Here is a 72,089-nt window from a genome sequence, read left to right on the forward strand (position 1 = left end):
GCTCTAGCTTAAATAATTGCCCACATTTATGTGATAGGACATTTCCACCCAGTCCAAAGAACGGTCCCGATCCAAAATATTGTCTCATATCTTCTGTCCTTTCATTTCTGGCATTTGTCCAACAATATCTATCTATCGAATAACCCTCCTCACCTGTGTGGGCCATTCGTAGCTAGGTCTCGTGCTGCCCCATCTCTCTTCCAGCTTTCTTCTCAATCCTGCACCCCTGCAATGAGTCTGCAGAAGGGTCCCAACCAGAAACGTCCTCCTGAAATGATGCCTAACCTGCTGAACGACTCCAGCACTTGAAGATAGACACAGAGTAACTCAGTGGGACAGGCAGCATCTCTGGAGAGAAGGAATGGGTGACCTTTTGGGTCGAGACCCTTCTTCAGACTGATCTTCAGACTTCAGAAGGATCTCAAGCTGAAACATCACCCAAGTTACTCCAGCAGTTTGTGCCAATCTTCGGCTTAAGCCAACATCTGCAGTTCCTTCCTACCCACTCCAGCACTTTGGTCTTCTGCAGTTCCTTGTGTCTCCACTCATTTGACTGACAGGTTCGCCATTTGATATATTATCGCAATAACGTCCTTCACCACGGGAGGGTGCACAAAGACTAAAAACCTGCTGTGTGATAGATCACCAAACCAAAGATCTTTCTCCTCTATAATCTTTGCACCAAACCATCAACGATTTGGGAATTACAATTATGTTCAGAGTTGCAGATCGTTCAGTGACATGACCCGGAGCGCAGCCTTGCATCACCCGGCGCGGCGTTAATGGCCGCGGGACAATTGTTATCGCCCGCCGGGGGCTCTGACTTTGACTCTGACATCGGGGGGAGAGGGAAGTGCAGGGGAGAGATACGTTTTTTTTGCCTTCCATCACAGCAAGGTGGAGATGCGCTGTGATGGATGTCTGTGTAAATTGTGTTGTGTCTTGGGTCTTTTTTTTTCTTGTATGTATGACTGCAGAAACAACATTTCACTTGAGCCTCTATGAGGTTCAAGTGACAAATAAATTGTATTGTATTGTATGGTACAGAAACTTGCTCACCTGCAAACACGCAAGTATTCGGATTTGCAAATTACATCAAATTGTTACGGAATGTATATCCTGTACTTAATTGCAGTTTGCAAATCAAAAATATACAGTTTTTGAAATTGTTTTCAGGTGGGAGTAGATTGAAACAGTGCATTAAAACCAGCCACATCACTAGTGCTCCCATTCATCTTGAGTTCTCAGCTGTGGCCATTGGGAGGGTATTGGGGGAAGGGCGGGTGCTCCTTGACATGGGATCCTCAGAAGGTGCATGAAATAAGACACAGTGCTGGAGTAACTCAGCGGGTCAGGCAGCATCTGTGGAGAACATGGATAGGTGACGTTTCACAGAGTGCTGGAGTAACTCAGCGGGTCAGGCAGCATCTATGGAGCTAAGGAAATAGGCAACGTTTCAGGCCGAAACCCTTCGTTCCTTAGCTCCATAGATGCTGCCTGACCCGCTGAGTTACTCCAGCACTCTGTGAAACGTCACCTATCCATGATCTCCATAGATGCTGCCTGACCCGCTGAGTTACTCCAGCACTCTGTAGAAACGTCACCTATCCATGTTCTCCACAGATGTTGCCTGACCCGCTGAGTTACTCCAGCACTCTGTGTCTATCTTTAGTATAAACCAGCATCTGCAGTTCTTTGTTGCTGCATCATGGATTAGAACTAGATATCTCTATTAAAATGTATTTTTTTGTCAATGTCACAGAGGGTGGCGGGTGTATGGAACGAGCTGCCAGAGGAGGTAGTTGTGGCAGGTAACACATCAACATTTGGACAGGTACATAGATAGGAAAGGTTTAGAGGGATATGGACCAAATTCGGACACGTGGAACTAGTGTAGATGAGGCATCTTGGTCGGAAAGGTCAACATTTGTCAAATATTGTAATAATCACTCATTTGAGTTTTAATGCACCAACAACAACCCATTCTCACCAGCTCCTTCTTTCCCTGCTCAGGAAATCGTGCTTGTGGTATTCTTCGGGGTAGAGTACATAGTCCGCCTGTGGGCCGCAGGGTGCAGGAGTAAATACGTTGGTGTTAAAGGAAGGATCCGGTTTGCCAGGAAACCCATTTCAATTATCGGTGAGGATACTATTTTAATATTTTAATATTTTTTTTAATTATTTTATACCATTTTTTAACTAAACAAACAAAAAAATAAATTAAATAAAATAAAAACTGAAAAAAAAGGAAGGAAAAAGAATTAATTATAATTTAAAAATATATATATTAATAAAACAAAGCTGCCAGACATAACAGTTTTGGTACAATCCACATAGTGTTACACATTCATGCATTGCAAAAGCAGAAGTAATGGTCACAAGACTACATCACTGCGGATTATATGAAATTATGAAATTATTGGACTTTGAGATGGTTGATAAATGGTCCCCAAACACTTAAAAAGTTGTTTGGTACCTTAGAGTTGTAGAAGCGTATCCTTTCCATCTGTATGCTTATTATCATTTCATTGTGCCATTTTTCGAAGCAGGGGGGTGTAGATGATTTCCAGTCTGTTAGGATCCTATCGGTGAGGATACGATGCAGTTCCTCAAAAGCCTCCTGCCCCAACTTCTGTTGGAATCGTAGCTGGCTCCCCTGAGATAGCGATCAGGCAGAATATCCAGAAGATCTGACTGACAGCAGAATATTTTGTTTGGAAATGTGACACTATAAATGTACTTTAAAATGGTTCAACAGGAAATATAGAACAGTTGAATCACTTTTAAATGAAAGATTTGAATCACAAAATTATGTCAGAGTCACACAGCCCTTTGGCTCAAGTTTCCCTCATCTGTGTTGGTCCCACCTGCCTGTGTTTGACCCATATTTATCTAAACCTTCTCTATCCATGTAGCTGTCCAATGTTGTTGTACCTGCTGCAACTATCTAGCAGCTCGTTCCATTAACCCACCATCCGCTGTGTGAAAACATTGTCCCGCAGGTTCCTATTAAGGTCAAGTCAAGTCAAGTTTATTTGTCACATACACATACGAGATGTGCAGTGAAATGAAAGTCTTTCCCCTTTCACCCCCTGGCTCTTGATTCCCGCTACTCCGGGTAAAAGACTGGTGCATTCTCCCTATATATTCTCCTCGTGATCTTATGCACCTCTGTATGATCACCCCTCCACCTCCTGCCATCCAAGGAATAATGTCCTAGCCTGCTCAACCTCTCCCTATAGCTCAACCCCTCGAGTCCTGGCAACATCCTCGTAAATTGCCTTATTCTTGGACAGTCTCTCAGGGCCATGGATGGCTTGGTTCCCTCCTGGTTCTGGGGTGCCAGGGACATTTCCAGAGGCGGGGTTGGAGTTGCGGGGGAGCAGGTGGGTGGTTGGTGAGGTGGTGCGTAGTGTTTGGTGTTCATGTTGAGTTTCTGTCCACTTCCCAGTCCATGGTCTTGAAGGTAGACATAAAAGCTGGAGAAACTCAGCGAGTGCAGCAGCATCTATGGAGCGAAGGAAAGAGGCAACGTTTCTGGCCGAAACACTGAAGGAAATAGGCAACGTTTCGGGCCGAAACCCTTCCGGGTTTCGGCCCGAAACGTTGCCTATTTCCTTCGCTCCATAGATGCTGCTGCACCCGCTGAGTTTCTTTTTTTTGTTTGGTTTTTTTTTGTTTATTTTATTAGAAGTTAATACAGCACAAAACAGTACAGTGGCACCTAATTTTAGGTGCCAACTATGTAATACCGTAATCCATTCTATGTACAACCTCTAGTTTTATGTTATAAGAAGGAAGTAAGCAGGACAAGAAAAAGAAAACAATAGAAAGGGGAAAAAGTGGAAAAATAGATGGTAGAGAGTAGAAAAACGTGAAGTGTGTATATAAAAAATAAAAAAAGGAAGAGAGAAAGTGGAAAGTAGAAATAGAAGAGAAGGCCCCTTAAAAGAGAATTTTTCAAATCTGTATTCGGAGATGTAGATCTATCCACGTCATGAACTGAAACCCGCTGAGTTTCTCCAGCACTTTTGTCTACCTTCGATTTTCCAGCATCTGCAGTTCCTTCTTAAACCCTTGGTCTTGAGGTTCTGATCAAGTTGAATGTCCCCTTGAGAAGCCACGGGCCAGGTGTTTGTGGAGCAGTTGCATTGTTGTTGGGTTTATTTTTTTGCTCACAAATTCTCACAGTGACACTGACTCGCACAATAACATCATGGATTGATCGTACTAGTTTGAGACTAACTGGTATGTCATATTTTTTCCTTGCAGATCTGATTGTCGTGATTGCATCGATCATAGTGCTCAGTGTTGGGTCAAATGGACAAGTGTTTGCAACGTCTGCTATCAGGTATTGTCCTGGAGTTTTACAATGGGCATTGAACTGAATTGACACAAACTACATCTATCCATTGGACCAGTTAGATTGTGGGTTTCAGAAAAGGCAGAGTGTCAGTAGTAACACTTGCAGTCCACCATAAAGGGCCTGTCCCACTTATGATATTTTTTCGGCGGCTTAGAAACAGACAATAGGTGCAGGAGTAGAGGCCATTCGGCCCTTCGAGCCTGCACCGCCATTCAATATGATTATGGCTGATCATCCAACTCCGTATCCCGTACCTGCCTTCTCTCCATACCCTCTGATCCCTTTAGCCACAAGGCCCACATCTAACTCCCTCTTAAATATAGCCAATGAACTGTGTGGCCTCAACTACATTCTGTGGCAGAAAATTCCAGAGATTCAACACTCTCTGTGTGAAAAATGTTTTCCTCATCTCGGTCCTAAAAGATTTCCCCAGACTTGCCGGCACCCGTCAGAGTCGCAGCAGGTGGCCGTAAAGTGTCCTAAGTATTGACAATCCAGCGGCGATCTGGAAAAGGTACGACTCTTTGGGCGACAACTCACGACCATACAGGCGTCACGTGTCGACATGTAGCGGGGTGAAGCCTATATGTCCATCAGTAGCCGCCCAAAGAGTCGTACCTTTTTCAGGTCGCTGCTGGATTGTCAACATTTTGGAACATTTTCGGTGACCAGCTGCGACTATGACTGGTGCCGGCAAGTTGCCAAAGTGGACGGGCCCTTTGCGGTTATTGATGTGTCTGAAGAAGTGTCAGAAACATCACCTACTCTTGTTCTCCAGAAAATCTGTTATTAATGTAATAGCATCTACCTCATTGGAGACCCTCGGGCATCTACCTCATTGGAGACCCTCGGGCTATCTTTAATTGGACTTTACTCTACTTCATCTTGCACTAATCATAAATACAATAGACAATACGTGCAGGAGGAGGCCATTCGGCCCTTTGCGCCAGCACCGCCATTCAATGTGATCATGGCTGATCATCCCCAATCAGAACCCCATTCCTGCCTTCTCTCCATATCCCTTGATTCCACTAGCCCACTAGCCCTAAGAGCTCTATCTAACTCTTGTTTGAATGCATCCAGTGAATTGGCCTCCACTGCTTTCTTATATGTTTCTACTATAAGATCCTCTCTCATTCCAGTGAATACAAGCCCAGTCACAAAAGCTTTTCACTGCACTGTTCCTACACATGGCAGTAAACTTAACTAACAATATGTTGTTTTTCTTTAGCGTTTTAATGTAGTTATTGTTTGCTTTCAGGGGTATCCGCTTTCTTCAGATCTTACGGATGCTACACGTGGATCGCCAAGGCGGTACCTGGAGGCTTCTGGGATCGGTTGTGTTCATTCATCGCCAGGTATGTGCTCCTGTTCTGGGCTCATGGCCCGACACAAATGGGGGGAACCACCTGAAAATATTCAATCCTCACTCCCACTGGTAAAATCCTGCAGGCTGAATAACGCTGGATGCAGCCAGTCAAGTCTAGAAAATATCATCATGGTTTTTGGATGGATCAGTGAGTTTTATCTACAGATAGTGTTTGGAAACACTTGACATTCTTGCCATGGAGGGAGTACAGAGAAGGTTCACCAGACTGATTCCTGGGATGTCAGGACTTTCATATGAAGAAAGAAACATAGAAATTAGGTGCAGGAGTAGGCCATTCGGCCCTTCGAGCCTGCACCGCCATTCAATATGATCATGGCTGATCATCCAACTCAGTATCCCGTACCTGCCTTCTCTCCATACCCTCTGATCCCTTTAGCCACAAGGGCCACATTTAACTCCCTCTTAAATATAGCCAATGAACTGGCCTCAACTACCTTCTGTGGCAGAGAGTTCCAGAGATTCACCACTCTCTGTGTGAAAAAAGTTCTCCTCATTTCGGTTTTTAAAGGATTTCCCCCTTATCCTTAAGCTGTGACCCCTTGTCCTGGACTTCCCCAACATCGGGAACAATCTTCCTGCATCTAGCCTGTCCAACCCCTTAAGAATTTTGTAAGTTTCTATAAGATCCCCTCTCAATCTCCTAAATTCTAGAGAGTATAAACCAAGTCTATCCAGTCTTTCTTCATAAGACAGTCCTGACATCCCAGGAATCAGTCTGGTGAACCTTCTCTGCACTCCCTCTATGGCAATGATGTCCTTCCTCAGATTTGGAGACCAAAACTGTACGCAATACTCCAGGTGTGGTCTCACCAAGACCCTGTACAACTGCAGTAGAACCTCCCTGCTCCTATACTCAAATCCTTTTGCAATGAAAGCCAACATACCATTTGCTTTCTTTACTGCCTGCTGCACCTGCATGCCTACTTTCAATGACTGGTGTACCATGACACCCAGGTCTCGTTGCATCTCCCCTTTTCCTAGTCGGCCACCATTGAGATAATAGTCTGCTTTCCTGTTTTTGCCACCAAAATGGATAACCTCACATTTATCCACATTATACTGCATCTGCCAAACATTTGCCCACTCACCCAGCCTATCCAAGTCACCTTACAGTCTCCTAGAATCCTCCTCACAGCTAACACTGCCCCCCAGCTTAGTGTCATCCGCAAACCTGGAGATATTGCCTTCAATTCCCTCATCCAGATCATTAATATATATTGTAAATAGCTGGGGTCCCAGCACTGAGCCTTGCAGTACCCCACTAGTCACTGCCTGCCATTGTGAAAAGGACCCGTTTACTCCTACTCTTTGCTTCCTGTTTGCCAGGCAGTTCTCTATCCACATCAATACTGAACCCCCAATGCCGTGTGCTTTAAGTTTGTATACTAATCTCTTATGTGGGACCTTGTCGAAAGCCTTCTGGAAGTCCAGATACACCACATCCACTGGTTCTCCCCTATCCACGCTACTAGTTACATCCTCGAAAAACTCTATAAGATTCGTCAGACATGATTTACCTTTCATAAATCCATGCTGACTTTGTCCAATGATTTCACCACTTTCCAAATGTGCTGCTATCCCATCTTTAATAACTGACTCTAGCAGTTTCCCCACTACCGATGTTAGACTAACTGGTCTGTAATTCCCCGTTTTCTTTCTCCCTCCCTTTATAAAAAGTGGGGTTACGTTTGCTACCCGCCAATCTTCAGGAACTACTCCAGAATCTAAAGAGTTTTGAAAGATTATTACTAATGCATCCACTATTTCTGGAGCTACTTCCTTAAGTACTCTGGGATGCAGCCCATCTGGCCCTGGGGATTTATCGGCCTTTAATGCATTCAATTTACCCAACACCACTTCCTGGCTAACCTGGATTTCACTCAATTCCTCCAACTCCTTTGACCCGCGGTCCCCTGCTATTTCCGGCAGATTATTTATGTCTTCCTTAGTGAAGACGAAACCAAAGTAGTTATTCAATTGGTCCGCCATATCCTTGTTCCCCATGATCAACTCACCTGTTTCTGACTGCAAGGGACCTACATTTGTTTTAACTAATCTCTTTCTTTTCACATATCTATAAAAACTTTTGCAGTCAGTTTTTATGTTCCCTGCCAGTTTTCTTTCATAATCTATTTTTCCTTTCCTAATGAAGCCCTTCGTCCTCCTCTGCTAGTCTCTGAATTTCTCCCAGTCCTCCGGTATGCTGCTTTTTCTGGCTAATTTGTACGCATCATCCTTCGCTTTGATACTATCCCTGATTTCCCTTGTTATCCATGGATGTACTACCTTCCCTGATTTATTCTTTTGCCAAACTGGGATGAACAATTTTTGTAGTTCATCCATGCAGTCTTTAAATGTCTTCCATTGCATATCCACCGTCAACCCTTTTAGAATTAATTGCCAGTCAATCTTGGCCAATTCACGTCTCATACTCTCAAAGTTACCTTTCTTTAAGTTCAGAACCATTGTTTCTGAATTAACAATGTCACTCTCCATCCTAATGAAGAACTCAACCATATTATGGTCACTCTTGCCCAAGGGGGCACGTACAACAAGATTGCTAACTAACCCTTCCTCATTACTCAATACCCAGTCTAAAATAGAAACATTCAGCTTTGGCAGAAGATGAGTATTTTGGGGTTAGGTGTTCAATCCAATCAAATCATATCATGCATGCATGTATTTATCCAAGCCATACACAAATATAACAGGTTTTGCAAGGAGAAAATACCAGAGTGTAGAATATAATGTTATAGTGTTACAATTACAGAGGAAAAAGTCCACGGTCCGCAAAGGGGTAGGTTGGAAGATCGGGGAGACAACCCACTTTATGGGAGAACAGGACCGTTTGATAGGTTGATAACAGTGAGGAAGAAGTTATTTCTGAATCTGGTGGTATGTGTTTCAAGCTTTAGTGCCTTCTGCCCAATGGGAGAGGGTTTAAGAAGAAGTCTGGCGTGTTTTTATCTGAGGCAGCGTGAAGTGTGGATGAAGTTGATAGTGGTGAAAGTTGTTTGTGTGATGGGATCTGCATTTTGCTGCTCACATTGGGTGGAGGGTGCCTGGAACACTCTGTCAGCGATGGTGGTTGAGGCAGATGCCATAGTGGTGTTTAAGAGACTCAGTGGGTCATGAGCGCCTGTTTCCATGTTATACGGTATATTTTCATTCAACTCAATCCAATTCAATCAATAATTTGTAGGCTGCTGCTGATGAGATGAATTCACAATCTTTTCTCATTTGTCTTCCGTTACAACATTATCTTCAAGAGAATTGAAGAATATTTCATAGTCTTATGATGATTAAACTATGGGGAATATGGTATAGACTTCCCAACATAAGTAGCTACAAGAGTGGCTAGTTTGACATTTGATGATTTGGTAAATATGTTAAACGTCCCATATGGTTACGTCAGGCATTCACGTTGACAAGATTAATTATTTCTCTTTGCTTAACCCTAAAAAAGTTCGAAGACTTAATTGTTTGTGTGTTTGAACTTGGAAGATGTTGATTGCTGGCAGCTGTTATTTCAGCACAGCGCCATCAGCTTCAAAGTTCACGTGACTTTGAATGAAGTATGCAAGGGTCACGTTATTGTAACCATAATTGCAAAAGAACCTTTAGAATCAAAATACTGCATATAGTAACTCTCTTGCTTTGGAAATTAAGGTTTTATATTCTTAAAGCAAAACATAGCAGGCTTTGCAATTTGCAATTGTTGTATCAAATCATCAAATTTTAATGATCTGAATTTTGTAAAGACTGTGTCTTAAATGCATTAGAGTCGAACATTATTTATTTTAAGGTTATAAAGGAGTTGAAGTTACACCACAGCCTCAGAAATCTCCACTTATATCACACTTGGAATACTGAGAGCAGTTCTGGGCAAACTTGATCGAGTGCAGTGTGATTATTGGAGGTTAATTGGCCACTAGTGTGTAGGGAGTGGATCAGAAAGTGGGATAACATCCAACTAGTCTGAATGGATGATTAATGGAGGGATGTGGACCACATGCAGGCAGAGGAGATTAGTTTTGATTGTAATCATGTATAGAATTTAACTGTATAGTGTTCAAACAAAAGCATTTCACTCTACCTGGGTACATGTGACAATAATGAATGAAACGAAAAAACCTTGGCATCATGTTTGGCACAGACATCGTATACCGACGGACATGTTTCTATGTGTAAGAAAGAACTGCAGATGCTGCTTTAAATCGAAGGTGGACACAGAATTCTGGAGTAATGGCCCTGTCCCACGTTGTGAGTTCATTCAAGAGCTCTCCCGAGTTTTAAAAAAAAATCAAACTCGTGGTAAGTACGTAGAATGTACGTAGCGGGTACGTCGGAGCTCGGGGACGTCTCTTAGCGGCTCGTAACGCTAACGGCAGGTACTCGGGGAAACGCGGTAAGCTCGGGAAGACTGGTGAAGATTTTTCAACATGTTGAAAAATGTCCACGAGAGCCACGAGTACCGACGAGCGGCCATTACCGTAAATCTCCGAGTTCGAATCAGGGCAAACTCGAGAGAACTCTTTGAATGAACTCGTACAGTGGGACAGGGCTTTAACTCAGCGGGCGAAGCAGTATCTCTGGAGAGTAGAAATGGGCGACATTTCGGGTCGGGACCCTTCTTCAGACTTCAGACATGTTTCTATGCTGTTCTGTTGAAATGCTGCATCTTTTCCTGAGTTCCTCCTCATGTCACCTGGTGAATGATTTAAAATAAGTTGTGGCTAACAAACTAAAATAAATTGCTGTAATTCAAAAGTCAAGAGTTATTTCATATACACCGTCCATGGGACAGTATTCTTATTTGCAGCAGCACAACAGGCCTGTAATCACAGTGCTCATAGATAATATCATACACAAAAAACATTTATGGTTTTAAAACCCCAGTCCTTGTGCAAAAAGCCCAAAGTCCTGTATGCAATGTAAATATTCCATAGTTTGAGTTTTAGTGGTTAGTGTTTAGTGTTCACAAACCTGATAGTTGTTGGGGAAGCAGATTAGATTAGATTAGATTAGATTCCTGTATTGTCAATCAGACCTTTCAGTCTGAACGAAATGCCGTTGCCTGCAGTCATACATATAATAATAAATAACAAAACGCACAATAAACACAAATTAACATCCACCACAAGCAGCTGTTCTTCGCTAAGATCAGTCAATAATCCATGCGTAATCAATGTTTTATATTGCAGGAACTCATCACCACACTCTACATAGGGTTTTTGGGCCTGATATTTTCTTCCTATTTCGTATATCTGGCTGAGAAAGATGCCGTGGATGAGAAAGGGATGACTGGCTTTGGAAGTTATGCCGATGCATTATGGTGGGGAGTGGTGAGTCGTTTCACATTTGATGATATATTGTCACTGAAGTAATAGTAAGATTAGTTCAATTCACTCCTATTTCATGCTCTAGAATCGGTGTTTGTTTTAAAATGAAATGGCACCATTTTTAGAATACACAGAAACAGGCCCTTCAGGCCAATAACTAGAAGATTGAGGGGGGATCTTGTAGAAACTTACAAAATTCTTAAGGGGTTGGACAGGCTAGATGCAGGAAGATTGTTCCCGATGTTGGGGAAGTCCAGGACAAGGGGTCACAGCTTAAGGATAAGGGGGAAATCCTTTAAAACCGAGATGAGAAGAACTTTTTTTCACACAGAGAGTGGTGAATCTCTGGAACTCTTTGCCACAGAGGGTAGTTGAGGCCAGTTCATTGGCTATATTTAAGAGGGAGTTAGATGTGGCCCTTGTGGCTAAAGGGATCAGGGGGTACGGAGAGAAGGCAGGTACGGGATACTGAGTTGGATGATCAGCCATGATCATATTGAATGGCAGTGCAGGCTCGAAGGGCCGAATGGCCTCTACTCCTGCACTTATTTTTCAATGTTTCTATAATGTCCATGCCGAATATGATGCCTTTAAAATAATCTCCCCTGCCTGCATGTGATCCACATCCCTCCATATTCATGTGTCTATCTAAAAACCTCACACGCCACTATTGTATCTGCCTGCACCACCAGCCCTGGCAGCTCGTTCATGGCTGTTTTTAAAAATAAAAGCCATCTGTGTAAAAACAAAACTTGTCCCACATATCTCCTTTAAACTTTGTGCCTGAGCTTCTGTAAGGTAGAGATCTCCATTCATATCAGGTACCTACCTAATAGCCTGTTAAACATCACAATTTGAATCCAGTCACGGGAGAGTCTAGAACGAGAGGACACAGCTTCAGAACAAAATGACGTACATTTAGGTGGTGATGAGGAGGAATTTGCTGAACCATAGTGGTGAATCTGAGGATTTAATTGCCACAGACGGCTGTGGAGGCCAACATTGATATTTTTAAGGCGGAGATTGATAGGTTCTTGATTAGTAATGCCCCTGTCCCACTTGGGAAACCTGAACGGAAACCTCTGGAGACTTTGCGCCCCACCCAAGGTTTCCGTGCGGTTCCCGGAGGTTGCAGGTGGTTGCTGGAGGTTGCAGGTAGTGGAAGCAGGTAGGGAGACTGACAAAAACCTCCGGGAACCTTGGGTGGGGCACAAAGTCCCCAGAGGTTTCCGTTCAGGTTTCCTAAGTGGGACAGGGGCATAAGGACCCCAAAGGTTATGGGGAGAAGGCAGGAGAATGGGGTTGAGTGGGAAATATAGATCATCCATTATTGAATGGGGGTAGACAAAAATGCTGGAGAAACTCAGCGGGTGCAGCAGCATCTATGGAGCGAAGGAAATAGGCAACGTTTCGGGCCGAAACCCTGAAGGAAATAGGCAAAGTTTCGGGCCGAAACCCTGAAGGAAATAGGCAATGTTTCGGGCCGAAACCCTGAAGGAAATAGGCAACGTTTCGGGCCGAAACCCTGAAGGAAATAGGCAACGTTTCGGGCCGAAACCCGTAAGGGTTTCGTCCTGAAACGTTGCCTATTTCCTTTGCTCGATAGATGCTGCTGCACCCGCAGAGTGTCTCCAGCATTTTTGTCTACCTTCGATTTTCCAGCATCTGCAGTTCCTTCTTAAACATTATGAATGGGGAGCAGACTCTGTGCTGAATGTCCTAATTCTGCACCCGTGTCTTGTGGTTTTATTAGTATCATATTTGATCCACTTAGCTAGTTTGCTGCAGACTAAACTAAACTATGATGCAAACCGTCTCACATGATGAAGAATGATGATACCACATTTTGTGGTGTCATGAAACTCGAGCTCTAGGTCTATCGCTGTGTCATGGTCTCAGTTTGTAATTAAAATAGTCGAGGCCCTGTGGGAACCCAGTTCTGTCGGTGATGTCATTGCAGCTGGATAAAGTTACTGGAAGAAAAATTAAACAAAGTCCTTCTCTATCCTGGTTATCTTTAGTCGGGGGAAAAACTGAATGAAAAGTTTTCATCCAAATTTACTTTTTACCTGTTCAACTGTGATGCTTTAGATTGCATTTAATCTCCCTTTAAAGCTTACATCTCCCTTTAGCTTGTTCTGCAGAACACATAGAAACATAGACAATAGGTGCAGGAGTAGGCCATTCGGCCCTTCGAGCCTGCACCGCCATTCAATATGATCATGGCTGATCATCCAACTCGGTATCCCGTACCTGCCTTCTCTCCATAATCCCTTTAGCCACAAGGGCCACATCTAACTCCCTCTTAAATATAGCCAATGAACTGTGGCCTCAACTACCTTCTGTGGCAGAGAATTCCAGAGATTCTCCACTCTCTGTGTGAAAAATGTTTGTCTCAGAAACATGGCCTATATTTTTAGTTTTACATGCGTGAAATGGAGATATTCAGCATTATCTTTAGTTGTGAGCAATGACTTGTGCTTTTGAAAACTCAATTAGGTTATAAAGCATTCAACTGCATTCCGAAGTCAACAAATTCATAAAAAACAATGCCAAGTCTTTAGATATCCATTTGAATATGACTGACTTAAAGCGTAATGTCGCAGAGTCCCCCATTTCCAGTTTATCTCCCCCTTTCCTAACCCCATCCTCGTCCACCAATATCCCTCCCTCCAGCTTTACATTCCACTCCTGCCCTGTTCTCTTAATCTGACACCCGTTTGTCTCTGTTTCATCTCCAGCTTTATAAAGGGGCCTGTCCCACCTGGCGAGTTTTTTCAGCGACTGCCGGCATCATATCAGTGTCGCCAAAAGATTTTGAACATTTCAAAACCCAGCGGCGACAAAAACAAAGTTGCGACGCTTGAAAGAACACAGCGCGTCATGTGTCATCACGCTGCGTCATGCCTCGTCACGGCGTGAATGTTTCAGCGGCCTGATATGTCAGCCAATGATGCCAGCAGTTGCCGAATAAAAATTGCCAAGTGGGACAGGCCCTTTAGTCACTTGCTCTCCTCTCAGCTTTAGTCACAAACCACCCACCCTCATGTTCAGATTCAGATTCAATTTTAATTGTCATTGTCAGTGTACAGTACAGAGACAACGAAATGCATTTAGCATCTCCCTTGAAGAGCGACATAGCAAACGATTTGAATAAAAATAAATAATAAGTGTCCGGGGGGGGGGGGGGGGGGGTGATTGGCAGTCACCGAGGTACGTTGTTTAGTAGATTGACAGCGGCCGGAAAGAAGCTGTTCCTCGACCTGCTGGTTCGGCAACGGAGAGACCTGTAGCGCCTCCCGGATGGTAGGAGGGTAAACAGTCCATGGTTGGGGTGAGAGCAGTCCTTGGCGATGCTGAGCGCCCTCCGCAGACAGCGCTTGCTTTGGACAGACTCAATGGAGGGGAGCGTGGAACCGGTGATGCGTTGGGCAATTTTCACCACCCTCTGCAATGCCTTCCGGTCGGAGACAGAGCAGTTGCCATACCATACTGTGATGCAGTTGGTAAGGATGCTCTCGATGGTGCAGCGGTAGAAGTTCACCAGGATCTGAGGAGACAGATGGACCTTCTTCAGTCTCTTCAGGAAGAAGAGACGCTGATGAGCCTTCTTGATCAGAGTAGAGGTATTGTGGGTCCAAGAGAGGTCATCGGAGATGTTGACTCCCAGGAACCTGAAGCTAGAAACACGTTCCACCTCCGTCCCGTTAATGTGGATGGGGGTGTGCGTGCCGCCTCTGGACTTCCTGAAGTCTACAATGAGCTCCTTGGTCTTCTTGGAGTTAAGGGCCAGGTTGTTGTCAGCGCACCATGCTGCTAAGTGCTGGACCTCCTCCTCCCTGTAGGCCAGCTCATCGTTGTTGATGATGATGCCAATCACCGTTGTATCATCTGCATACTTGATGATGGTGTTAGTACCATGTACAGGTGTGCAGTCATAGGTGAAGAGGGAGTAGAGGAGGGGGCCAGGCTTTGTCCCACCCCCACCTCACTTCTCCAGCTTTCTCCCCCCCCCCCCCCCCCCCCCCGACTCCATCAGTCTGAAGAAGGGTCATGACCCAAAACAGTGTCTGTCCATTCCCTCCGCAGATGCTGCCTGACCCGCTGAGTTGTGTTTTGACCATAACTTAAATGATTTGTTTTTCATTATTAGGTAACAGTTACAACAATTGGATATGGTGACAAAGTTCCACAGACATGGATCGGAAAGACCATAGCTTCTTGTTTCTCTGTGTTTGCCATATCTTTCTTTGCACTTCCAGCCGTAAGTACATTATTTAACTTTTTAGAAACATAGACATAGAAACATAGAAAATAGGTGCAGGAGTAGGCCATTCGGCCCTTCAAGCCTGCACCGCCATTCAATATGATCATGGCTGATCATCCTAAATTTTCTGCCTAAATTTCATAAATGTCTAAGAGATGGGAGCAAAATGAGGCCATTCAGCCCATCAAGTTTACACTGCAATTTAATCATAGCTAATCTATCTTTCCCCCTAACTCCCATTCTCCTGCCTTCTCCCCATAACTCTTGACATCCACAATTTGATTTTGGCCTTTAAATATCTGAGATCAGACAGATTATATTCTACATAGGGTACATAGTAGATTCAGCCACAGATCTTCCAATGGACTTTGAGAAGATTGCTAGTTGGTAATGGGAAACTTTGGAATAAGTCTGTGCCAAGAAAATATCATTTTTAATATGGCTTCTGAATCAAATTTATTTTTGTCAATTCATGAACTCTTTGTTCCAGGATACCGAGCTGAAAAAATGGTTTTGTTATAAAAGGAGGTATGTGATGTCATGTGAATTAAAAATGAGAGATTACCTTCAAAATGACTGCAAAACTGACTTGAACTCTTCAGGCCGAACTGAAGAATATGTCTTTAAGATAGCAAACTAAAATATTTTTTTAATTTTAACTGTTTAGATCAAACAGAACATTTTGTTAGAAATGGGATTCTTGTTGATTTTTACTTTGAAGAATCATTTACAAACCAACAAAGTTGAACCTCTGTGCAAAATATTTGTGGTGTTACTGCAAAGGCAGTTTTAATCAGTTATTTTGTGTTCACTCGAGTTAATTGTACATATAAATGTTTTTAGTCTAATTATTTATGGAAAATATGAAGTCTGTTGCTTCTATTATGGTGGCCGATCGGAACATGTGGTGGCCGATTAGGAAAAGGGGAGATGCAGCGAGACCTGGGTGTCATGGTACACCAGTCATTGAAGGTAGGCATGCAGGTGCAGCAGGCAGTGAAGAAAGCAAATGGTATGCTAGCTTTCATAGCAAAAGGATTTGAGTATAGGAGCAGGGAGGTTCTACTGCAGTTGTACAGGGTCTTGTTGAGACCACACCTGGAGTATTGCGTACAGTTTTGGTCTCCAAATCTGAGGAAGGACATTATTGCCATAGAAGGAGTGCAGAGAAGGTTCATCAGACTGATTCCTGGGATGTCAGGACTGTCTTATGAAGAAAGACTGGATAGACTTGGTTTATACTCTCTAGAATTTAGGAGATTGAGAGGGGATCTTATAGAAACCTACAAAATTCTTAAGGGGTTGGACAGGCTATATGCAGGAAGATTGTTCCCGATGTTGGGGAAGTCCAGGACAAGGGGTCACAGCTTAAGGATAAGAGGGAAATCCTTTAAAACTGAGATGAGAAAAACCTTTTTCACACAGAGAGTGGTGAATCTCTGGAACTCTCTGCCACAGAGGGTAGTTGAGGCCAGTTCATTGGCTATATTTAAGAGGGAGTTAGATGTGGCCCTTGTGGCTAAGGGGATCAGAGGGTATGGAGAGAAGGCAGGTACACGATACTGAGTTGGATGATCAGCCATGATCATATTGAATGGCGGTGCAGGCTCGAATGGCCGAATGGCCTCTACTCCTGCACCTAATTTCTATGTCTATGTTTCTATTGAAACCTATAGTTTGGTGTATTGATTAGAAATATTTTTTAAAGCCTTTGAACGAAGCTGAAGAGAATAGAATGTTTTTTTAAATCTGTCTTCATGTTTTCTCCATCCACAGATTAATGTTATATCATAAGTGGATGATACCGTAGCTCTGTATAATGCTTTATAAAAGCCATGTAATAGTATTATAAAATAACTTTACTGTAAAGTGCTTTAATTAAACGATTAATTTTAAGGGTATACTGGGATCTGGATTTGCTCTTAAAGTTCAACAGAAACAGCGTCAGAAGCACTTCAGTCGACAGATACCTGCTGCAGCCTCTCTCATTCAGGTATGTGTCGTATGTACAATCAAAGGTGCAGGAAGGAACTGTAGATGCTGGTTTAAACCGAAGCTGGAGTAACGCGGCAGGTCAGGCAGCATCTCTGGAGAGAATAGACAATAGACAATAGGTGCAGGAGTAGGCCATTCGGCCCTTCGAGCCAGCACCGCCATTCAATGTGATCATGGCTGATCATCCCCAATCAGTTCCCCGTTCCTGCCTTCTCCCCATATCCCCTGACTCCGCTATCTTTAAGAGTCCTATCTAGCTCTCTCTTGAAAGAATGGAGCGGCTGGGATTGTATACTCTGGAGTTTAGAAGGACGAGAGGGTGTCTTATTGAAACATAAGATTATTAATGTGCTGAGAGAATGGAGCGGCTGAGCTTGTATACTCTGGAGTTTAGAAGGATGAGAGGGGATCTTATTGAAACATAAGATTATTAAGGGTTTGGACATGCTAGAGGCAGGAAACATGTTCCCGATGTTGGGGGAGTCCAGAACCAGGGGCCAATGTTTAAGAACTGATCAGCCATGATCACATTGAATGGCGGTGCTGGCTCATAGGGCTGAATGGTCCACTCCTGCACCTATTGTCTATTGCCTATTGTCTAAAAGCAATTGGTTATGTTTTCTGTTGAGACTTCTTCAGAAACATCACCTATTCCTTTTCTCCAGAGATGCTGCCTGACCTGCTGAGTTACTCCAGCTTTTTGTGTCTGTACAATCAAGGGTATTAATATCAGCATGGACACAAGGAAATTGAAATTTTGCATTACGGAGTTAATGTAGTTTGATTGGAAGTCATTCTTTTAACTTCCACGTGTGTCTTGAAACCCTATATTATTATTGTCAAGTACCTGGGGATTAAAAATGAACGATATTGGCAATATTCATCCATTCAGTTAACACAGGATCTGAATTATATGTATTTGCAATGGGTGATGGAGCCTTTGTGTCTGAGGGTTCCAAAGAGAACATCAGGATAGATTTTGGCTTTCCCGATCTCAATTTATTTTAGCCGGGTTACCTCTGGAGCTTTGGTGGAGAGGATGGAGAGTAGGAGAGATGTCTTTGGTCCAGTTCCTGGTCTAGATATAAATAGCCTCTTCCCCAAAAGGTTCCTCCACATACTGAACCTCACGCCCCTTCACCTTCTGGATCAGCTACCGTGGAGGACTTCATCACTGTGAAAACACATTTTAAAATTGTTTTTTTCCCCCCCATTATATTTTCTTGTGTTATAATATCCCTTAACCATAGCAATCATCTATCTAGCAAAAGCTCTGTTCAAAAATTATCAAGATAACCTTTAGAATGATGACACCTATTTTTTAAATACAAGTGCTGTTGAATTTGAAAGCTTGCAGCTGGAGTAGCAATCTGCACTGTTAATTCTTTGCAAATGACTCCGCTTACTGACATCCCATACAAAAGCATTGAGTGGCACATACTATCCAGATTTGCTTTCCTGTGACCAAGTCAACCTGCCACAACAAGTCCTGTAATTATTGTTCTAAATATCCTTGCCGCAGAATCAGTACCAATTACTGCCAGTCAGTATCTCTGGCATTTAGAATTCAGTGTCACAAGCAGAATGTTCATTCCTTCAGGTTTTACTTGTTGACGATAGAAAGGAAAAAGGAGTTTAGCTTTTTTTGTTGTTGTCTCTCTTATTCCTCTCCTTAATCCAGTTTTTCCCCTCCCTCTATTTACTTTTCACCCGACCTGAAACTTCATCCAGAAATGCTGTCGAACCCGCTGAGTTACTCCCAACATGTTGTATCCTTTTTTTCCCCATTTCTCTCTGATTTGACACTGGTTCATAATTATGTTATTTCTTCATTAGTTGGTAAGTGATGGGAGCAGAATGAGGCCATTCGGCCCATCAAGTCTACATTCCAAAGACAACAATCCAAGTCTCTCCAAAAGCTTTTTTTGCTGCGTGCTATCCAGTCAGCGGAAAGATTATACATGATTACAATCAAGCTCTCCATGATACAGGGTAAAGGGAGTAATGACCAGAACCTCAAGACCAAGTGTTTAAGAAGGAACTGCAGATGCTTGAAAATCGAAGGTAGACAAAAATGCTGGAGAAACTCAGCGGGTGCAGCAGCATCTATGGAGCGAAGGAAATAGGCAACGTTTCGGGCTGAAACCCTTCCAGGTTTCGGCCCGAAACGTTACCTATTTCCTTCAGGGTTTCGGCCCGAAACGTTGCCTATTTCCTTCAGGGTTTCGGCACGAAACGTTGGCTATTTCCTTCGCTCCATAGATGCTGCTGCACCCGCTGAGTTTCTCCAGCATTTTTGTCTACCTTTCATTACACAATTGTTGTGTGGAGTATGGTGTAGCACTTTGGGAAGTTAAAACAGGCCGGGACTTTCACAGTGAGCAGTAGAGATCTGGGGAATGTTGTAGAGCAGAAAGACCTAGGAGTGCAGGTAGATATCTCTCTGAAAGTGGGGTCAGCAATTCAAAGGCGCAAAATATCCAGATTTTCATTCTGTAGACAAAGTCAACCTGCCACAACAAGTCACATAATTGTTGTTATAAATGTTCTCGGAAGTACCACTTACTGTGTGAGCAGAGAGCTGAGAGTTTTGTACATTTTTTCATTGTCTATTCATAGACTCATGTCATGACCAGGTCTTTCTGGGTCTTGTCTGCAATTTTAAATACATTGACTGGAAAAGTCTTGTTGACTGAGTGTCTGTAATATACAAATCCTACTTTCAAATTCCCACCCTGGCGTTCTTGTGCAATGATTACAGAGCACACTCATAAAGTCATAAATGATAGAAACATAGAAAATAGGTGCAGGAGTAGAGGCCATTCGGCCCTTCGAGCCTGCTCCACCATTCAATATGATCATGGCTGATCATCCAACTCAGTATCCCGTACCTGCCTTCTCTCCATACCCTCTGATCCCCTTTAGCCACAAGGGCCACATAGAAGTAGAATTAGAGTAGATAGGTAGAATTAGGCCATTCGGCCCATCAAATCTACTCTGCTATTCAATCACGGCTGATCTATCTCTCCCTCCTAACCCCATTCTCCTGCCTTCTCCCCATAAACCTGGCACCCGTACTAATCAAGAATCTATCAATCTCAGCCTCAAAAATATCCATTGACTTGGCCTCCACAGCCATCTGTGGCAAATAATTCTACAGATTCACCACCCTCTGACTAAAGAAATTCCTCCTCATCTCCTTCCTAAAGAACATCCTTTAATTCTGAGGCTATGACCTCTAGTCCTAGATTCTCCCACTAGTGGAAACATCCTCTCCACATCCACTCTATCCAAGCCTTTCACTATTCTGTACGTTTCAATGAGGTCCCCTCTGATTCTTCTAAACTCCAGCGAGTGCCGACAAACGCTCAAGGGCCAATGGGCTGGATGGGCCTAACGTTGCTCCTATATCTTATGTTGTGCTTGGAACCTTTGTACACAGTTTTACTGTCATATCTATACGGAAAGATTTCCTGTTGTTGCACCTTCATCACTACAATTGTTGGTGTCACTGATATAGAATTATAGAATCGCACGGCATGGAGAAACAGGCCCCCAGCGGCACAATTCATCCACGCGTGCATTACTTTTACAATGCTTATTATTTAACACCTATTGCCTTTATAATACTTAGCAGTTACTACATAGCTACTTCGGTCCGTGTTACATGGGTAGGTACAAGGTTTGGAGGAATATGCGCCAAATACAGGCAAAATGGGACCTACCCAAATGGGGCCTCTTGGTTGGCATGGACAAGTTGGGCCGAAGGGCCTGTTTCTGCATCGCTCTAAGTATGACTTTATTTCCGTTCAGCTGTAAGTCACGCTGATATAAAAAATCTTCGAACCCACCATTCTACCTCCAGGTCCCTCAGGTCGGCTGACTTGGGGCTACTGACTATCCCGCGGTCTAGGTTTAAGCTCAGGGGCAACCACGCCTTTGTGGCTGTGGCACCTAGACTGTGGAACAGCATCCCTCTCCTCAATAGAACTGCCCCCTCCATCGACTCCTTTAAGTCGAGGCTCAAAACCTATTTCTACTCCCTAGCGTTTTTGAGGCCCTCTGAGGGGGCTGTACACAGTTTATGTATAGAAATATAGAAACATAGAAATTAGGTGCAGGAGTAGGCCATTCGGCCCTTCGAGCCTGCACCGCCATTCAATATGATCATGGCTGATCATCCAACTCAGTATCCCGTACCTGCCTTCTCTCCATACCCTCTGATCCCCTTAGCCACAAGGGCCACATCTAACTCCCTCTTAAATATAGCCAATGAACTGGCCTCGACTACCCTCTGCGGCAGAGAGTTCCACAGATTCACCACTCTCTGTGTGAAAAAGGTTCTTCTCATCTCGGTTTTAAAGGATTTCCCCCTTATCCTTAACCTGTGACCCCTTGTCCTGGACTTCCCCAACATCGGGAGCAATCTTCCTGCATCTAGCCTGTCCAACCCCTTAAGAATTTTGTAAGTGTCTATAAGATCCCCTCTCAATCTCCTAAATTCTAGAGAGTATAAACCAAGTCTATCCAGTCTTTCTTCATAAGACAGTCCTGACATCCCAGGAATCAGTCTGGTGAACCTTCTCTACACTCCCTCTATGGCAATAATGTCCTTCCTGCAATTTGGAGACCAAAACTGAGGAAGGACATTATTGCCATAGAGGGAGTATATACTGTTAGATCTGTGTACCACTGTATGTAGCATGTTAGTTCCTGCACTGATGTAAAGCATTTTGGTCAACATGAGTTGTTTTTAAATGTGCTTTACAAATAACATTAATTGAATGATTGATTGCCTTTTATAGACCTTATGGAGATGTTATGCTGCAGAGAAGACCCACAACTCCACTGCTACATGGAAGATGTATGTCATGCCCCCTGGTCACTCTTCCAAAATTACAGCCACATCATCCAGTCCACATGTGAGAAAACAGGTAACATTTCATATGTTTTAGCGTGGCATACTTGACTTATTTAGTGAATAAGGGTCTGAAGAAGTGTCACGACCTGAAACGTCACCTATCCATGTTCTCCACAGATGCTGCCTGACCCGCTGAGTTACTCCAGCACTCTGTGAAACGTCACCTATCCATGTTCTCCACAGATGCTGCCTGACCCACTGAGTTAATCCAGCACTTCATGCCTTTTCTCAGTAACGTAGACTGCCCCTTCCCGGCCTTAGACAAGACCTTTGTATTGGTCAAATCATGAGCTGAATTAAACTGAACACGATCCAGTCATCAGCGATCATTCCCACTTCTCCACTAACATTGGCAGGAAGATCATAGATGAAATACGACTCTACGGAGACATAAAGAATTGCTGCTGATGGTTGACAAAAGGTGACAAAGGTGCAAATGACTGCGTCAGACAGTATGTCTGGAAGACTCAGACAGGTGACATTTAATGTTCAGGGCCCTTCCCCAGACCCTAATGGTTTATAATTGGTTTAGAATACAGCCCTGTAATGACGTCCTGAGATGGAGGGGACTGAGTTTCACTGATGATAAATATTTACTGACCTTTCCTCCTGACAGCTCAAGAAATATAAACGGAAATGCAAAGCAGGGCATGATAATGAAACTACGTTCATGGTAAACAGCGGTGAACACACACTGACGATACCACGGATCACCTTCGACCACGTCGATGAGAAGGAAGACAAGAAAGAAGTCACTTTTTATATTGATGACACAGCAGGTATTTTTAATATAAAATATACATTCAAATCCCAGGAAATCATATATATATATATATATATATATGTGTGTGTGTGTATATATATGTATATGTATATATATATGTGTATATATATATGTATATATGTATATATATATATATATATATAGTATATATGTATATAGTGTATATATATTTTTTATATATATATATGTAATATATACTATATAAAATATAGCATATATATACACTATATATGTATACGTGTATATATATATGTATATATATGTATGTGTATATATATATGTACATATATATATATATATATATATATATATATATGTATATGTATGTGTATGTGTATGTGTATGTGTATATATATATATATGTACATATATATATATATATATGTATGTGTATATATATATGTGTGTGTGTGTATATATGTATATATAATGTATATAGTATATAATGTGTGTGTGTATATATATGTGTGCATATATATATATATATACTAAAGAGCATTTCTTTGAGCTGAGAGGTAAAAATGTAGACAATAGACAATAGGTGCAGGAGTAGGCCATTCGGCCCTTCAAGCCAGCACCGCCATTCAAAGTGATCATGGCTGATCATCCCCAATCAGTACCCCGTTCCTGCCTTCTCCCCATATCCCCTGACTCCGGTATCTTTAAGAGCCCTATCTAGCTCTCTCTTGAAAGCAACCAGAGAACCTGCCTCCACCGCCCTCTGAGGCAGAGAATTCCACAGACTCACCACTCTCTGTGTGAAAAACGTGTTTCCTCGTCTCCGTTCTAAATGGCTTACCCCTTATTCTTGAACTGTGGCCCCTGGTTCTGGACTCCCCCAACATGTTTCCTGCCTCTAGCGTGTCCAAGTCCTTAACAATCTTAGGAGATTTCAGGAGATGTACAGGGCAAGATTTTCACACAGAGAGTGGGGGGTGCCCAGCACGCGCTGCCAGGGGTGGTGGTGGAGGCAGATAGGATGGTGGTATTTTAGATAGGCATGTGGATATGTAGGGAATAGAGCGATGTGGATAATTTGCAGGCAAAGGAGATTATTTTAACTTGGTATCATGTTCAACACAGACATTGTGGGCTGAAGGGCCTGTTCCTGTGCTGTACTTTTCTATATTCTCATGTAAAGGAAGCGAGCGGGCAAGATCATCTCTGACCCCTCTCACCCTGGCCACAAACTCTTTGAATCACTTCCCTCTGGAAGGCGACTCCGGACTGTCAAAGCTGCCACAGCCAGACATAAAAACAGTTTTTATCCACGAGTAGTTGCTCTACTCAACAGCCAAAAATCTGTAGCCTCCCTTTGATCTGTTATTTTGTTGGTTCACGTTTGATCAATGGTGTTTTATCATTAATGTTTTATTATTATTAATGTTTAGTGTTTTCTGAGTCATTCGTAACTGTCACTGTATGTCATGTTGTTACTTGTGGGCGGAGCACCAAGGCAAATTCCTTGTATGTGAATACTTGGCCAATAAACCTGCTTAAGGATTAGGTAAGGGAATTGTTCCCTGGATGGAGATGGATACATGTTGTAAGCCCTCCTTGCTCCCCACCCCGCTCTGGATGCATGGTATGCTTGTTCTGTATTCCGAATGGAGGCGCTCGGCATTGTGTTTAAGAAGGAACTGCAGATGCTGGAAAATCGAAGGTCGACAAAAATGCTGGAGAAACTCAGCGGGTGCAGCAGCATCTGTGGAGCGAAGGAAATAGGCAACGTTTCGGGCTGAAACCCGGAAGGAAATAAGCAATGCTGCCTGTTTCCTTCGCTCCATAGATGCTGCTGCACCCGCTGAGTTTCTCCAACAGTTTTGTCTACCTGCTTGGCATTGTGTTTGTGTACGGCAACAACTGGCCTGTGCAGAAGTCTTGAGATCTCCAAGCACCTGCCATCATCGCTCCCTGCAGACCCCAGAAAACACCAAACACGTGTGTGATCGTTACACCAGCCAAAGGGAATCCATGATCAATGATGTCGACTTTCAATAGCACCAAAGGAAGGTTCCATCTGCCCCTGACTATGTTTTGGGTCATGTGTGTTTAGAAGGTGTTAGTCGAAGCTCAGGGCGCAAAGACGGCAGCACCCATGTTCAGTCTCCACTGCAAGTTGTTGGACTTCATGGCTGGGATTCCCTTTGCATATTCTGATGGACACAGAGTGCTGGAGTAACTCAGCGGGTCAGGCAGCATCTGTGGAGAACATGGATAGGTGACGTTTCACAGAGTGCTGGAGTAACTCAGCGGGTCAGGCAGCATCTGTGGAGAACATGGATAGGTGACGTTTCACACAGTGCTGGAGTAACTCAGTGGGTCAGGCAGCATCTGTGGAGAACATGGATAGGTGACGTTTCACAGAGTGCTGGAGTAACTCAGCGGGTGCAGCAGCATCTATGGAGCTAAGGAAATAGGCAACTTTTCGGGCCGAAACCCGGAAGGGTTTCGGCCCGAAACGTTGCCTATTTCCAGAAGGATTTCGGCCCGAAACGTTGCCTATTTCCTTCGCTCCATAGATGCTGCTGCGCCATAACTGAGTGGGTCAGGCAGCATCTGTGGAGAACATGGATAGGTGACGTTTCACAGAGTGCTGGAGTAACTCATGTTTCAGATCAAGACCCTTCTTCAGAGTGATTATAGGGTGTGCAGAAAACTGGAAGAGAGGAGGTAGGATTCACCTTCCCATGCCTCCCTCCTTCCCCTGTGCCCAACCTGAACTCCCACATTCTCCTCCTCCTCCCCCCCCCACATTCCTTCCTCTGACTTCACAATTTGCAACACCTCAATCCTGCCTCACACCTCTGCTTTTACTTCTGGCCTGTGTTCCAACCACTCGGCCATAATTCTCCTCTTCCTCTCCCCCCACCCCCACCCCCACTTGCCTGTGTCCACCCACAGCCTGCCGTGGTTTGTCCTGCCTCTCCTCTCTTCCAGCTTTCTTTACCGCCTACAATCAGTCACATCTGAAACGTCACCTATCCATGTTCTCCACAGATGCTGCCTGACTCACTGAGTTACTCCAGCACTCTGTGAAACGTCACCTATCCATGTTCTCCACAGATGCTGCCTGACCCACTGAGTTACTCCAGCACTCTGTGAAACGTCACCTATCCATGTTCTCCACAGATGCTGCCTGACCCGCTGAGTTATGGTGCAGCAGCATCTATGGAGCTAAGGAAGTAGGCAACGTTTCGGGCCGAAATCCTTTGGAAATAGGCAACGTTTCGGGCCGAAACCCTTACGGGTTTCAGCCCGAAACGTTGCCTATTTCCTTAGCTCCATAGATGCTGCTGCACCCGCTGAGTTACTCCAGCACTCTGTGAAATGTCATCTATCCATGTTCCCCACAGATGCTGCCTGACCCACTGAGTTACTCCAGCACTCTGTGTAAACCAGCATCTGCAGTTCATTGTTTCCATATTCAGGTGGACATCAGCTGAGAAGGTGTTACTGCCCCTCTTCAACATAGCATTCGCTGTATGTGCCCCATGCCGTTGTTGGCCCTGTGGAGCACATACTACACGTGCTCTACATGCATGAAACCTGCAAGCACCTGATGGAACCAAACTGCGCACCAACTGAGTTTTGGTTATTACATTGAGGTAGAGTGTGGTTTGCTCTTTACATTTTGCTAACTTACAATGCAGTAAATGATTCCACATGAAGTTATATTAAATGTTTCTATTCAGAAATTTGAACCGGAATGAATGTATACACGGGAACCTAATGGGAAATAAATCAGGGGAGCAGATGGAAATCATTATTCGACATTAGTAATTACAGGTCATGTATACAACTCATTACTGGTGAACTTGTCAAAGTCTAATGCCCAGAGAAAGACTGTGATAAATAGCTATTGGAATTGTTTTTTAAACCATTATCATTGTTCATTGCCAAGGCTGGATTTAGTATCTCATCAATGATGTTTGGGAAGATTTTGCTTTGGTATAAAGCATATAATGTCGAGACAACTGCTTGTGATGTGGTTTGCCTACTCCACTTCCTGCATCTTCCTGCTCCCAATCTAAATGTTGGTGCATGAAACTAAGAGTTGCACCGAATTTCCAACGAGAATTTTAAAATTGTGAATTGCTTTATAAGGAAAATGGAAATGCATCTCAAACTTGTGCGCAGCCTAAATGCCTCCTGAAAGTGGCAAAACAGCTGCAGGGGTGGCTCATCTGAATGTAGACAGAAAATGCTGGAGAAACTCAGCGGGTGATGGAGAGAAGGGATTGGTAACATTTCTGGTCAAGACCCTTCTTCAGATTTAAAAAGGGTCTCGACCTGAAACATCGGCAATTCCTTCTCTCCACAGATGCTGCCTGACCCGCTGAGTTTCTCCAGCATTTTTTGTCTACCTTTGATTTTTCCAGCATCTGCAGTTCGTTCTTAAACCGGTTCATCTGAATGATGCCTGGATTAGGGGATATTAGCTCAAAGGAGAGATCGGACAGATTTGGATTGTTTTGTCCAAAGCTCTGGGTGCTGAGGGGAGGAGACCTGATGGAAGTATATACAATGATGAAAGGCATTGACAGAGTAAACAATCAGGATGGAAATGTCAAAGAGCAGAGGACCTAGCTTGAAGAGGAAGGTTGCCTGTGTGTGGGGCAGGTCTGTTTACACTGTGGTGGGTGCCTGGAACGCACTGCCAGGCGTGGTGCTTGAAGCAGATACCATCCTGGTGTTTAAAGAGGTTTTTAGACAGACACACGTGTGCTTCATGTCCAGGCACAAGGTGTTGGTTTAGTTTGGCATCGTATTAGGCACAGAGATTGTGGGCTGAAGGGCCTGTTCCTGTTCGACGTTGTTAGTTTTGTCGTGGGAAATGCAACAAACTGGAGGAACAATGCCAACCAGAACAAGAAAGTTGTCTCTTTATGTTAAATATCACTAATTAAATGGAGTTATAATAGAGATTTTAATTACATTTCCCCCAGATTCCAACCCAAGTTGTTATCGTTACTATTTAAATTGTAATTTGAGAATTGGTGTTAAATGCACATATTAAATATATTGCACGCGCAGATTGTGTTGACAATTCCAGGATGCATCACGAGCACCGACTCAAATATCAGCAGTGTTAATATAACCGTTGAATAATTATAGATTGTATTTTGCTTTCCCTTCTAGGTAGTAGATTAATTGTATTTTTAAAAAAAAAATGTTGTTTCACTGTGAACTGTTCGACTCCTGTACATGTTATTGTTGATGTACAGTGCTTTACAATATACTCTGAGATTGGTTTCTGTAGCCTGCTGCCATTTGTAGTTTAGCCCTCAATGTGGCGCTGGTAAGCTGCTGCAATTGTCCTCACAACTAGTGGTTAAACACAACACAGAATGCTAGAGTAACTCAGCGGGTCAGGCAGCATCTGTGGAGAACATGGATAGGTGACGTTTCACAGAGTGCTGGAGTAACTCAGCGGGTCAGGCAGCATCTGTGGAGAACATGGATAGGTGACGGTTCACAGAGTGCTGGAGTAACTCATAGGGTCAGGCAGCATCTATGGAGCTAAGGAAATAGGCAACGTTTCGGGCCGAAACCCGGAAGGGTTTCGGCCCAAAATGTTGCCTATTTCCATAAGGATTTCGGCCCCGAAACGTTGCCTATTTCCTTCGCTCCATAGATGCTGCTGCACCATAACGCAGCGGGTCAGGCAGCATCTGTGGAGAACATGGATAGGTGACGTTTCTGGTCGGGACCCTTCTTCAGACTGGTTGTCGGGGGATGATGGAAGAAGGGGGGAGGGAGGGGGAGGGGAACAGGGACAAAGCCTAGCAAGTGATAGCCGGAGGAAGGAACTGCGGATGCTGGTTTACACCGAAGGTAGACACGAAATAGTGGAGTAATTCAGCGGGACAACATCACCCCTTCCTTCTCTCCAGAGACGCTGCCTGTCTCACTGAGTTACTCCAGCATATTGTGTCTATCTTAAATGATTGCTGGATACAGGTGATCCACTCCCTACACACTAGGAACAATTTACAGAGGGCCAATTAACCTACAAGCCTGCACATCTTTGCAATGTGGGAAGAAACTGGAGCACCTACGTAGAACAACAAACTGTGTACAGACAGCACCTGAGGTCAGGATCGAACCCGGGTCTCTGGCGCCGTAAGGCAGCAGCTGAATGTCCCAAAATGAGACATTGGCTGATCAAAACCAGAGATTGGGATGTCATGTGACCAGACCTCTGGGACATTAGTTTAGTTTATTGTCATTGTATTGTATTGTATTCAAATTTATTGTCATTATCTCAATTTGAGACAACGAAATGAATTTCCCTTACAGGCAGTATCATTAAAAAAAAAAAAATCATTAAAAAAATAAAAAAATAATAAATAATAATAAAACATATTAAAAATAAAATTGAAATCGAATTAAAGAAAAGCACAAACACAGAAAGTCCACGACACAACATAACATAAATGGCACCAAGGTGAAGATGGCACCATAGTCCAGCCAGCCTCCCCTCCGTGTTCATCCGTGGTCGGGGCCTTCCGAGCACCCGCAGTCGCCGCCCCGGGTGGCCCGATGTTCAGGCCCTCACGCCGGGCTGGTGGAACGCCAACGCCGATCCCCGACGGTGAGTATCCTCCTCCTCAGCGGCCCGGACCTCCTGATCAGCCGCCTCCTGCTGCCTGTCATGTGTAGCGAGATACTTTGAAAAGCTTTTGTTGCGTGCTATCCAGTCAGCGGAAACATGTATAACCATGGACTTCAACCACATCTCCACTTCCCTCAACATCAATGCAGACTCTGCAGTGAAAACAGCTTCGTAACTAAAGTTACAATTTGAAAGAGTTACTCTGCAAGTTGTCATCGTTACACGGGAAGCATGCACCTTAAACCTATTCCCTGGGCCCGAAGGCAGCTCGGTACATAAATATATTCACAGTGCAACTAGTGTTAAACTGTAGAAGTGAACGAATGCTCAGAAATTTCATCCTCATCATTTTTCTTGCGTGTGATGATTTGTTTGAAAGCAAGAGTTTAAACACATCCTGATGACTCTGTGGGATTAGCAGATTTGATGAGATCTGCACTGGCCATGCGAGGTTGCGGAATTAGTATTGAGATACAGTAGTTAATGCAGGATGTTTATACTGTGCCTTAGTTCTGCTCCCTCATGCTATCTGTCTGACTTAATGACCTTCTCTAAACAGATATCAGGGATGGTTCATGCTTGTCATAATGGAATTACATAGAAATTGAGGGAAAATAAAATAATCCTTCAATTTTAAAGGAAATGCTGATGGCAAAGCTCAGGATTCTGTCACAGTTGCAATTATTTTACAGCAAATATTACACTTTTTTTGTCTTTTCATCTCTGACCTTTGTCCACTCATCAACCCCCACCCCTCCCCCCCCCCCCCCCCTCACCTGTGTCTACCTATCACCTGCCATGATTTCTCTGCTTCACACCCCCTTTTCCAGCTTTCTCCCACCACCACCAGTCAGCCTGAAGAAGGATCCTGATACGAAATGTCACCTATCCACCTTCTCCACAGATGCTAAATAAAATGTTATCTGTATTTTACCTAACGTATACGAGTTATAACCATATAACCATATAACAATTACAGCACGGAAACAGGCCATCTCGGCCCTACAAGTCCGTGCCGAACAACTTTTTTTCCCCTTTGTCCCACCTGCCTGCACTCATACCATAACCCTCCATTCCCTTCTCATCCATATGCCTATCCAATTTATTTTTAAATGATACCAATGAACCTGCCTCCACCACTTCCACTGGAAGCTCATTCCACACAGCTACCACTCTCTGAGTAAAGAAGTTCCCCCTCATATTACCCCTAAACTTCTGTCCCTTAATTCTGAAGTCATATCCTCTTGTTTGAATCTTCCCTATTCTCAAAGGGAAAAGCTTGTCCACATCAACTCTGTCTATCCCTCTCATCATTTTAAAGACCTCTATCAAGTCCCCCCTTAACCTTCTGTGCTCCAGAGAATAAAGACCTAACTTATTCAACCTATCTCTGTAACTTAGTTGTTGAAACCCAGGCAACATTCTAGTAAATCTCCTCTGTACTCTCTATTTTGTTGACAAATGTTGTTATATGAAACTCCTCTAGTAATTGAAGTGGATTGAATTGGAAGCTACATCATGGACACAGGCCATTCGGCCCTCGGAGTCCATGGTAACCACTGACCTCCTAATCCTAATTCACACTAATCCTACACTGACCCGATTGTCATCAATTCCTCCTCCCTACAGATTGTACCCCTCCCTACACACCAATTTGCAGAGATCAATTAACCTACAAACCTGCACGTCTTTGACATGCGGGAGGAAACCGGAGCAAACCCACGTGGTCACGGGTAGAATGAGCAAACATCACGCACACGGGACCTGAGGACAGGATAGAACCTGTGTCTCTAGCGATGTGAGGCAGCAGCTCTACCCGCTGCACCACTGTGCCACCAAGTGACCAGCCTTGCGATAATAGTTGAAATCTACAACTAGGATAGTTGTTAGAAGAAGGATTGGTCGCCTAGATAATGATGAGGCTGAGAAATAATCTTGTGTGCTTGTCTTCATTTGCACATCAATTTCTGCTTTGTTAGGTCTTACAAGGATATTTAGACAATCGGGTAAGTCTGCCTTACAGTAACAATTCCTCAGAACTGTGATCATTGAGGAATTAATTTTGCTTTTGTCCCAACTCGTTACTCCATGTAGCATTTCCTCCATGGCCAATGCTTGTTCCTTCTCCATTTAATTCTCTTATGCAGTGTGGAAAATTAAACAGATGGGTGATCTTGGTGCTTTTCTCATTGTTTGGATCATCTATTTGCCTGTTGTTGTTGGTGTCTGCTGTTGTTACAGTATAGAATTGTTCGCTAATCTGTTTGGCTTTCTCATGCACCATTAATAATTCATTTCTCATGCGGAATCGGTGGCTTGAGATAAATGCGCCATTATTTTGGGGGTAATACTTGTTAATGAATGTCAGTGTTATCACATGTCATCTGCTTTGCTTCCTGGCTGCCCTGAATGCAGAATGAGTTTTGTCAGTGACAGTCTAAGCATTTGTTTCCATTGTACAAGTCCCAAACGAAGCAATTCATTTGAGCATGCATAATACGCCGTCATTGTCTGCTGCTTGATTAATGGGTGCCAGCAAACCATTTATTTTATACAAAAATCCATAAATCCCAATAAATATATTTTTACTACCATCACTCTAAAAATGATTCATTGTTCAATAATCTTTACATCTGAGTTATTGCAAAGTCTTCTAAGGCCTGACGTGTGTTCCTTTCATCTGATTCTTGCAATTTAAGTAAACTTCCACTGGGCAAATTCTTGTGAATGTTGGCACAGGCATGCAGTCATTTCTTACCTGCCATCCACGGAGAAAATTGGGCTCTTAGTCCAAACAGCTGCATGTTTGTCTTCCCACTTTGCTGGAGATGAATGATCCTGATTTACACCTCCCTTGTGGTTTCTGCCCCCTTGCATGCAGGCCGCCAGCTTTCCTGGTCTCCCCTAACCACCTGTACCTCACACCAGGTACAAGACGCACCTCTACATTCACAATAGAATTTCTTGTTGTCCAAGACAAACATACTTGCTCATTATAAATGAATGAATCAGAGTTGAAGTGCATTTGTTTTTAATGAAGTTTATTGCTTCTAGTACAATACTTTGCTTATATTAAAATCACAATACATTAATTTTAATAATTAAATCTAAATGCACATATTATGTTGCATTTACTGTATTTTCTTGTTATCATAAACGTTATTAAAAAGAGTATTTTTAATGATAATGCATAGTATTTAATATGAACATATTTGATATCAAATATAATCTGCATATGAAGAATATATTAGAATGATGATACCTATTCATTAATATGAACTAACATTGTTTGTTGTTTATCTGCATGCAAGGTGTTAATTTTAGCTTCTTTTCACTTTGACTAATCAATGTGACAATTCAAGATGCAGTCTTGTGATAATACTTATTGATTCTAAATGATTCCTACTGAAAATTCCATACTGTTCTCTTTTGTGCTAATTTTAAAAGTGAGAAAACCTGCGATTGAAGGTAGCCCGAATGATATTTCACGGACCAGTAGTCTGGCTGACGGAATGGATTTGATGGGTGAAGAATCGGCACTGCCTGTGGTGACAGATGTGTTACAGTAAGTCTAGTCAGAGTTTAAATCCCTGTCATTTTTGCATATCTGAACCACCATCTTTTGTTAATCAGGCTCTGCTCGGCATTAGTTGGTGACTGCTGCTGATTTAACAATAGTTTAGGAATAATCAACTATTGGTAAATTTGACAAAATGTAAATTTAAATATATTTGACTCTGATCTTTAAAGGCTTGTAATTGGATTCAATTATTTTTTTTTGCTGGAAAATGCAACAGAAATCTAGAAACTTTTGTCTTTGAAAGTAATCCACTTCATTGTCAGGATTGTCCATGAAAAGCATCAATCTTTATATTATATAGTCAAAATATCTGGAGACTGAGAGCAGCCATGAAAATACAATTGGATATCAACATGAGATTAAAATGCCTTTGTTATAAAGCTGTAAAGGTGTTTAATTGACTACCAATGATTTCACCAGAGAGAAATAGCAGTTTTCCATGGCTTAGAATAATGATTCTAATTGCAATCATGAAACTCGGTGTCTAATCATCTTGGTCTACATGGCGTGGCACAATGTTGAAGCAAGTAGAGCTGCTGCCTCACAGCCCCAGAGACCTGGGTTTGACCCCGAGTCCTGTGTGGAGTTTACAAACTCTCCCTGTGACTGTGTGGGTTTCCTCCGGGTACTCCGGTTTCCTGCCAAAAGCCGTGCCCGTTTGTAGGTTATTTGCCCATCTGCAAATAGACTTAATGTGTAGGGAGTGGATGAGAAAGTGGGATATCACAGAACTAGTGCGAGCTGGCATGGATGGCTTGCTCATTAATCCTCAATATTAATAACACATAAGGGCCTGTCCCACTAACGTGACTTTTCAGCGACTGTCTCTCACAGACACAGACACAGACACAGACACAGACACAGACACAGACACACACACACACACACACACACACACACACACACACAGACACACACACACACACACACAGACACACACACACACACACACACACACACACACACACACACACACACACACACACACACACACACACACACACACACACACACACACACACACACACACACAGATATACAGACCCAGACAGACAGACAGACAGACACACACACAGATATACACACACACACACAGAGATACACACACACACACACACACACACACACACACACACACACACACACACACACACACACACACACACACACACACACACACACACACACACACACAGAGCGGGGGCCAGGGAAAGCAGGGGAGCGCTGTCTGAAATTCACACCTGCGATGAACAGGGAGGTAAAAGACGGCTGGCACAGTTACAATAAGTCCTTTAGAGAGCGCAGAGTGGGGGGGGGGGGGGGGGGGGAAGGGGAGATAAAGGGGGGGGAGATAAGGGGGAGATAAGAGATAAGGGGGGGGGGGGGAGAAGGAGTGGAGGCACTTTTAATAAGCCAGACAACTTTTAATAAAGTTTTAGCGGGTATTTAACATTACCGGTCGGTTTACTTCCCTTTTTTTTCTCAACTAGCTTTTCCTCCGATTACCTACGATAGCATTACAACCTACTATGACCCACCTCGACTAAACCTACCTAAAAAAAGTATCGATTTTTTTTTCCATGGCGACCTCTTTTTACTCGCAAGCATTTTTCAGCACGTTGAAAAATACGCCAAGACCTAGCTGAGACCTCGAGTACGCAGAGACCACTCTCGAGCATGAAGGAGAGTTACAAAGACCTCCTTGCTGCGAGTAGGAGTCGAGGGCAAACTCTTCTAAACTCGCCAATTAGGTTGCCGCAGTGGGACAGGCCCTTAAGCCAAAAAGAGAACAGGCCTCGCCTCCATATTTTCTTATCTATATTAGTATTATTAATAGATTTTTCTGTTTAATTCAGGAGTAATTGTAGGGTCTAGCACATGGTTCTGGCTCATTCTGCTCATATAGAATGTACATGTTATATCACCCATCCTGTTTGTAGCATCAGTGGTGGACTGGCCAGGGTGTCAGCTTGCCCGATGGCAAGTGGGCCCCTGATGAAGTGGGCCCCCTTTGTCTCCTGGCAACCAATATGTTTAGACCTAGTCCGCCACTGGGTAGCGTCTATGCTGTGTGGACAGTGACGGATTAATTGGCCCCGGCACACAGCGGTTATGTTGCTATTAAATTGAATGAAGGACCTTCATCTTATTCTGTTGACGGATTAAGTTACTTGGATCAAATCTGTAATGATTAAACATTGACATAATATAAATAGAAAATGTGGGTGTTTTGCAATAGAAAAATATTAATATTTGGATTTAATCTCCAATGCAACTCAATGGGGTATACTTGTTAATTGGAAGGTAGTCTAGGTGCAGGAGTAGGCCATTCGGCCCTTCCAGCCAGCACCGCCATTCAATATGATCATGGCTGATCATCCAACTCCGTATCCCGTACCTGCCTTCTCTCCATGCCCCCTGATCCCCTTAGCCACAAGGGCCACATCTAACTCCCTCTTAAATATAGCCAATGAACTGGCCTCAACTACCTTCTGTGGCAGAGAATTCCACAGATTCACCACTCTCTGTGTGAATCTTTGAGTTAGATTTTCTTTTAATGATGCACGGAGACACAAGAAACTGCAGATGCTGGAAAATTGAGCAAGAGACAAAGTACAGGAGGAACTCAGTGGGCCAGGCAGCATTTGTGGAGGGAATGGACAGGTGACGTTTTGGGACTGGACCCTTATTCAGACTGAAGCAGGGTTGAACAGCAAATTGAGGGAGAGTCTGACGGAAGTTCCTGACCTGAAACATCATCTGTCCATTCACTCCACAGATGCTGCCTGACCACTGAGTTTCTCCAGCAACTTTGTGTTTTGGTTTAAATGATGATCCATTATTGATCTGTGGCATTTGCTCACCTCTTCCAGCCCCCACCTAGCTTAATATTTAGCATATTATTCTCTGTTACATGAACATTTTGGAAATTAACTGAGATGAATTAATCAATTTAGTTTTAAGACTTCTATAAATGAAGCATTAAGAAGTCTCAATATGCTTCAACACAATTCACAGCACATTGTTTCTCTAGATAAAATGTGTTACCTAAAGTAGACAAGATAACATTATCTTTCAATTTTAATTTTAAGATTAAAAAGATAGTTTTTCATGTCAGCTGACTGATGCAAATCTATATTCCTGTGTAACAGACCTTTTGAGAATTCTGCAGAAAAACTGAAACATCACAAAGCATGTTAGTGTAGAACACAAACTGTGCACCAGACATGTTACTGTACCTCAGTACTTGTGACAATAATATTCTAAACTAAACTCTAAGTCTGAGCTGAGTTAAGTCTACAGTCCTGTACATGCTGCCCATTTAATTTGACAAACATGTAATGGGTGCTTTGGCCCACAATACCTATACCAAACATGACGTTAAGACCAACTCTTAGCTGCCTACACATAATCCATATCCCTCCATTCCCTGCATTGCATGTGCCTCTCAAGCCTCTTAAATGAAACCATTGTATCTGCCTCCACCACCACCCCTGGCCACATGTTCCGGGCACCCACCACTCTCTGTGTTAAAGAAACTTGCCCGCACATCGATGTGGTGATCAATGGTCAGTGTGGCCTCAGTGGACCGTAGGGATGCATGCTGGATCGTTACATATTGTTGCCAAGCTGGAGAGGGTACAGAGAAGATTTACAAGGACGTTGCCAGGACTAGAAGGTGTGAGCTATAGGGAGAGGTTGAGTAAGCTGGGACTCTATTTCTTGGAGCACAGGAGGATAAGGGGTGATTTTGTATAAAATCATGAGAGGAATAGATCGGGTAGATGCACAGAGTCTCTTGCCCAGAGTAGGGGGAATCGAGGACCAGAGGACATGGGTTTAAGGTGAAGGGGAGAAGATTGAACAGGAATCTGAGGAGTACCTTTATCATACAAAGGATGGTGGGTGTATGGAACGAGCTGCCAGGGGAGGTGGTAGAAACAGGGACTATCCCAACAATTAAGAAACCGTTAGGTACATGGATAGGACATGTTTAGAGGGACATGGATCAAACGTGGGCAGGTGGGACTAGTGTAGCCGGTGTGGGCAAGTTGGGCCGAAGGGCCTGTTTCTACTCTACGACTCTTTCTCTATTAAACTTTGCCCCTTTCACCTTATAGCTGTGCTCAAGAGTATTTGATATTTCCACATTGAGGAAAAGGTTCTGACTGTCTACCCTATCTATCACTCGTATTATTTCAGTCGCCAAGACTTGCTTTGAATCTTTCATTGAATACTTACTTTTGAGGAATTCTATCAAGTATTGTACTTGATACTGAAGTTGTACTTCACTGGAGTTGGGATAAATATTTATGCCCTTTGTGAATCCCCAGCAAAATAATCCAAGTAAACACAGATTGTATTTATTCTCATCACCCTTCCCTGGAAGACACAAGGCTTTTAGTGCTCACTTCATGTAGTTTAAGTCATAAAGCCACAAATAAATTATAGTCAGGACATAAATGTTTATTTGTAGCATTTCCTCAGCAGGAAAATCTATCTTGACTGATTCCTGGGATGTCAGGACTGTCTTATGAAGAAAGACTGGATAGACTTGGTTTATACTCTCTAGAATTTAGGAGATTGAGAGGGGATCTTATAGAAACCTACAAAATTCTTAAGGGGTTGGACAGGCTAGATGCAGGAAGATTGTTCCCAATGTTGGGGAAGTCCAGGACAAGGGGTCACAGCTTAAGGATAAGGGGGAAATCCTTTAAAACCTGAGATGAGAAGAACTTTTTTCACACAGAGAGTGGTGAATCTCTGGAACTCTCTGCCGCAGAGGGTAGTCGAGGCCAGTTCATTGGCTATATTTAAGAGGGAGTTAGATGTGGCCCTTGTGGCTAAGGGGATCAGAGGATATGGAGAGAAGGCAGGTACGGGATACTGAGTTGGATGATCAGCCATGATCATATTGAATGGCGGTGCAGGCTCGAAGGGCCGAATGGCCTACTCCTGCACCTAATTTCTATGTTTCTATGTTTCTATCTTCATCACAAGGACTCTTTTGAGGTTGTGTAATGTGCATCAAGGGTGGTACAGTGGTGCAGCAGGTAGAGCTACTGCCTTACAGTGCCAGATACTATGGCTTGATCCTGATGTAGGGTGCTGTCTGTGTGGAGTTTGCATGCTTCCCCCTGTGACCACGTGGGTTTCCACCGGGTGCTCCGGTTTCGCCCCACACCACAAAGACGTGCAGGTTTGTTGGTTAACTGGCCTCTGTAGATTTCCCCCAGCGTGTGTAGGGAATCGATGAGAAAATGGGATACCATAGAACCAATGTGAATGGTTGATCGATGGTCAGTGTGGACTCGTTGGGCCGAAGAGATTCTTGCTGTATCTCTACACTAAATGAAATATTGCTGAGAACGCCCAAATTTGTCATTTATTCTAGCCAAAGACATATGGAGTGGCTACACAAGCAATTGCAGATGCTGGAGTCTTGAACAAAATACATAGTGCTGCAGGTTCGCAGTGAGTCAGGCAGCATCTGTGGAGGGAACAGATAGACTATGTTTCTACAGACTGTACTGATGTAATGGGTAACTGGCTTTGACACAAACTTTTGGTGCGTCCTGATTTAAATCTTCACATCATCACCTCACTTGTGGAATTACATAGAAACATAGAAAATAGGTGCAGGAGTAGAGGCCATTCGGCCCTTCGAGCCTGCACCGCCATTCAATATGATCATGGCTGATCATCCAACTCAGTATCCTGTACCTGCCTTCTCTCCATACCCCCTGATCCCCTTAGCCACAAGGGCCACATCTAACTCCCTCTTAAATATAGCCAATGAACTGGCCTCAACTAGTCAAGTCAAGTCAAGTTTATTTGTCACATACACATACGAGATGTGCAGTGAAATGAAAGTGGCAATGCTCGCGGACTTTTGTGCAAAAGACAAACAACAAAACAACCAAACAAATTATAAACACAATCATATACCTTCTGTGGCAGAGAATTCCACAGATTCACCACTCTCTGTGTGCAAAATGTTTTTCTCATCTTGGTCCTAAAAGATTTCCCCTTTATCCTTAAACTGTGACCCCTTGTTCCGGACTTCCCCAACATCGGGAACAATTAGACAAGGTCTCGGGCATCTGATGTCCCTCGTGTGCTAACTTTATTCACAAGGATGATACTTGAAAATGGCTCTGGTTTCCTAATGGCACGATGATACACACTTAAACAAGATGTGCCTCGTTGGGGCAGGAGTAGAAAGCTTTGCTCATTATGTGCAATTTAAAAGAGTGTAGCAAGGATATTAAAGACCAGAGATCTAGTTGAGGTTCCATAGTAGATATTATATTTTGCTATGCTCTGATGGATCACCACTCATTTCCATTCTTGGTTTCAACAAGTTGTCATTTTTGAATAATTTTATTTTTTTTGTTTTTCTGATTAATGCTCAGATTGAAGGCGAGTGACATTTTTAAGACCGTTGCATCATTTTGTATATTTCATTTCATAAATTTGTGATCAATTAAGTACATTTACTAGATTTACTAGAATGTTGCCTGGGTTTCAGCAACTAAGTTACAGAGAAAGGTTGAACAAGTTAGGGCTTTATTCTTTGGAGCGCAGAAGGTTAAGGGGGGACTTGATAAAGGTCTTTAAAATGATGAGAGGGATAGACAGAGTTGACGTGGATAAGCTTTTCCCACTGAGAGTAGGGAAGATTCAAACAAGGGGACATGACTTGAGAATTAAAGGACAGAAGTTTAGGGGGAACTTCTTTACTCAGAGAGTGGTGGCTGTGTGGAATGAGCTTCCAGTGAAGGTGGTGGAGGCAGGTTCGATTTTATCATTTAAAAATAACTTGGATAGTTATATGGACGGGACAGGAATGGAGGGTTATGGTCTGAGCGCAGGTAGATGGGACTAGGGGAGAATAAGTATTCGGCACGGACTAGAAGGGCCAAGATGGCCTGTTTCCGTGCTGTAATTGTTATATGGTTATAAATCTTTAATCAACAGGCAAATGTTGCGATCATGTACGCTTAGTACCTATGGTATAATAAAAGATCAGCTGTACTCTGTAACCAATATATAATTCCCTTATTTAAATAAGATATTCTTTATTTTTGTTTTTTCATTATTTGCTAACAGAAATTCCAGCAGGTAAGTACCAGTCTAGTGTTTGTTCTTTGAATATCCTATCCTCAAAACTACCAGAAGTTAAAAGAAATCTGGTAATAAAAAAATAATCTGACTTTTCAACATTTTTTCTCAGTAATTTGATTTAAAGAATTCAATTTGTTAGTTAGTCACGTTGGCATTTATTACTTCACTGTGTTACTTACAACATTTGAATGAATCATGTCCTTACTTCAAATGGTTACATTTGTGATTAATGGTTAGTTTCAGTTTTTCTTACCAAATGAGCATTTCTTAATTCATCTGTTTAAGCTTGTAAATCACATACTTTTATTTATACATGGTTGTAATGTACAAGATCTGTTGTGGAAATGATTCAGTAGATATATATATTTTTTTTTTAAAAAGGTAAAACCAAAGCCAGTGTTGGATTCTCTATATTGTGTAAAACTTGTGGAATGATATTAATATTTAATTATTGTAACTGATAATCCATATTTCATCACCTTTCTCTTTCCAACCAATGCCATTACATTTCCCATTCTCTCTATTATATTGCTGTCTTTTCTATACACTTGATATTAATTGTCATTTGTAAATCAGACCAAACACTTCTCTCTTGCAGTTCCCTGACAAGCCCTTTGTACATCAGGGTTTTAGAACCACAGGCAACAAAGCAGCTTAACTTAGCAAGGTATTTACTGACGTTTGACACTGGCCCTCGATTTCCGTTAAAGTCTGTTCTACCTTTCTAATATTATCATCTTTTATTTGTGTGGATTAGATGTCGTACATTCTTACACGCTTCATGGTTTTTCAACAACTAAAGTATATTTACACTTTACGTTAAGCCCTTATTGGGTTATTTTTGGCATTATACATGAAGACACATATGTGAATCTCATAGGGTAATGTTCAGCATTGTGTGTGAAGTCAAAGAAATACTTCTGTGGCAGTCTACATTTGTAAGTTTGGATTTATGGATAAACTCATGGGACCTTTGGATTTTTATCAGTTGTTCATTCCTTTACTGTATCATTGAACAGTTGTACAACCATCTATCAAACATTTAGCTCAAAGATGGAAAATGAATGATATGGTCGCAACTCTACATTACTTGCTGGAGTTTGGGTATCTATAATTAGTTGGTCTTGGCTTTGTAGCAATTATATTTGTTCATGTGTATGTCTTTCAGCACTTAGTGATTTGTTTGGCAACGATATGATATGATCACAAATATTTTTTTAAACTAATTTAAGTATAAGCCTGGATTTTAAACTCAACATGAAGAATATCAGAGTCATACGGAAAGATAACAGGCCCATGTTGACCAAGATGCCCCATCTACGTTAATCCCACCTGCCCATGTTTGGCCCATATCCCTCAACCTTTCCTATCTGCGTACCTGTCCAAATATGTTTTAAATGTTGTTATAGTTCCTGCACCAACTACCTCGTCTGGCAGCCATATAACCACTCTCAGGTTCCTTTTAAATCTTCCCCCTCTCACTTACACTGCCCTCTATAATGTTTGGGACAAAGACCCATCATCTATTTATTTGCCTCTGTACGCCACAATTTGAGATTTGTAATAGAAAAAAAAATTCACATGTGGTTAAAGTGCACATTGTCAGATTTTATTAAAGACTATTTTTATACATTTTGGTTTCACCATGTAGAAATTACAGCTGTGTTTATACATAGTCCCCCCATTTCAGGGCACCATAATTTACCGCTATTTTAGAATAAGGCTGTAACAAATGTGGAAAAGTGAAGGGGTTTGAATGCTTTCTGAATGCACTGTAGGTTCTTCATTCCTCTGCATTTACCCTATCTATTCCCCTCATGATCTTATACAGCTCCATGAGATCATCCCTCGTGCTCCTGTGCTCCAAGAAATAATGTCCTAGTCTGTTCAACTGCTCCCTATAGCTCAGGGACTCGCCCTCTGGCAAAACCTTCATAAATCTTCTCTGCAGCTTTAATAACATCCTTCCTACAGCAGGGGATCAAAACAGAACACAATCCTCCAAATGTTGCCTCACCCATGTCATCCATAACCATAAATTAACATTCCAACTTCTACATGTAGGAAGGAACTGCAGATGCTGGTTTAAACTGAAGAAAGACACAAAATGCTGGAGTAACTCAGCGGGACGGGCAGCATCACTGGAGAGAAGGAATAGGTGACATTTCGGGTCGAGACCCTTCTTCACTCAATGTCCTGACTGATGAAGGCCAATGTGCCGAAAGCTTTCTTGACCACCCCATCTCCATGTGATACTGCTCTCAAGGAACCAGAGTCTGTCATTAGAAACAGTTCTCAATGAAAGATTTTTTGGAGGGGACTTAAGGTTTTTTTCCCGAGTCCCTAATTAATAAAAAAAAAGTAGGTAGTTTTTATGTGTCTACATTTTTTGCAGATTCTCTTTTTTCCAGCGATTTTGCTTTTTAATGCTGTTGAAGTTATAAGACATGCTAGCCACTTCATTGCCAAGTAGGGTCCTCTTACGGTGTATGTAAAAGCTGAACCCGAGCTGGTGGTGAAGTCAGAAGGCATTTGAAGTGGTACTTGAAGCCACTTCATTGCAATCAAGATTTGTGGCAAAGATATGATGGAGTGCCTGGTGACTCGGGACAATCACCGGAAAGATGAAGTCTTGAGACTTGTGGGGGAAATCTCTCTTACTTGGAGAGTAGTGGGGCCTGCAACACACTGCCATTAGGAGGTGGTGGAGGCAGATACCATAGTGGCATTTAAGAGACTTTGGATTAAGTACATGGATATGCATGGAACGGCCAACTACTGCACCTATTGTCTGTTGAATGGAGGCATGCGGATTACGTACAGGCAGATAAGATTTGCTCTTGCCATGTTCAGCACAAACATAATGGGCCGAATGGCCTATTCCTGTACTCTTCTATATTTCATAGCATAAGGATTTGAGTATAGGACCAGGGAGGTTCTACTGCAGTTGTACAGGGTCTTGGTGAGACCACACCTGGAGTATTGCGTACAGTTTTGGTCTCCTAATCTGAGGAAAGACATTCTTGCCATAGAGGGAGTACAGAGAAGGTTCACCAGACTGATTCCTGGGATGTCAGGACTTTCATATGAAGAAAGACTGGATAGAATCGGCTTGTACTCGCTAGAATTTAAAAGATTGAGGGGGGATCTTATAGAAACTTACAAAATTCTTAAGGGGTTGGACAGGCTAGATGCAGGAAGATTGTTACCGATGTTGGGAAGTCTAGGACAAGGGGTCACAGTTTAAGGATAAGGGGGAAATCTTTTAGGACCGAGATGAGGAAAACATTTTTCACACAGAGAGTGGTGAATCTGTGGAACTCTCTGCCACAGAAGGTAGTTGAGGCCAGTTCATTGGCTATATTTAAGAGGGAGTTAGATGTGGCCCTTGTGGCTAAAGGGATCAGGGGGTATGGAGAGAAGGCAGGTACAGGATACTGAGTTGGATGATCAGCCATGATCATATTGAATGGCGGTGCAGGCTCGAAGGGCCGAATGGCCTCTACTCCTGCACCTATTTTCTATGTTTCTATGAAACCAGAAAAAGTGTACGATGCATCTGTCCAAGGAGTCGTTGCTGGAAATGCCACCTGAGATATTTGAGAGACGTACTCTCTGATTTCTCTTTCATTTTGATGTTGAGGAAGTGCCTTGACCCGAAACGTCATCTACCCATTCCCTCCGCAGATACTGCCTGACCCGCTGAGTTCCTCCAGCACTTTGTGTTTTGTTCAAGATTCAGGCACCTGTCTTTTTCTCTCATTCCTCTTTGAACGCAGTATTTTTGCTGTTTTGTCTAATGAATTGTCTGCTTGTGAATTGTGTGTGGGTGTGAGACTGAAAATGTATCTTTTAATGTTTCCTTTATACGATATCTATGAAATCAATAATGTCCTATTGCCTTCTCTGCCAAATCGTATAAATATGTTTTTGAATCCCCTGATATAAATCTTGGCAATGTTTTAAAGCTATCTCAGAGTTCAGGCACAAAGGTGCCTAATTATCTTGCTCCTGGCTTGTTGACCAGTGGTCTCTGCATTCAGATTATATCAGTTGTGTAACAAAGAATGCTACTCCGTTAATTAGTCTTATTGAAGATTTTTGGTGTAAGTAGAATGGAAATCCTTCAATGACTCCATGCCCGACACATAATTTCAGTGGAACTGGCATTTGAAAGCTGAATAATGCGTACAGCTGCAACAACAAAACATTTAGCATTGAGGTGAATTTTAACATTGAGGTGAATTTCTGAACAGTGGCATTTTGGCATAAGCTTATTATATTTTAATCCGTTTAAATACTACTGGTAGGTTAGCCTTGATGGAAGTTTTTAAAGTGCAGTACTTTGTGTTTAACATGACAGTATAACCATAAGAAAGCAGATATTTCACAGCCTGTAGAAAGGTCCGGATCTGAAACGTTGTCTGTCCATTTCCTGAGATGCTGCCTGAGCCATTAGGTTCCTCCAGCATGCTGTGTTTTGTTCATAGGGAAGTAGGATTATACAACTGAAGTACTATCGGGCACATTTCATAATGGCTGGTGTCAAATAAAAAAAAATGCAAATAGTCTGAAATATTTGATATTTAAAAAAATTGCTGATGCTACTCGTTTGAATTTCTGTGTGTAAATGTTGGAAATAATGCAGCTGCAACATCCAATCTCTGCAAAGAGTCTGACATCCAATGCATGTCTGCAAGTTGCTGGTTGCAACTTATCCACATTGATTTTTGTGTTGAGAACCCAAAGTGAAGAGGAAAATATTGAATGGGAATCTGAAGGGTAACCTTTCCACACACAGGGTGGTGGGTGTATGGAACAAGCTGCCAGAGCAGGGAGTTGAGGCTGGGACTATCCCAATGTTTAAGAAACTTAGACAGGTACATGGATAGGACAGGTTTGGAGGGATATGGGCCAAACGCGGGCAGGTCGAGTCAAGTCGTGTATTCGTCACAAACACATACGAGATGTACAGTGAAATGAAAAGTGACAAGTGACAGTGAAAAAACAGCAATTATAAAAAGACACCACACAACAGTAGATTGGTTCACTAGAGTTAGTCCCTGGTGAGATAGGGGTTTACAGTCCTAATGGCCTCTGAGGAGAAACTCCTTCTCATCCTCTCTGTTCTCACAGCATGGCAACGGAGGCGTTTGCCTGACCGTAGCAGCTATGGTGGGACTAGTGTAGCTGGGACATACATGTTGGCTGGTGTGGGCAAGTTGGGCCGCAGTGCCTGTTACCATGCTGTATCACTCTGATACTAAGTTTTGAGTGGCAATGTTCCCTGCAATATCTGGGCCATTCATCGCTGCTAGTTTGTCATACTGCAACATAATTATAGCACAGGAGGTAAACGTTGAGCCTGAACTCTGGTGCCAAGTCCCTTCATCACATTTAAAGAGACATACATTTGTTTGCATAACATCAACAAACTGGTACACAATTGTGGATGGCTCAGTGCAAGATATTTAGTGTTGCCCTCATTCATTTCATGAAACTTGTAGTACAATCCCACACATCTGTCTGCACTATTCTTAGAAAGACACAAAATCACTGGAGTAACTCAGCAGGACAGGCAGCGTCTCTGGAGAACATTTTGGGTTGGGACTCAAGTCTGCAGTCCTTCTTTCTGTACTATTCTCAGGGTTGAAGTGAAGGGCATTGTTCATGTCCTTGTCTCGGGACCGTTTCAGCTGCTGGTGCATCTGCAATCACAGCTTGCTGCATCAAAGAGACGTTGAAGACAAGACCACACTTCACCATGTCCGCTCTGGCCCTCAGCCTAACCTAGCTGGATGCAGTTACTATGCACCACCAGACTCACAAACAGCTTCTTCCCCTCTGTTATAGAAACATAGAAAATAGGTGCAGGAGTAGGCCATTCGGCCCTTCGAGCCTGCACCGCCATTCAATATGATCATGGCTGATCATCCAACTCAGTATCCTGTACCTGCCTTCTCTCCATACCCCCTGACCCCCTGATCCCCTTAGCCATAAGGGCCACATCTAACTCCCTCTTAAATATAGCCAATGAATTGTGGCCTCAACTACTTTCTGTGGCAGAGAATTCCAAGATTCACCACTCTCTGTGTGAAAAATGTATTTCTCATCTCGGTCCTAAAAGACTTCCCTCTTATCCTTAAACTGGGACCCCTTGTTCTGAACTTACCCAACATCGGGAACAATCTTCTTGCATCTAGCCTGTCAAACCCTTTAAAAATTTGGTAAGTTTCTATAAGATCCCCCTCAATCTTCTAAATTCTGGCTTTTGAACATCCTTTGACTAGGGCACTGTCCGATTCTCCTCGACCCCATTGCGGACATTGGACTTTGTCTGTGGAACTGATACGCTACAATGCTGAGACTATATTCTGCACTCTGTATCTTCCTGTTTGCTCCATCTATTGTACTTGCAATTGACATGATTGTATCTATGTACGGTATTATCTGATCTGTTTGGATATCATACTGAGTGTACAGATCAATGAGGTCTGAGAGGGGCAACCTAACCTGTTCACCATTTTTAATGTGACCTTTATTTATCGGATTCCACAAAATGTATAGAAACATCCCACTAAATTTAACGTAGTTACGAAGAATTAATTGTTACAAAACGCAAGGAAGGTGATTATACTTCATCCTGTGATTTTAAAAACCCGGCTTTATTTTACGATCCGTTTTTCACCAGCGTATTTGTGGTAAATTAGCACGTCTGTCCTTTGCAGCCTGGGGCAGACATGATAACATGCTGGGGACATTGAGCAAATTAACATTATGATAATAAATCTCCTAATTACATGCTCTTGTGTCATAACTTTCCTGAAATCCTTGGAGCTTCAGAAAGTTAGATTAATGAGAACTCTTTTAAACCATGATAAATATTTACAGATAGGAATGGCAAGTTCCTTGTTATGAAAGGGCGTTCCTTCGACATCTGGTGAAAATCTGCTGAATTGTAAATCTATTCGCTTTCTGAAGTCTAATGGCGTGAGGATACTTTGTCTTTTACACACATAAGTAATAACTTTCTTTGAATGTTGCATATATTTTGCAATAGTTTCGCAGCCCAGTCAATCTCGAATGAGAACTATAACTCATTTTTTCCCAGGATGGAAAAGTCAAAGACAAGTGAGGGTGGGGGGGGGGGGGGGGGGGGGGGGGTGGACAAAGTTTAAAGGAGATGTGTGGGGGCAGGTTTTATACACAGTGGGTGGTGAGTGCCTGGAACGTGCTGCCAAGGCTGGTGGTAGAGGTAAACACGTTAGTGGCGGTTAAGGGGCTTGTAGATAGGCACATGGATTTGTAGGGAATGGAGGGATTATGGATCACGTGTAGGCAGACATGAGTTTAGCTTCTGTGTTTCTTGAGGATATATTTAATTTGTTTATATTTATGAATATATATATATATTTTTAGTGAGGAAATAGATTATTCTGGAACGTATTTTTGTTCCATCTTCAGACTTATTCACTTTGATTATTTTTATGTTGCTAATTATGCAAATATATGCTTATCTGCTGCACAGTTCCTTTGTCACCTTGGTTCCATTACGGAATTTGATGGAAATGCATACACCTGTAACACCTGCAGCACCAGGTATCATCCACCCACCTGCCAGTCACCCCCCCCCCCCCCCACCACCACCTGTATCCACCTATCACTCCACCACCTGTATCAACCTATCACTCGTGAGGCTTTGTTCCACCTCCACCTCTCTCCTCTAGCTTTCTCTCCCCCTACTCTATCAATCAATGAATACTTTAGTGAAATTCTCTGCTTGCATGCCCATGGTATGTAAATAGTCACCACATAAACTGAACTTCCAATTCAGTATAGGATTTCAGTATAGGAGTAAAGAGATTTGATGTTGGGTGAGTCCAGAACCAGGGGCCACAGCCTTAGAATAAAGGGGAGGTCATTTAAGACCGAGGTGAAAAGAAAAAAAACTTTTGTTCACCCAGAGAGTTGTGAATTTATGGAATTCCCTGTCACAGAGGGCAGTGGAGGCCAAGTCACTGGATGGATTTAAGAGAGAGTTAGATAGAGCTCTAGGGGCTAGTGGAGTCAAGGGATATGGGGAGAAGGCAGGCACAGGTTATTGATAGGGGACGATCAGCCATGATCACAATGAATGGCGGTGCTGGCTCAAAGGGCCGAATGGCCTCCTCCTGCACCTATTGTCTATGTTTCTATAAAGGACGCTCACACAGTTAAAAAGTATTCCCGTGCCTGGTCTCTCTTCTCCCCCCCCCCCCCCCCCCCCCCCCCCCCCCCCCATGGTGGTTCCCCCAAACCAGGTCCCCCCCCCCCCCCCCTTCTGATGGAGGGTTCCAATCCCTTCATTCACCACCTTCCCTCTCTATACCTTTCCCTCTTCCCTGTCTCTGAGCAATGTTATCGGGTTTCAGTGTTATCCCTAATGCCCCTGTCCCACTTAGGAGACCTGAACGGAGACCTCTGGAGACTTTGCGCCCCACCCAAGGTTTCCGTGCGGTTCCCGGAGGTTTTTGTCAGTCTCCATACCTGCTTCCACTACCTGCAACCTCCGGCAACCACCTGCAACCTCCAGGAACCGCACGGAAACCTTGGGTGGGGCGCAAAGTCTCCAGAGGTTTCCGTTCAGGTTTCCTAAATGGGACAGGGGGCATTAATCGTGCACCAGGGATGGCATTATTGTATTCATGTACAGCCTTTTCCTCGACTGGATAGCACGCATACACCTCAGTACAAGTAACAATAATAAGATTTGTTTTTTAAGAAGGAACTGCAGATGCTGGAAAATCGAAGGTAGACAAAAATGCTGGAGAAACACAGCAGGCGCAGCAGCATCTATGGAGCGAAGGAAATAGGTAACGTTTCGGGCCGAAACCCTTCCGGGTTTCGGCCCGAAACGTTGCCTATTTCCTTCAGGGTTTCGGCCCAAAACGTTGCCTATTTCCTTCGCTGCATAGATGCTGCTGCACCCGCTGAGTTTCTCCAGCATTTTTATCTACCTGCACAAATATCTTGTTTGTTTTCCTCACCCTTCCCCCTTGTCCGCAAATTAAACCAAAATTAATCTTAAACTTTGCTCAGTTTTGATGATACATGGTGAAACATTAACTCTTTCTTGGTACAAAACAAAGAACTGCAGGTGCTGGTTTATACCAAGGATAGTCACATGGTGCTGAGTAACTCAACGGGTCAGGCAGCATCTCAGGCAGCAAACGTGGGCAGGAGGGATTAGTCTAGATGGTTTCACCAATAAGATAAACTAAGCAGCTGTAGACTGACCACCAGCTGTAAGTTGGGCTGTGAGGCCTCTCTCTCAGTACCTGTTTCCCCACAGACTCAATGCCTCAGAACATTCATTAAACACTGAACGCCTGTTGAACCTCAATGGTCTTCAGATTCCAATTTAACTTGGAGATCTGCCAACCAAATTGGTGTAACATTTCAACTTAAATCTTTTGATCACAAATCAGATATATTTAGATGAATGAACCACCTCTGGTAGAGTTGCCATTTCTGTTATTTGGGTCTATGAGCAAGCCACATGTGGGCATTTTAAATCTCTTCCTCTTGACATTTATCCTTTAATTTTGTGTTTGCTCAGATGTTGTGGGCTGAAGACCCTTCTCCTGTTCTATTTTTTTAATGTTATCTATCCATTCAAATTCACAAATTCTTTTCATAAGAACCAATTGACTATCTGAGTGCTGAGTTCCTCCAGCACTTTGTGTCATTTTGGTAAACTAACATCTACAGTTCTTAGTTTCCATTAGTAGATTTTAACTCTTTTGCTTGCAAACAGCGGCAGAGCATTGGTTAAAACACACAGTGCTGGAACAGGGGTGGGGAACCTGCGGCCTTAATGCCCCTGTCCCACTTAGAAAACCTGAACGGAAACCTCTGGAGACTTTGCGCCCCACCCAAGGTTTCTGTGCAGTTCCCGGAGGTTGCAGGTGGTTGCCGGAGGTTGCAGGTAGTGGAAGCAGGTAGGGAGACTGACAAAAACCTCCGGGAACTGCACGGAAACCTTGGGTGGGGCGCAAAGTCTCCAGAGGTTTCCGTTCAGGTTTCCTAAGTGGGACAGGGTCATTAAGGCCACGTGCGGCCTTCTGGGCCATCAAGTGTGGCCTTTTGAATGAATCCAAATTTTGTCGAACAAATCCTTTTATTTTTATTAATATGTTTCTGTTTGTATTTTATTATTTTTATTTTAATCTTAAAATGAACGTATTTAAAATACCAAAGAGTAAAAGAAGATTCAACAAAATAATCCTATATCTAATCGATGTTTCTTGGATGTGGCCTGATTAGATTATAGCTAACTTAATGCGGCATTCCAACATGAAAAAGTTCCCCACCCCTGTGCTAGAGTAACTCGGTGGGTCAGGCAGCATCTTTGGAGAACAGCAAAAAGGCTAATGTTTTGTAAATTCATAAGTCATAGGAGCAGAAGAAGTAGGCCATTCGGCCCATCGATCATGACTGATCTATCTTTCCCTCTCAACCCTGTTCTCCTGCCTTCTCCCCGTAACATTTGACACCTGTACTGATCAAATACCTGTTAATCTCGGCTTTAGAAATACAGAAAGACTTGGTCCTTCTTCAGGATCCTTCTTCAGATTGATTGTAATGGGGGAGGAGAAAGCTGGATGAGAGGTGGGGGGGGGGGGGGGGGGGGGGGAGGGGGGAAGCAGGTCCAAGCTAAACAAGTGATATGTAGATACTGCTGAAGGAGTTTGATTGGCAAATGTTTGGACAAAGGCTTGGGATCATAAGGAGCCAACCAGTCTGTCATTCCCTCCACAGATGCTGCCTGACCCGCTGAGTTCCTCCAGCACTTTGTGTTTTACTCAATATTCCAAAATCAGCAGTTCCTTGTGTCGACATAGCATGGTCCCTCAGTCTGATATAACTCTCATCCCATTCCAGGACAAGGGGTCACAGTTTAAGGATAAGGGGGAAATCTTTTAGGACCGAGATGAGAAAAACGTTTTTCACACAGAGAGTGGTGAATCTGTGGAATTCTCTGCCACAGAGGGTAGTTGAGGCCAGTTCATTGGCTATATTTAAGAGGGAGTTAGATGTGGCCCTTGTGGTTAAAGGGATCAGGGGGTATGGAGAGAAGGCAGGTACGGGATACTGAGTTGGATGATCAGCCATGATCATATTGAATGGCGGTGCAGGCTCGAAGGGCCGAATGGTCTACTCCTGCACCTAATTTCTATGTTTCTATGTTTCTATTCCCTGTGGGAAGTAGACAATGCTTAATGTCAGCATTGTTAACAGTTTGGGTACCTGATTGCTTCCAATAGTTTACTTTAACTTGAAGGCAAATATTAGTCCAATCCAGCACCAGTCTCCTTGAGTATTGTCCCTATGGTGTGCTAACTTTTTACATCCAAATGGAGCCAATTACTCTGGAACAAAACACAAAGTGCTGGAGGAACTCGGTCTGTCAGACAGCAACTGTGAAGAGAGTGGACAGACAATGTTTTGGGCCAGGACTCTTCTTCAGAATGATTGTCTATGGCAGGGAAGAGATGGAGGCAGGACAAACCCAAGCAAGTAATTGGTGGATAGGTGAGGGGAGGGGGTTGAATTGCAGATGGGTGGGGAGGAGAAAAGGAGACAGAGGTTTCACTTAAGGAGAGGAGATATGAAACGTAAAGCAGGAGAGGGGATATGTGGTGGAAGTGGACAGGGGGGGGGGGGCAGAGGGGGGTGAAATGGGGGAAGTGTACGGAGCAGTGTTTTGGGGATGGTGAGAGAAACGCGAAGAAAGACACAAAATGCTGGAGTAACTCAGCGGGTCAGGCAGCATCTGTGGAGAACATGGATAGGTGATGTTTCACAGAGTGCTGGAGTAACTCAGCGGGTCAGGCAGCATCTGTGGAGCTAAGGAAATAGGCAACGTTTTGGGCCGAAACCCATAAGGGTTTCGGCCCGAAACGTTGCCTATTTCCAGAAGGATTTCGGCCTGAAACGTTGCCTATTTCCTTAGCTCCACAGATGCTGCTGCACCATAACTCAGTGGGTCAGGCAGCATCTGTGGAGAACATGGATAGGTGACGTTTCAGGTCGAGACCCTTCAAACGTGACCTAGTATAGACTAGTTGACCGTCTGCCAAACATTTATGTTGTCTCTGCCAAGTCCTTCCTATAATGTGATTCAACATTAGTAAAATGTGGCAATGTTGGTTAGCGTTAGGATGCAGAGACTCCAAAGAGTTTCTACAACCTTCAGAAACAAAAAAAACAAAACAAAAATTCCACTAAAACTGCGATTCTATTTGCATTTCCAGCATCAGAAATGTTTAATAATCTGTCAGGAGCATATTTATTGTGCGTGTAATACTCTTAAAACAGATTTCCAACATAATCTTTGTACACATTATCTGTGTTTTATGTGGGCACAATAATTGTGCAGCAGTATGGTGGGATTTGGTGGGTGCTGAAGGATCAAACAGGACACCTGGGTAAATAAATGAATTCTCCCCGTTTCCAGTCTATGTAATGAAAGTTCCAGTATAGCAACATTACCAGCAGCACCTGAACAAATCGCATTAATTACTCCTCTCGTTTGATGTGGACATACCCGGCCTTTCATTCATCTCCTAAGATTAAGCAAAGGAGGATTGATTCAGGTGTAGGAACTGCTAAAATGCAAGTGCCGCAAAAATATCCCAATGTGCAACGTGCCAAGTACATTCGGTAGAATCATGACCTATTAATCAAAGCAGAATAATTTTGATTTAATATGAGAATAGACCTTTTATCTTGAAGATAGAATGTTAGTGATGTGGTAGAACTAGTATTATTTCATGACCATTTTTCTTAATGTTCTAAGTTCCGCAGCTCACAGCTAAATGGTCAGCGGTGATCAGCATTTTAAACGCAAGCAGGATCGGACATTTGAGTTCAAAGCAAAGTTCACTAAGTTATTGTGCATGTTGTTCCCGTCCAAATTAAGTTTTGTTTGAATAGCCAAGCGTCTGTGATAGTGCGGGATATCCATTAGGGGATTGTCCATGATATCCATCAGGGGCATCCAGGAGGCTTTTAGATAGACACATGGATATGGAGGGATATGGATGTGGATCAGGCGGAGGAGATTCCCAATTTAACTTGGGATCATGGCCGGCACAGACATTCTGGGCCAAAGGGTCTGTTCCTGCGATGTACTGTTCTGTGTTCCATGACAATAGGTGTAGGAGTAGGCCATTCGGCCCTTCGAGCCAGCACCGTCATTCAATGTGATCATGGCTGATCATCCTTGTTCCTGCCTTCTCCCCATATCCCCTGACTCCGCTATCTTTAAGAGCCCTATCTAGCTGTCTCTTTAAAGTATCCAGAGAACCGGCCTCTGAGGCAGAGAATTCCACAGACTCACAATTCTCTATGAGGAAAACCCCCTTATTCTTAACTGTGGCCCCTGGTTCTGGACTCCCCCAACATCGGGAACATGTTTCCTGCCTCTAGTGTGTCCAAACCTTTAATCTATCTATATATTACTAAAACTCTGTTCTTGACTGGTTTTGGCGATCTGTGCTGCGATTTCCGAGAGAACGCCGCCACCTACGGCCATCATTTTTGGCCACCTCGCTCAGAGCCCCCAGTCGCATGTGTGCTGAGGATTTTTCCCGTCCATTAAAAATGACAGAGATATTAATGTTTTTACAAAATTCCCCATTCTCTCTGCTGCCCCCGCTGGCAGCAGGGGGGAGGGACTATAAAACCAGGAAGTGGTGTGCCTCAATCAGTGTCTGCAAGCTGGAGGAAGGCAGAGGGTCACGTTTCTCTGAGCTGTGAATAACACTGAACACATGTCAACTCAAATGTAAGTGCCCTTAGTGGTTCTAAAATGCTTGCAGAATGTCTCTATTGGTTCTAAAGCTTTCAAAAAATGTCTATTGGTTCTAAAGCTTGCATAAAAATGTCTATTGGTTCTAAAGCTTGCAAACAAATGTCTATTGGTTCAAAAGCTTGCAAAAAAATGTTTATTGGTTCTAAAGCTTGCAAAAAGTGTCTCTATTGGTTCTAAAGCTTGCAAAACGTTTCTAATTGGTTCTAAAGCTTGCAAAAAAATGTCTATTGGTTCTAAAGCTTGCAAAAAAAAGTGCCTATTGGTTCTAAAGCTTGCAAAAAAATGTTCATTGGTTCTAAAGCTTGCAAACAAAATGCAAATGGTGGCATAGACATAGAAACATAGAAATTAGGTGCAGGAGTAGGCCATTCGGCCCTTCGAGCCTGCACCGCCATTCAATATGATCATGGCTGATCATCCAACTCAGTATCCCGTACCTGCCTTCTCTCCATACCCCCTAATCCCCTTAGCCACAAGGGCCACATCTAACTCCCTCTTAAATATAGCCAATGAACTGCATGAAGCTGAAAGGCATTACTTACTGCAAATGGTGGCTTGGTTGCTTTGGCTTGAAGTTGAAAGGCACTACTTACTGCAAATGGTGGCTTGGGTGTGGTTTGGGTGTGGCTTGAAGTTGAAAAACACCACTTACTGCAAATGGTGGCATGAAATTGAAAGGCACCACTTACTGCATTTACTGCAAATGGAGGCTTGGTTGCTTTGGCTTGAAGTTGAAAGGCACTAATTACTGCAAATGGTGGCTTGGGTGTGGCTTGGGTGTGGTTTGACGTTGAAAGTCATTACTTACTGCAAATGGTGGCATGAAGTAGAAAGGTACTACTGTAAATGCACTTACTTCCTGTTTGCACTGTATTGATTTTAGATAAAACGCTACCACTTACGGCTGTGATTTTTGGCCATCATACTCAGTCCCCCTCCGCTGAGCAGGTGCAGATAATTCTTCCCATCAATGAAAAATAAAAGTGTTATTAGTTTTTTAAAAAATGTTGAGAATCTCTCCTGTCAATCACTCCATGAAAGCCACATCTTTTCCGGTGGAGGGTGCGGGGGGGGGGAGGGGTTATAAAACCCGGAAATGTGGGAGTGGCTCAGTCTCTGCAAGATGGAGGAGGGAGAGGTCACGACTCGCTGTCTTTAGTGGCCTTGCACCCTACTTCAAATGGTATGAAACTGCACTTGAATTTGGTGGCCTTGCACCCTGCTTGAAGTAGAATTTCAAGGATTAGCCGTGAGTCAACTACCAGCCCACCAGCCGTGAGTGAGTGAGTTGCCAGCACAACAGGCTTGATTGACTGAGACGCCAGCCCAAGAATCCATTTGCCGCCCAATTTGCATACTAGCCCTCTGGAGACCAGTCCCTTCAGCCCACAACACCCATACTAGCGCTCCAGAAAGCCCCCCCCCCCCCCCCCCCCCCCCCGCCTAACGTGCCACCAATATTTGAATTGGTGGTAAGGTGGAATATTACGTTGGATGACCAGCCCTCCTGTGTGACGGGTCCCACTTAGTCTAGTAATCTTATATGTTTCAATAAGATCTCTCATCCTTCTAAACTCCAGAGTGTACAAGCCCAGCTGCTCCATTCTCTCAGCATATGACAGTCCCGTCATCCTGGGAATTAACCTTGTAAACCTACGCTGCACCCCCTCAATAGCAAGAATGTCCTTCCTCAAATTAGGGGACCAAAACTGCACACAATACTCCAGGTGTGGTCTCACTAGGGCCGTGTACAACTGTAGAAGGACCTCTTTGCTCCTATACTCTTGTTATAAAGGCCCCAACATGCCATTTGCTTTCTTCACTGCCTGCTGTACCTGCATGCTTACTTTCATAGACTGATGAACAAGGACCCCCAGATCCCGTTGTACTTACCCTTTTCCCAACTTGATGCCATTTAGATAGTAATCTGCCTTCCCGTTTTTGATACCAAAGTGGATGACCTCACATTTATCCACATTAAACTGCATCTGCCATGCATCTGCCCACTCCATGATGGAGAAAAACAATTTTCTTGAAACTGCTTTAAATAATGAAAACCAGATAATAGTTTTCTATAAGCAGATTGGATTTATTGCTTGTCATGAGTTGGATTACATTCCATTCAGTTGCAAATGAACGGTTGGTAATTTGTTACGTTGAATTGCATGCTGCTTTCCCGCTATTTTTGAAAGGTTAGGCTGAGAACTGCGATGCTTACATCACTCTTGGTGGATGTGTAATGGACCTTCACGTCATGGATCGTGTGTAGGCAGCTGAGGTTCATTTATCTTGGCATCATATTCGGCATGGACATTGTGGGCTGAAGGGCCTGGTCCTGTGCTGCACTGCTGTTTGTTTAGTTTTTAATTTAGGATTTTTAGTTTCATATAAGTGATAGGAGCAGAATTAGGCCATTCAGCCCATCGTGTCTCTGCCGCCATTCAATCATGGCTGATCTAGCTTCCCCTCTCGACCCCATTCTCCTGCCTTCTCCCCATAACCTTTGATACCCGTGCCAAGAAAGAATCTATCTCTGCCTTATAAATATCCATTGACTTGGCCTCCACAGCCTTGTGTTGCCGTACGTTCCACAGATTCACCCCCCTCTGACTTTCTGATAAGCTGGTGAATCAACCTTGCACTGATCCACGTGGCTGTTGTACCAACACTTCATTTGGAGCAGGACAACATGCACAAAAACATAATCAACTTTGCTTTCAACTCAATGTCCTATGCTGTTTACATTTAAGGATTATTCCTAAGAATAAAAGTTCAGGAGTTTAGTTTAGAGATAATGCATAGAAACAGATCCTTCAGCCGTGCGCTGTGTTATAAAAATAAATAGTCTTCCTCGCAAAATGTGCACTCTTCCTTTCGAAATGAGATTGCATTGGGTATGTGTAGTAGCAGCTGCAATATTATCTTTTGTATTAGATGGCATTGTCACTTCCTGCAATAGGGAGATGTCGTCTCTGGGGGAGAATATCTTTACTTTGTCATATTAGAACAATCTTCAACGGTTTCCCTTAATAACAACTATGATGAGCTTTATTCAGCCTCATTAATGGTAGCAAATGTGCGCCCATTAGTTGTCAGATTTCCCATCTGAAACTGTGCACAATTTTAGTCAAAGCTAGGGAGCGTGGGATGATGTAAATGGGGAGTTGCATGGAACTGTAGGCTCTGGTGATTTTTGATTGGATTTTGATGCATTTTGGGCTGCAAAGATACAGTCATCTACCAGCCAATCATATTTGGTATCCAGATTTATGAAACATTTAAAAGTTAGTTTAAAATGATTTGTCAACTAATTTTGCTGAGTAACTGGATAATGATCAGAAAGTGAATCAGCTTTTAACTATTTGCATTTCTAAAATTCAGTGTTGGCTAAATTAAGTGTGTAAAGATTTAGGGCAGCACGGTGGCGCAGCGGTAGAGTTGCTGCCTTGCTGCACCAGAGACCCGGGTTCGATCCTGACTACGGGCGCTGTCTGTACGAAGTTTGGACGTCATCCCCGTGACCACGTGGGATTTCTCCGAGATCTTTGGTTTCCTTCCACACTCCAATGAGGTACAGGCTTGCAGGTTAATTGGCTTGGTGTATGTGTACAATTGTCCCTAGTGTGTATAAGATATTGTAATGCCCCCGTCCCACTTAGGAAACCTGAACGGAAACCTTAGGAGACTTTGCACCCCACTCAAGGTTTCCGTGCGGTTCCCGGAGGTTGCAGGTGGTTGCCGGAGGTTGCAGGTAGTGGAAGCAGGGAGGGAGACTGACAAAAACCTCCGGGAACCGCACGGAAACATTGGGTGGGGCGCAAAGTCTCCAGAGGTTTCCGTTCAGGTTTCCTAAGTGGGACAGAGGCATTAGTGTGCAGGGATCACTGGCCGGTGCGGACTCGGTGGGCCGAAGGGCCTGTTTCCGCGCTGTATGTCTAAACTAAGCTAAACTAAAACTTGTCCACAATAAGACTTCCTACCCTTTAGATTGAATAGAACAAAATGATGTTCAGGAATCCTAGAAATAAGTTAATTCTTCACCTTGTGTAAGTGAAATCAGCCAGTAGCTGTTTTATCGGGTACCATTTGTTGCGGTTGTGAATGACATCTACATGAGTTTGATACAAGACTGTTCCTTTGTTCTACATGTAGAGTGGGCTGTGATATAGACCTTTACAAATCAGATGTGGTTGGAGCCTCTCTCTGTGCTGACACCCAGTGTATTGTGTTTGTACGATTATACCAGATACATCTCCAATTACAGATGATGGTAAACTAATGTTCATGTTTGCATCAAAGTATTACTTAAATATCTTTCCAGCTTCAGAAACTTATTTTCAACTATCATTCCAGAGATAAGTGTATAAAGTATAAAGTGTATAAAGTTCCCGATGTTGGGAAAGTCCAGGACAAGGGGTCACAGCTTAAGGATAAGGGGGAAATCCTTTAAAACCGAGATGAGAAGAACTTTTTTCACACAGAGAGTGGTGAATCTCTGGAACTCTCTGCTGCAGAGGGTAGTTGAGGCCAGTTCATTGGCTATATTTAAGAGGGAGTTAGATGTGGCCATTGTGGCTAAAGGGGATCAGAGGGTATGGAGAGAAGGCAGGTACGGGATACTGAGTTGGATGATCATATTGAATGGGGTGCAGGCTCAAAGGGCCGAATGGCCTCTACTCCTGCACCAAATTTCTATGTTTCTATAAGGATCAGGGTCTTATTCTCAACCTCGTATCCATTTGTGGGTTCTAATTTTCTTGTTGGAGGTTTGATTTATTTTGGGATTTTTTTGTCCGTATAATGGAAATGGGTTTTTTATTTTGGGCGGATAGATTTAGCGAGTAGATTCTATTCAGGGTTTTATCTTTGTTCTCGTGTTAGAGGAGATATATTTATGAGTTAGTGTCACAGAGCTGAGAAAGAAGGAACTGCAGATGTTGGAACCTTTGAGCAAAACACAAAGTGCTGGAGGAACTCAGAGGGTCAGGCAGCATCTGTGGAGGGAATGGACAAGCTTCTGGTCAGGACACTTCCTTAGTCATGGCGATATACAGCATGGGAAAGGGCCCTTCAGCCCACCTCATCCATGCTGACCAACTTGGCACATTGAGATGTTTAGGAAGGAACTGCAGATGCCGGTTTAAACCGAAGATAGACACAAAGTGCTGGAGTAACTCAGCGGGACTGGCAGCGTCTCTGGAGAGAAGGAATGGGTGATGTTTCGGGTCGAGAACCTTCTCCAGTCTGAAGAAGACCCAGAGATCTACTGAGTCCTCGAGTCCCGGCAAAATCCTCGTAACTCTTCTCAGAACCCTTTCTACGAAGCTCCCTCCCTCTTGTCATGTCCCCCCCCCCCCCCCCCCCAGGGCGGTGGATGGGGGTCACACACACACACACACACACACACACACACACACACACACACACACACACACACACACACACACACACACACACACACACACACACACACAGACAGACAGACGCACACGCACACACACACACACACAGACAGACAGACAGACACACGCACACACACGCACACACACACACAGACAGACACACACACACACAGGCACACACACACACACACACACAGAGACACACACACACACACACACACACACACACACAGACAGACAGACACACACACACAGAGACACACACACACACACACACACACACACACACACCCTCTGTCATTCATGAAGATCTTGGTCGACCAATCTTGGCTTCAACATAAAACACCATTCTTCACAATTTGTAGAAATGATTTAATCTTCATTGCTTCTGTGATTGCATTTTAAAATATCTTTTTATTGAAAAATAAACTGATTGGAGTAATGAAGCGATTAGGTTTGGAATGCGTCATGTCACGATGAAGTGGATATTATTTTAAACTTATTGACAGTGAATGAATTTTAATATTCCATGTTTTAACGACTCCATGTGACATGCTGCTATTGATTTTGACCAAAAGCTACAGTAATGTGCGGGGGTGATTGAGTAGCTACTTAGCATTGTGAGTGGTGCCGCTGTAAATGTGATTGCATGTGTGAATGAACGCAGCATGTGCCAGTCGCGGGCGGGCGGGTGGGTGCGTGGGGGTGGAACGTGGTACCAAACAACCATTCTATTTTTAGTACACTAACCTCTCTGTACTGTACACTGACAATGACAATTAATTGAATCATTTCATTTCATTTTTCCCTCATCTGCTTCCAATCAAAAGCCGGGTTTTGTACGCCTCGGGAAGCCGGAGACGGTCTGGAGTTTGGCCTTTTGCTTGCTCCCCCCCCCCCCCCCCCCCCCCACCCCCCCCCCCCCCCCCCCCCCCCGAAGTGACCCCTGCTGCCCGTTCCTGGGTACCCCCAGCCCCCCCCCCCACCCCCCCACCCCCCCCCCCCCCCCCCACACAACCATGCAAAGCGTTTTTATTCACGGGCCAGAAGTGACGGTGGTGTGACTGCTGGGTGCAGCCACATTGCTGTCGGCATGGTGTGGAATGTCACTGTGTGCTAACTTTATTTAACCGGCAGCACACTTACAATGCATTGTAAAAGCAGCAGGGACAGCTCCAGGCCTCCTTTGCTGCAGTTCTGGGCCCAGCTGTAAATTGGCCAGTATTTTTGTTCAAAGAAATGATTGCTGATTGTTGCTGTGTTTGTTCATCTCTTTTAATCATCAATACCTGCATCGCAATCATCTCAGCTGAAACATTTCTATGTTGCAAGGAAAGTCACAGAGTAACTGCTGGAGTAACTCAGTGGGTCAGGCAGCATCTGCGGAGAAAAACATAGAAACATAGAAATTAGGTGCAGGAGTAGGCCATTCAGCCCTTCGAGCCTGCACCGCCATTCAATATGATCATGGCTGATCATCCAACTCAGTATCCCGTACCTGCCTTCTCTCCATACCCCCTGATCCCCTTAGCCACAAGGGCCACATCTAACTCCCTCTTAAATATAGCCAATGAACTGGCCTCAACTACCCTCTGTGGCAGAGAGTTCCAGAGATTCACCACTCTCTGTGTGAAAAAAAACGTTCTTCTCATCTCGGTTTTAAAGGATTTCCCCTTTATCCTTAAGCTGTAACCCCTTGTCCTGGACTTCCCTAACATCGGGAACAATCTTCCTGCATCTAGCCTGTCCAACCCCTTAAGAATATCGATAGGTGACATTTCACAGAGTGCTGGAGCAACTCAGCGGGTCAGGCAGCATTTCTGGAGAACAAGGGTAGGGAGTGTTTTGGGTCTAGACGCTTCTTCAGACTTTTTTTGGTTTTGTTTATTGTCCCGTGTACCGAGGTACAGTGTTTTTGTTGCATGCTAGCCAGTCAGTGGAAAGACAACACATGATTACTATCGAACCGTCCACATCAACCCTCCGGAGAATAAGAATAGGTGACATTTCAGACACGAAGCATCACCTATCCATGTTCTCCACAGATGCTGCCTGACCCGCTGAGTTACTCCAGCACTCTGTGAAACGTCACCTATCCATGTTCTCCACAGATGCTGCCTGACCCGCTGAGTTACTCCAGCACTTGGTTGTTTTTTTTACGTAAGCCGACAGCTGGAGTCCTTTGTGTTGGGGAAATCAATCTGCTGCACTGTGGCATAAAACAGGCGATGCAGCCTCTGTAGTGTGGGACTCGCCCAGTCCTTCTCCCCACAGATGCTGACTGTCCCACTGAGTTACTTTAGCTTTCTGTGTCTATAAACAAGTGTAGAATATGTGCTAATAATAGGGTTTAATCATGAACTAATTTTTGTGTGACTTTGTTTAAGATCTCAAGTTAATATCAGTTAATATCTCACCAGCTACTTCATCAGTGTCCGTGCATTGATCTTCATTGTAAGTGCAAGTGCTTGCAATATTAATATTGTCGCTGACTAATAGTCCCTTTCTCTGCTCCAAGCCTCACTTGTTGGACAACTCACTGCCTTGCTAATGCCTAAAGAGTTATGTATGAGTCTTCAAAGCAGCCAACTGAAGCTTGGTGTTTTGAAGAATTACATCAAAACACAGCTGGCTGCTTCAGAGGGACCCCTGTTTAAAGTGCCGTGTATCAGGAGGTGATTGCAGTTTAATATCCCACGAACTCGGTGACCAGAATGGGTGCTTTCACTTTCTGTCAGTTTATCAATGATCGCCGGGACTTTGTCTGCTTTAGCTGCAGCTCTGATTTAAGGAAGACATTTTGAACCAGTGGAGGATCTACATTCTTTGACTAGCTTGCATCCATAAGCATTCTCTCCCTTGATGTGGTTGCTTTGATCTGTTTTTACTCTTCCACATTACTTAAAAGTATTTTCATCAGAACTTCCTTTCTCATGTTTCCCATGACGATGGAGCAGTGGACAGGAAAGATTTAGAGGGATTCAGGCCAAAAGTTTCTCTTATAGAAACTTACAACATTCTTAAGGGGTTGGACAGGCTAGATGCAGGAAGATTGTTCCCGATGTTGGGGAAGTCCAGGACAAGGGGGTCACAGTTTAAGGATAAAGGGGAAATCCTTTAAAACCGAGATGAGGAAAATATTTTTCAGACAGAGAGTGGTGAATCTGTGGAATTCTCTGCCACAGAAGGTAGTTGAGGCCACACAGTTCATTGGCTATATTTAAGAGGGAGTTAGATGTGGCCCTTGTGGCTAAAGGGTTCAGGGGGTATGGAGAGAAGGCAGGTACAGGATACTGAGTTGGATGATCAGCCATGATCGTATTGAATGGTGGTGCAGGCTCGAAGGGCCGAATGGCCTCTACTCCTGCAACTTTTTTCCATGTTTCTAAATGGGACTAGCTGCCAGGCGCCTTGGGTGAGTTGGCTGAAAGGCCTGGTTCTCAGCTCCATGAACCTCTACTTGGTTATAGGACAGAGCAGGCAAGTGATTAAGATGCCGGCCTCCACAACAAGAGCCTTTGAATCCAGGCCTTGATTGACTGAAAGATCCATCACGGAAACAGGCTTTGTAGGAGTCCACGTGCCCACGTCGACCATTGACCACTAGTTCTGTGTTATCCCATTTCCCCATCCACTCCCTATGCATCAGGGGGCAATTTACAGATGGTCATTTAGCCGACAACCCCGCACGTCTTTGGGATGTGGGAGGAAACCGGAGCAGCTGGAGATAAACCAATGCGGTCATATGGAGAGCATGCACACTCCACACAGACAGCAGCCGAGGTCAGGATTGAACTTGTATCTCTGGCACTGTGAGGCAGCAGCTCTACCCACTGTGTCATTGTGCTGCCCCTTTATTGCCGGGCTTTATCCCCAAGACCCTGACAATTCCCTTTCATCAGTGGTGCCCGTTACTCCGCTCACTCATTTGCGTCTGCAGAAAGCAATCGTAAATCTTTGAAACGGCTCCAAACACTTATTATCATCGTCAATGCATCAGATGAAAGCTTAAAGCGCACACTTCAAAAGCTTGCCTATTAAACAGAAGTTAGACCTCAAAAATAACTCTTCAAACAGCACCAATTGCACGCTGTACCTATTTCTGTGCATGGTCATTTTACATGGACATTTTTATTAATTATAAACTTCTGCTATCAGGCCAAATCAAAGTCAATTTTATTTGTTGCACGCACCCGAAGGTGCAGTGAAATTTGAAGGGGAGTAAATTAAATTGATTCTTTTTCATTGATCCCATTATTCAGGCTCTTGCTTTTTACATCATCAAATCTTGCATTGTTGCACATGTCAGGAAGACTACCTTATGGATATTAGATCACCCTTTCAACTATTCCCACTCACCCATTTCCCACATTTGATCAAAAAATCATAACTGTGGCATTTCTTTGATGTGGGTGAGCTGAGAGTCTTGGAACACAAAGGGTATGTATGGTGCAGCTCTTTGAAGTCACTTTTATGGGGGTAAACCCTCTATGTAGTTAGTTGTTTGAAAATTGCTGTCATCATACTCAACAGGCTGATTAAATGTATCATGTCTGTTTGATGGAGATCTCTCTTTTGCAAATGGTTTACCAGATTCAATGGGGGAGGGAGGGAGGGGAGGGGGGGAGTAATACATCTGTGCAGATTGTTTAAAAAAAAACCTACAGGTCGCTATTGTATTTTGTAAGGCTTTTAGCATAATTTAATAAATATTTTAAATGACTATCCCAAGGAATCGTTCAGTCCCCATATCCTTTAAATGAATAAAGGGCCTGTCCCACTTACGCAAGTTCTTCGGCGACTGCCGGTACCCGCCATAGGTCGCTGCAGGTCGCCGTAAATTTTCGACGTTGAAAATCCAGCGGCGACCAGAAAGACGCTGGAGTCAAGTTAAGTTTATTTGTCACAAACACATACAAGATGTGCAGTGAAATGAAAGTGGCAATGCCCGCGGATTGTGCGAAACTACAGCACAGCGGAACAGAACAGAACCAGTATTTACGTTTTAGAAAAAAAATAAAAAAATTAAACAACACATCCTCTCCGTCTCATCCTCTCTGTTTACACAGCGTGACAGCGGAGGCGTTTGCCAGATTGTAGCAGCTGGAACAGTCCGTTGCTGGAGGGGTAGGGGTCCCTCATTATGTTGCTGGCTCTGGAGTTGCACCTCCTGGCGTGTCGGTCCTGCAGGGGGGCAAGTGTAGTTCCATGGTGCGTTCGACCGAACGTACTACTCTCTGCAGAGCCTTCCTGTCCTGGGCAGAGCTGTTCCCAAACCAGATGGTAATGTTTCCGGACAAGATGCTTTCTACAGCCCCAGAGTAGAAGCACTGAAGAATCCTCAGAGAGACTCTGAATCTCCTCAGCTGCCTGAGGTGGTAAAGGCGCTGCCTTGCCTTAATCACCAGTGCGGCAGTGTGTGTTGTCCATGTCAGATCCTCTGTGATGTGGACTCCCAGCTATGGGCGACTGAGGAGACGACTCACGACCATACAGGCGATATGTGGCGGGGTGAAGCCTGTACGGTCGTGAGTAGTCGCCCAAAGAGTCGTACCTTGTTCTGGTCACTGCTGGATTTTCAACATGTTGAACATTTTCGGAGACCTATGACGGGTTCCGGCAGTCGCCGAAAAAGTCGAGTAAGTGGGACAGGCCCTTTAGTCATTTGAATTAAAGATTTTACTCAAATCTTCATTGTAGATGTTGAAAGAATTGAATTAAGTTCCCATTTATAATGTTTGTATCTACTTATCGCTAGAACATAGAAGAGTACAGAGCAGGAACGGGGACTTTGGCCCAACATGATGCCAGGTTAATTAATTTCCTCTACCTGCACGTGATCCATTAAGGGGCTGTCCCACTTACGGGATTTTTCGGCCACTTGCGGCACCCGTCATAGTCGCACCAGGTCGCTGAATAAAATGCTCAACATATTGAAAATCCAGCGGTGACCAGAAAAAAGATACGACTCTTTGGGCGACTACTCACGACCATACAGCTGTCACCCACCACTTTGTGATTCTACATCTCCTTTTGTTCATTGCCTCTCGCAGCCTAAAGCTACTCTTTAACATTTCCTCCCTGGGGAAGGTTCTGACAGTCTACCCTACTACCTCTGTCTCTCCCTTAAGGATAAGGGGGAACTCCTTTAAAACTGAGATGAGAAAAACCTTTTTCACACAGAGAGTGGTGAATCTCTGGAACTCTCTGTCACAGAGGGTAGTTGAGGCCAGTTCATTGGCTATATTTAAGAGGGAGTTAGATGTGGCCCTTGTGGCTAAGGGGATCAGGGGGTATGGAGAGAAGGCAGGTACAGGATACTGAGTTGGATGATCAGCCATGATCATATTGAATGGCGGTGCAGGCTCGAAGGGTCGAATGGCCTCCTCATGCACCTATTTTCTATGTTTCTATGTTTCTATGTTTCTCCCCATTTTAATTTCTTCTATCAGGTTTCACTTCAATCTGCAACGTTCTTGAGAAACCAATCCAGGTTTTTAACTTCCTCCCTCTAGCTAAAAGCCTCTAATGCAGGCAGCGTTATGGTTATAATCCCGTTCACATCCTCTCCATACCCTTCCTGTAATGTGGTGACCAGAACTGCACGCAATAGTCCAAATGTGGCCCGACCAGAGTCTTGTAAAGCTGCATCAGGACTTCCTGACTCTTATACTCAATGAAGTTCAACGCCTTCCGAACCACTCTATCGACTTGTGTTGCCACTTTCAGGGTACGATGGACTTGGACCCCAAGATCCCTCTGTACATTAAGGCAATGATCTGCTCTGGGATTTCAGTCGTGTTACAAGAGAAGACAGCAAGGGCATCGCCTCCTCAACTATCATTAAACATGTGGCAGTGCAACGGCAGAGTTGCTGCCCGACAGTACCTGAGACCCGGGTTCCATCCTGACTACGGGCGGTGTCTGTACACAGTTTGTACGTTCTCCCTGTGACCTGCGTGGGTTTTCACCGGGTGCTCTGGTTTCCACCTACACTCTAAAGACGTACAGATTTGTAGGCCTATTGCCTTGGTTAAATTGTCCCATGTGTGTAAGATAGTGCTCGTGTACAGGGTGATTACACCGACTCGATTGGCTGAAGGTCCTGTTTCTGCACTATATTTCTATACTAAGCTAAATAATTTCAGAGCATGTGCACGTGTATCTATATGTATTATATATGTCCATCAAGGGAGCCGAGTGTTTTATTGTCATATGTCCTGAAACGGAATAAAGCACCCATAAATCGTGGTGACATTTTAGTTCCTGCCTGCCTGTTCTGCAGCAGGAGGCTGGTGTAAATGAGAGGTAACTTCAGTCACAGCTCCCTGCTGTATTCTTCACTTGTTCATCAAACAAACGATACAGCTTGGAAACAGGCCATTCGGCCCACCGAGTCCATGCTGACCATCGATCACTAGTTCTATGTTATCCCACTTTCTCATCCACTCCCTACACACCCGGGCGCTCCGGTTTCCTTCCACATCGCAGAGACGTGCGTGCAGGTTTGTAGGTTAATCCGCCCTCTGTAAATTGCCCCTAGTGGATGTGAAAGTGGGTTAACACAGTGTGAGTGGATTCAGTAGGTTCAAGGCCCTACTGTACCTCTAAACTAAATACCATATTCCAAGTGTAATGTCTAATTCTGTACCAGCGGCTAGAATCATCTTGGTTTGTGGATGAGCTTTGAAGTCGACTGAATTCCTTTTACACTTGCCACGTCACTCTGCAGACTTTACCCAACTCAAACAACTGTCTCTAGAAAGCACGGGCCGCTTTTAGATCTGTAGCAACAGCCGGTGTAAATCACTCCGAAAACAGACAAAGTATTTGATGATCCCTTTAAAGATCAGGGCAGGGGGTTGTGGACGTGTGTTCAGCTGTGTAAAGGGCACCAACTGGGCTTGAGCTGCAAGCCAAGGCAGTGACTGGCATAACATTAGTGCTACATGCTGACTGACGTGGCAAGCTGCCGACCTCAAATATTTCCTGACATGTGTACAAGCCGTCTCCGCCAGCCTGGTGTAACTTGTACCACAGCTGATCCTCTACCACAGTAGAACCTGTTCACCCAACAACATGAGCTTCAAGAAAAGCCACAGAGTGCTGGAGTAACTCAGCGGCTCAGGCAGCATCTCTGGAGAACAGGGATAGGTGACGTTTCGGGTTGGGACTTCTCTTCAGACCCGACCCAAAAAATCACCCATCCATGTTCCCCAGAGATGCTGCCTGACCCGCTGAGTTACTCCAGCACTCTGTGAAACGTCACCTATCCATGTTCTCCACAGATGCTGCCTGACCCGCTGAGTTATGGTGCAGCAGCATCTATGGAGCGAAGGAAATAGGCAACGTTTCGGGCCGAAACCCTTCTGGAAATAGGCAACGTTTCGGGCCGAAACCCTTCTGGAAATAGGCAACGTTTCGGGCCGAAACCCTTCTGGAAATAGGCAACGTTTCGGGCCGAAACCCTTCTGGAAATAGGCAACGTTTTGGGCCGAAACCCGGAAGGGTTTCGGCCCGAAACGTTGCCTATTTCCTTAGCTCCATAGATGCTGCTGCACCCACTGAGTTACTCCAGCACTCTGTGAAACATCACATATCCATGTTCTCCACAGATGCTGCCTGACCCACTGAGTTACTCCAGCACTCCCTGAAACGTCACCTATCCATGTTCTCCACAGATGCTGCCTGACCCGCTGAGTTACTCCAGCACTCTGTGTCTTTTTTTTGTAAACTAGCATCTGTAGTTCCTTGTGTCCACATGTGAACTACAGCAAGGTTTAATATCATAGGCTCCACTTCTAATAGAAACATAGAAATTAGGTGCAGGAGTAGGCCATTCGGCCCTTCGAGCCTGCACCGCCATTCAATATGATCATGGCTGATCATCCAACTCAGTATCCCGTACCTGCTTTCTCTCCATACCCTCTGATCCCCTTAGCCACGATCAATTATTTTTCAGGAGCTTTGGCCAAGAGTTAAGCAAAAATATGTTAACATAAAATGTTTAGACAGTCGGAACCTTTATCCGAGGATGGGAATGTCTTTTCTATTTTTAAGTAATATTGGTTGAATAATTAATCAATGTTAATTAATTAGTCAATTGATTAATTGAATAAACTAAAGAATTCATTCAAAACATGGCAAATCATCATATCATGCATAATTGAGTAAAGTATCAGCTATAAGCATGTTGGAGGGTTAAGATTCCTGAGCAAGAAATATTTTCAATTGCACCAAGTATTTCTGTAACTCTTAATTCATTGACAAACCTTAACAAACAATTTTTTTAATCTCTATTTTGGCTTTGCCAGTCAATGATTGATGTGTAATTAATGAGACCGCTCTCCTTCCAGTGCCTCTCCCTGAGGCTCTGACCAAACTGGTCCTATCATTCACTGAGCAGCTGTTTAGGGAAATGTGTGTCCTCGGTGTAACTCAGCAACCCTGCATCTGCTCTCCCTGTCAAATGTAACTTTGGGGGAAAATGCAGATTAAGGAACCAAATGCTGCCTTCTCCTCAATCATCAACTAGAAGTGACAATTGCCTGATATGGGATTGGTTGTTGGTCGGTGGCCAGAGCAAGTGTTAGCGGGGCAGTTAAACAAGAAGAGGCAAAGCACCTGTGTAATGATTCGATGATACTCTATAATCACATGTAGAGTTCTGCACACATCCCAGAGCAGACCTCACCTGGGCAGTACGCAGGGGTCCCCATGTTGCGATATATATATATATACCTGCAATACACCTATAGCACTTTATTGATTGCTATAAGTTCTTGCAGCTGTAAGCAGTACAACACAATAGCAAGTTTAGCAATTCAGTATTCATTTCTTAGAATCAGTTAATGTCATTAGTGTGTGCGTGTTTGTGTGTATGTTGGTCATTCACCGTCTCTCGTTAACGGGTTGGCGGGGTGACCAATGTCGCAGCGGCCTCTGCAGTCCGTCTGTCTTGTTTAAATTTTATTGTCCTGTTGAGGGTATAGTTTGTGGTGGGTTTTTGACTGTGTATGGGTGGGGGGGGTGGGTGGGGGAAACTTTTGGATCTCTTTCATGCGTGGGGACCCGACCTTTTCCCTATCGGGTCTCCGTTGCCGTTGGGGCCTAGCACCGTGGAGCGGCCTCCTACCGGAACGACCTGGGGGCTCAAGTCACGGAGCTTGCGGAGCTGCGGATCTACCATCGTGGAGCTGGCCAGCTTCGGAGCGTGGAGAGTTCGGAGCGTGGAGAGCTGCGGTGGCGCACTGCTGCGACCCGACTCCGGTGGATGGTGACACCGGGAGCTCGCGGGTCCCCGGTGGGAGACCGCTTTACGGGGCACCGGCAACCGCGACTTCTCCCGCCCGAATTGTGGGGTTGAGGATGACCTGGAGCGGGGCCTTACATCGCCCAGTGCGACTCAAACAGCCGCGGGACTTGCTAGCGCCCGCCGGGGGCTCCAACATCAAGACCCGGGGCAGGGCCTTACATTGCCCGGCGCGGCTTTAAATGGCCGCGGGACTTGCTAGCGCCTGCCGGGGGCTTTGACTTTGACTTCGGGAGAGGAATGGAGAGCAGGGGAGAGACAAGACTTTGCCTTCCATCACAGTGAGGAGGAGATTCACTGTGATGGATGTAAATTGTGTGGGTGTGTGTCTTGGTCCTTTTCTTGTATGGCTGCAGAAACCACATTTTGTTTGAACTTCATGTGAGGTTCAAATGACAAATAAACGGTATTGTATATTGTAGTGTGTTGTTATGGCATGCTGTTGTGCACCAAGATGTGCCATATTGCCTTCACCAAGGTTTATTCTTTGTTTTGATATATCATCTAGTACTTTAAAATCTGTCTCTCTCTGTCTCTCTCTGTCTCTCTCTCTGTCTCTCTCTCTGTCTCTCTCTCTGTCTCTCTCTCTGTCTCTCTCTGTGTCTCTCTCTGTGTCTCTCTCTGTGTCTCTCTCTGTGTCTCTCTCTGTGTCTCTCTCTCTGTCTCTCTCCCTTCAATTCAATTTAAAAAAACTTTATTGGCATGATAAAAAAACATTGTTATATTGCCAAAGTATAAAACATGACATATTTAAAATGTATAAATACAAGTACCTGTATACAGTGCATGGATAGATATGGCCCTGTACATAAAATCGCAATAGGCCCGGCCCGTCTCCCCCCCCCCCCCCCCCCCCGTCTCCCCCCCCCCCCCCCCCCCCCCCCTGTCTCCCCCCCCCCGGTCTTTTTTACCCCCCGCCTATCCACATAAATCCCGTCACTTTATTCCAAGTCACACCTGCACCACTGGTTTGATTCAATATTCAGTGTTGTGGTGGGGTTCATTCATTGGTCTATAATATCAAGGTATGAGGGAAGCTGTTTTAATCACAGTGTTCCTCTGCCACTGGACATTTTCTTTAAACAGAGAGTTCCTTCCCTGGAGAACATGAACACACATGAGTTTTTACAGAAATGCCACAGTGTTGTGGTTATAGTTACTGAGATCATTCATTCCGAATCTTACAAACCACTTCCTCTATTTGCCCAATTTGACTCTTGTATTTCTCTCATTGTAACTAGTGGAGTTTGTGCTGCAGTGCTGGTCCCTGTAAGAGGCGGTGGACCCTCTGTTGTAGAATCAGTGACAACAAGGTCTTGTGTATAAACGTGGCCCAAAGTGGATGGATCATGAGAATCACTAGGCTGCCTTGAAGCTGCTCAGCAGCAGAGTGTAGACAAGATTGAATTGTGTTGCTGCCCCTTTAACAAAATGTTAAAAATGCTTCTCTTGTGAGTGACGAACAATTTGTGTTTAAGTGGAACTTGGTTTCCCTGCTAAACAACCTCTAATAAGCCTTGAACGAGGATGGGTATGATTCTCTGACAAATAGATGACCTAAAAATGTCCGTTCCAAGTGGGATTTTTCCTCCAACATGTTTGGAACAATTCTCATTAAGAAGCCGGGTTTTCACATTCATCTGTGGGGAATAGGGCCGTGCTACTCAGGGGAATGTCTAGGCATTAAACTCTAAATATTAGGACGTGCCAAAACTTTAAATGCTTGCTATATTCTGAAGATACAAAGTGCATTTTTTTTCCCCTTTGCTGTAAGTAAGCCAATATCAAGCAACACTTGATGAAGCTATGTCTGGAGATGAACAGGTGATGTTGCCTTCAAAATACAGCGTAAACTCAAGGGGAGACTGCCTTGTGTTTGGTTAGTCCCCTCTCCAACAGCTGCAGGAACAGGTTTCAGTTCTTTCTGAGTGACTCTGCCACAGAAACTGTACATTAGAATTTACAGGGTCAGAGGTTCCTTTCTTGAAGACCCTGTGGGCGAGAGAATGGCCTTGCTCAGGTCTATTAACCTCACTGACAGATGGTGTATTTACCATATACAGTAATAAGCCAGCAACTGGCCACTACTGCTGGGCTTCAAGGAATGCAGCTCACATCTGCTGCT

At 43.8% G+C, this 72,089-nt stretch overlaps 1 protein-coding gene across 1 annotated transcript; it reads left to right on the forward strand.

Annotated features, from left to right (window-relative positions):
- Positions 1-1,965: 1,965 nt before the first annotated feature.
- LOC129706525 (potassium voltage-gated channel subfamily KQT member 1-like) lies at positions 1,966-22,413 on the forward strand (the record flags this gene model as incomplete). Its single annotated transcript, XM_055650888.1, has 7 exons — positions 1,966-2,140; positions 4,273-4,351; positions 5,628-5,724; positions 10,961-11,101; positions 15,252-15,362; positions 17,263-17,358; positions 22,166-22,413. Coding segments are annotated over 7 exons (849 nt in total), but the record flags the coding sequence as incomplete, so codon positions are not given.
- Between the last annotated feature and the right edge of the window lie 49,676 nt (positions 22,414-72,089).

The sequence above is a fragment of the Leucoraja erinacea genome, chromosome 19 (genome assembly GCF_028641065.1).
Source record: "Leucoraja erinacea ecotype New England chromosome 19, Leri_hhj_1, whole genome shotgun sequence".
NCBI classification, from domain to species: domain Eukaryota; kingdom Metazoa; phylum Chordata; class Chondrichthyes; order Rajiformes; family Rajidae; genus Leucoraja; species Leucoraja erinaceus.